The sequence below is a fragment of the Saccopteryx leptura genome, chromosome 11 (assembly GCF_036850995.1).
Source record: "Saccopteryx leptura isolate mSacLep1 chromosome 11, mSacLep1_pri_phased_curated, whole genome shotgun sequence".
Lineage (NCBI taxonomy): Eukaryota > Metazoa > Chordata > Mammalia > Chiroptera > Emballonuridae > Saccopteryx > Saccopteryx leptura.
In genome coordinates, this window is record NC_089513.1 from 71,237,795 (window position 1) to 71,292,542 (window position 54,748).

General features: G+C 47.9%; 1 protein-coding gene across 1 annotated transcript; it reads right to left on the reverse strand.

The window, feature by feature from the left end:
* Positions 1-7,849: 7,849 nt before the first annotated feature.
* Positions 7,850-54,297, reverse strand: EEIG2 (EEIG family member 2). The gene is made up of 11 exons (XM_066352323.1): positions 53,932-54,297; positions 32,068-32,188; positions 25,965-25,994; positions 22,098-22,214; positions 19,288-19,334; positions 15,366-15,469; positions 12,474-12,569; positions 12,165-12,354; positions 11,935-12,062; positions 10,050-10,119; positions 7,850-8,266 (listed from the first exon to the last, which is right to left on the reverse strand). The coding sequence occupies exons 1-11, from the start codon at positions 54,066-54,068 to the stop codon at positions 8,224-8,226; spliced, it is 1,083 nt and encodes a 360-aa protein (XP_066208420.1). The 5' UTR covers positions 54,069-54,297; the 3' UTR covers positions 7,850-8,223.
* Positions 54,298-54,748: the final 451 nt, after the last annotated feature.

A 54,748-nucleotide genomic window follows, 5' to 3' on the forward strand; every position in this document is an offset into this window, starting at 1 on the left:
GGTTTTTGAACAGCTCTTTGGCAGCTGCCTGGTTGGAACTGGAATAGAAGGGAGAGAAGTACAGCTTCGCCTAATGGGGGAAGAACAGTGATTCTCAGGAACATTTCTCCCTGAGGCATGGGAGTCCCAAGAGAAGCTGACCTGGCACGACAGCTCTGCCACCATACGGGCTGACAACTGCACATGGCTGTTCTGTACCTGGCATGCACCTCGGGGACAGAGAGAGATGCTTTAGCTGCCACTTGCAAGTTCCAGTCCAGCAGAAAGGAAGAAAGGGGACAGGGCGTTTGCCGGCTGTCGGTCAGTTTTACCAGTTCTACATAATTGCTTGCTTCTTGAGCTGCTGGTCTCTTAACACACACACAGAAGCCGTGAGGTGTGTTTTTATTTTATTATTTCTATCCTATTCCTATTCCTATTCCATTCATTTCTATTCTGTTCTGTTCTGTTCTATTCTGTGGAGTTGTGTGTCCACTTAGTCTCCTGCCAAGGAACAGGGAGTGAAAGGACATTGTGACATCCTTCTAGTAAGTGGGAGGGAAGTGGACTTGGTGAAGGGGAAAAGCAAGTCAGGAAGAGAGGACTGTCATCACGTTATCCAGTTGTTTCTTAAGTTTCAGGGACGGCTCCACTGCATGCTGGTCCCCCACCCCTGCCTTTGTGCTTAGACTGATCTTTCCCTCCTGAGTGTATCTGACAAGAGGATACACTTCCCACCCCAAAGGCCCTCTCGTTGGCCCTTACCTGTCTAGACCTCTGCATAACCCTTCTTATCACTGATCTTCTGTTAGAGCCAAGATGACATAGTAACCCTCACTGAATAACTTAAAAGTTTAATTTACAAAAGTAATGCTGCAACACTAAGACACTTCAGGACTATGTAGAATTTAAAGTAATGGTGTGCTGTCCACCCACCATGTTGAATTCCCAGTCTCTCAAATTCATTGTCTTCAAGGGAGCGGCCCTGTCACATTGTAGGTACTCGGCCTGCTTGGCTGCATTCGTCGCTGCCCACTCCATTCCATCCTGTCTGCTGGGACTCGCTGGGACCAGGCAGATGAAGCTCTGATCCTTCGTCCTTCCCGGGAACACCGCATGGCTCCCTACTCCCCACCTCATCCTGGACCCGGATCCTCCGCTTTCGTCCACAGGCTGACTTCCCACCGCTGGGTCTCTGTCCAGCCTTGTCCTCCTGTCTTCCAGCCCTTGATTATGCTGACTGCCCAGGCCTTCCAGTAGGAATCCTCATGGACCTGGATTTACAGAATCTTTCACTAATCCCATGCTGAAAGGGAAACAGTTCTACCCCATTTAAGCGAAGTATGCAAGGTTTCAGAATCTTTTCGCAAGTTATTTCAAATTACTTGAAATTAGTCCTGAAAAAATTTTCCCTTTGGTTGTGATAACGTGGACCATGGGCGAGGGCAGACACGGGATCACGTGGGAGAGGCATGTGTGAACCGAACCACTGAAGTCCAGTACCAGAAGGTGGCACACTCTTCCCACTTAAAGTAAATGCATTCTTTTGCTTTGAGGGCTCCCTGAAATAAGTAGGATGTAAAAAAAAGAAGAAAAAAATCTTAGTCATGCTAATTTTCTGTAGACGTTTGAAGCTTTTGCAACACAGGAATGTAGCTGCTGAAATGATTTAAAGATCTAGTGGTGAAGTCAGTTTCTTCAGAGAAATGGTTCAGGAGACATCTCGACCCACCTGAATTATAGCTGCACAGCAATGGGGTCTAAACTAACTCATACGGGGAGGTCTGACATTCCTCATGACCCGAGTCCATCCAGAATAGAGATCACCAGCTCAGGCAGTGGCTCAACGTAAGGCTCTTCTGTGTTGCATCTTGTGTAATGCGGGACGGATTAACCTCACCATAGATTTCCTATCACGCCAATGGACAGAAAGATTTCATTTCCTTATATGTGCTGCTTGCAGGTATATGATATACTCAAAAGAAGAGGTAACTTAAGGTGAAAGAGAGTGGGGAGGATGGAGGGAAGGAGGAAGAGAAAAACACGAGGCTAGGTTGAGTTATAACAAGAGAGCTGTGCCTGGGAACTCCACCCCTGGAAGAAAGATTGTGGGGACCAGACCAGAGGGGCCTGCGATGTTCTACTCTCTCGGATCTGGCACCAAGTTGTCCTGCGTGATGCTGTGTCGTCCTGTGTGCTGGAGAGGAAATTTGAAGGTTTCCCTTAAAGTGTCTAAACCCCACCCCACTGCACTTCTGCCAGCAATCAGGGAGCTCTCTCTCTCCTTAAGTTGCTTAACCTTTCACAGTCTGCACTGTCCAGGGAAGCCATGACAATCTGCAGAGAAAGATCTGGGTTCAGACTCATACTGAACCATAGTTCTTTAGTCAGTTTAAACTGCTATTATAGCCTGACCAGGCAGTGGTGCAGTGAATAGAGCGTTGGACTGGGACGCGGAGGACCCAGGTTCAAAACACCGAGGTTGCCAGCTTGAGCGCCGGCTCATCCGGCTGGAGCACGGAGTCACTGGATTGAGCCCAAGGTCACTGGTTTGAGCAAGGGGTCACTCACTCTGCTGTAGCCCCCACCCCCCAGTCAAGGCACGTATGAGAAAGCAATCAATGAACAACTAAGGAGCTGCAACAAAGAATTGATGCTTCTCATCTCTCTCCCAGCCTGTCACTATCTGTCCGTCTCTCTGACTCAGTTTCTGTCAAAAAAAAAATTGCTATTATAATTGAGTAGCAGCAGAAAGAATGTGTTGGCATTGTTTCTCCTTTGGGAGGACATTTGAGTCAATGGGAAGAACACTTAACAGGGTGTGGTGACAATGAGTATCATTTACCTGATAATCATAACCTCTAACAGTGGCACATTTATTGATCATCGTCTATGTCTAACACTAGAATTAAAGAGGTGTATATAGATCTACACAAAGGGAAATTTTGGCTTTGATAAAACACTGAGTTCCCACCAACTGGCCTATTCTTAACATCTTACAACCAAAAAAAGTTTGTGCTATTATCTCTGTCCTTAATTAAAGACAGGTTCAAAGGGGAGTCGGAATACAGACTCAGGCCTCTTATTCCAAGGACCAGGGGCTCTGCAGGAGCAGCCTCGGGGGGCAGTGTCTTTCACGGAAGCCCTCGGGGAAAGTTATGCTGGTCTTTTCACTTTTCACGTGTTTCCTCCTTCTCCCTATCTTTTTTCCTTTCTCTCTCTCTTTCCCTTTCTTCTTTCTTCATTTTATAAATTTTTAAGTAATAAGATTTTACTTTATTTTAGCGAGAGAGATGGAAACAGAGAGAGGGACAGATAGGGACAGACACACAGGAAGGGGGAGAGATGAGAAGCATCAATTCTTCATTGCGGCACCATAGTTGTTCATTGAGTGCTTTCTCATATGTGTCTTGACCTGCAGCCGGGCAAAGCCAGTGAACCTGGGGTCATTTCTATGATCCCACACTCAAGCCAAGAACCCCACGCTCATGCCTGGTGACCCCACTGAAGCCAGAGGAGCCTGTGCTCAAGTCAGCAACCTCGAGGTTTCGAACCTGGGCCCTCTGCGTCCCAGGCTGACACTGTGTCCACCGCACCACTCCCTGGTCAGGCTCATTTCTGTTTTCTGACCTTGGCGAGTAACAGAATCTTAGCCGTCCCTTCCTCACACTTAAAAAAAAAAAGAATCTTAGCTGAAAGAACATTCTAAACTTTAAGATATGATTTTTAAAATTTATTGATTTAACAGGGGGAGAGGGGCAGAAAGAGAGAGAAAGAAACATCAATTTGTTATTCCACTTACTATGCATTCATTGGTTGATTCTTGTATGTGCCCTGACCAGGGACTGAACCCACAATCTTGGTGTAGCAGGGTGACACTAACCAATTGAGATACCCGGCCAGAACTAAGACATGATTTTTATTGAACATGTATAAGATTCACCTTTACATTACTACAAATATCCATACTTTACAATAGAAAATTGGTTTTTGTAAAAAAACAAAACAAAAAAACATTTCCTGAATTTATAGTTGTGCAGGTAGAACAAAGAAATAGATAAATATGAAGGTCATTCTCCAAGTATTAGAACAGACTACTAATGGAATCGCTTCAATAAAAAAATTTTCATAAACATTTACATGACAACTGTAGCAACTTCCACAGGGACAAATAAATGCATAAAACAAAGGTAATCCCCCAAATAAGATGTATTTCCAAAAAAAAAAAATCAGACTGAATGTACCCTAAATGCCTTCCTCTGTGTGTTATTTGGTCAATGAATATTAACAAGAGACTTTTTAATAGATATGTATATGATAAATATAACATTGGTAAATGCAGAGTAGGTAGCCTGCGTAAATTTAAAAATCTGCCAGCTTTGTCAGATGGAGTAGTTAAAAACCACCTATACAACCACTTAAAATACACTGTGTATATATTATCTTATGAAAAGTCACTTATATAAGGGAATAATGTGGCGTTACTCCAGAGCAGTCTTAAAACGGTTAATACAGGCATATTTCATCCTTTATATTTTTTAGACTTCATATTCTTTAACATCTCAGCTATAAAAATTACACATAGTACCTAAGCCAACACAGATAAATAGCGGTGTAACACCATTTCAACTACAGTACCTGATTATACTCACCTGACGTACCATCTCAGCGAGCGGACTGAGTACACTTTCTGAGCTGCCCCAGTTAAAGACCTGCCAACATCAAGTACACCCGTTCTGAGCCCTGTCTCCTCGTCCCCTCAGGCACTGCTCGATGGTCTGGAAGCCCAACACCGCACACACACAGCACTGCAGTAGAGTATTGAGCTGCACTGTCTGCTTGAGCTTGCAAAGTGGTCACTAGCAGGGAAATCTTAATGTCTAAAATCAATTTTGGATGTTTTATTAAAACTCATTGCTACCTGAGTATGTTTTGACTGGAAGCTAGTAAATACTTTTAAGATTCTTGGTCAAGACTTGGCCAGATTGTACACACTAACCCACGTTAGTTGTATACAGAGCCTTCATCACCACCACCGAGAGTAGGCAACCATCGAAGTGTAAACTGGTGGCCTTCTCCGACTCTGCTACCCTCACGTCCTCTCGCGTCTCAGTCACCAGCGCAAGTCACAGGAAGTGGGCCCCCGAGCTGCTGCTACTGTAATTCCCCCAAATGAGGTGGTTACAACTCTTGTCACTTAAATATTAATACCATTCATCTCTTTCTCTAGCACAGGGTTAGAAAATGTTATATAGCTGCAAATTCTCCAAGACTGGATGATTGGAAATTTGAGTTGAATATTTTGAAATCGACGTATTAAGATCTATTTTTTAAAATTCGATTTTCTAAACTCAAAAAGGAAACCAAAAGTGGACTTGGTATTGAATAGCAGATTCTTTTTCAGTAGCTGCATGGTTAAGCTATTAACAGAACATGCTCAAGAAAAGAAAAACTTGGAAGTAGGGCAGACACCTAGGCAACCTGTAACAAGTTTTGTGGGCTTTTTTTTGTTATTTTTCTGAAGTAAGAAGTGGGGAGGCAGAGAGACAGACTCCTGCATGTGCCCGACTGGGATCCACCTGGCATGCCCACCAAGGGGCGATGCTCTGCCCATCTGGGGTGTTGCTCTCTTGCAGCCAGAGCCATTCTAGTGCCTGAGGCAGAGGCCATGGAGCCATTCTCAGTGCCTGGTCCAACTTTGCTCCAATGGAGCCTTAGCTGCGGGAGGGGAAGAGAGAAACAGAGAGGAAGGAGAGGGGGAGGGGTGGAGAAGCAAATGGGCGCTTCTCCTGTGTGCCCTGGCCGGGAATCGAATCCAGGATTTCCACACGCTGGGCCAATGCTCTACCACTGAGCCAACCGACCAGGGCCTGTAACAAGTATTTTTAAGAACTGTAGTGAAATGGGATTGCAAAGTATGCTGATGGAACACAAAAACAGTAAAATGACTCCAGACATCACTGACCACAGAGGACACTGTCATCTCTTTTCTTCCTAATGTTTTGATTTATTAAAATTTGTTATATAAATCACGATGTTATCTGGGAGCTGCTAAATTTATGAAGGCATCACTTCTTGGTCTTTGCTTAAGATCAAGTGTGAATATATATAAAGGCATAATGTTTATGCTTTTCAAAAATCCACATTTTGTTTATTAAAAATAATTCTGTATTGTATTTAAATACCGAGAGCCAGTCTCGTATGAAGGTCTCAGCCACGGGCAGCCAGGGATGAGGGAGGGTCAGTGCCAGCGCCCCGCCCCTCCGACGTGCCGACGTGCGGACGTGCCGACATGCCGGAAGGACGGCCTTACGGGGCCCCGCCCACAATCTGGTATTCATCATTGCAAAGCTGCAAAATCATTTTGCAGAAGAGCCCATAAAAAATACAGCCTAGGAATAATATTTTGAAAATAGAAAAATATGTTTTTAAAACAAGTCATAATAAATATCTCAATATCTTCATATCTCTACTGAAAACTTTGATTTTTTTTCTGTAATATACAACGAATGGGTTTATCATTTAAGACATTTTCCTTGGTTAGACTTAAATCTTCAAGTTGATTTTTTCCCCTTCAAAACAAATCTTAAAAAATAAAATTTAATGACTCAGAAAACCCTATCTCTTGACATTCAAAATATTCTAAACTGGGATGTCATCTCTTTAAAATCTTAGAATCTATTTGTAAAAGTAGTTTTGGATTCATTTGTAATACCCAATCCTTGAAATATTAAAAAAAAAAAAAGCCCTTAACATGAACTATTCACATTTTCTCCAACCTCTCAATTTGGATATTAAAGTAACATTTTCTTTAAATATAACATATTTAAAAAAAAACACATTTCCCTCCCTTATTTTGCCAACATGAAAATACCTAGACCAAAGCAATTCTAACATAGTAAGTTACTTGGACAGGGTTTTGAAAGTAAAGTCTGGGAATCTCTGGTTTTATAGAATCTACATTTTTTCCTCACTGACTAATTCCAAGAAAATGAAGCTCTTTCCATACAGAAACTGTATGGAAACTTCCATACAGAAGCTCTTTCCAAACATAAATCCAGAAAAGCTCTTTGGGTTCATCTGCTGTGCTCTGAGCCTGGATCCGGTTTCCATATTCTTACTTTAAAAGCTCCGTTTGACCTATGTTAAGGCCTAGTCTTGCTTCAAAACACCCGCTACAGTAAGAAGAAAGCAGGGTGTTTGATCACGGCAGGCGGTGGGCGGGGCCACGATAGAGGACCGCATGTCCAGTCAAACCGTTGGCCTCTGTCTTATCCACTGCCTCCTTGAAATCATTTTCAATTTCAGATAAGTGTGAACTTACAGAGAAAAGGCTGCTCCGTTTCTCATCCTATCCCAGGGTTTCTCCAGTTGTTCTAAACTGCGACTCCTGAAACTGGCAGCATTATTCAGTTAGTGAGAACGGCTCTTATGTTGAGGCGCCTTATGGTAGCTTAACATACCGAACGTCCGACCTCTCTGGACTCTCTACCTCGGTGCTTGTGGCAGTCCTGCGGCTCATCATAACAAGTAGTAATACACGCTGCATGATCATGGCATTCTACCCATTCTTGTAGCTCAGACTTAAATACACTTGTTATTTGACTTAAGACTGATACCTTTAGATTAAGTATTTTACACGATTCAATCCTAGTATATATAACTGTCTCAAAGCATGAACACCCACACTTTGGTATCAATTACTGTATCAAAAGGGTTAATAAACTGAGTATAATACTCTAAAGGTAGCATAATATGGAAGATTTCCTTAATAGGAATCATAGCTATCTTGACAGAAAGTGTAGGGTTTTTACCTTCAGTTATTGTCTCTCAAATACAGTGAAAGAACTGGCGCCCCACCCCGCTGAGCAGTCGACCACAGGGTTCACACCCCCACACTAGAGCTACACCCCGATGCCGCCTCCCCCCAGCTGTTCCGAAAGAGAAAGCAGTCCTCTCATGAGCACATGCGGTGACCGCAGAAGCCGTGGGCTTCTACACACCCAGGACACGCCGCCTCGAGACTGCCATTCCCACGGCCACGACGGCCCCTCTATGCGGGCGAAAGGAGTGTGGTGGCACTTCCGGGGAAGAAAATCAGGGCTCGCTTTCCTCTGGATAGATGAATGTGCTTCCTTTTTAAACGGGTTCGTTTTCTCAGAAGTGCTTGAATTGAATGTCTCGGCAGCCCAACGGCCCACACCTGGAAGCCACAGGGAAGCTTCCGTTCACCAGCAGGGGCCTCTAGCGTTTGATCACAACCTGTTCATAAGCTCCAGACACCGCCCTGAACAGTAAGGGGAAAAAAACAAACTTCAAAATTTTGAGTGGCTGTGTTTGAACCTGTCCCAGTTGACATTTGCTCTGAAGAGAGCGTGCATTAGGCATTTTCTACTAGATTTGATTTCCACGGGGTTTACACAAGATATCACCGATAGAAAACACTTGAAATATTAAATGTTTATACTTATTAATACACTGGGTTAGTCCAGTTTCTGATGCTCTCATACTTAACTCTAATGGTTCCAAATTCTTACCCAATCAAACACACTGGCAAACGTACTTACATAGAGATCCTAAAGTTGATCTCATCCAAGAACATACCCTGACTCTGCAACTTCAGGCCTTGCACAGAATAGGTAACAGTTTTTAGTTGCTTTAGTAGTGTGGTGTCTTAGTGCATTTCCCGAGGAAGGGCAACGGCTCTTTGAATCAATACGTGAATTTCTTTATCTGTGGTCTGTACTGTAAATTCTATCTACGTAATGGAGATTTAAAGGGGAAATGATTTAAAGGGGAATTTCTTCACTAGCTTGCTTTGACAGACTGCTGGTTGCACCCCTCAAATCTTCTCTCCCCTTCTGCACAGTTTTACCTAGGTCCAGGCTGCCTGGCTAGAGATATTTCCTAACTGTCTTTGTAGACAGGTGTGACCACGTGACTAAGTTTCCCCCAGAAAACGTGAATGGCGAAGTGACGACTTCTGCTTCAGTGGCTTCAGGGAAAACTGCCCGCCTCGGCTGCTAGCAGTCCAGTTTGGATAACACAGGTAAGGAGGACGGTGACGGGTGAAACGGAGGGCACCTGGGCCCATGAATCACTTCCCTGCAAGTTGGCCCAATGAATCGTTCCTGAACTGAATGAGTGGCTGAGTCAGTGAAAGTTATGAAAGGTCTAAACTGTGTTACACCCACGGTAACCCTCTTTTCAATGAACTACTTCCTGTAGCATCTCTCTACGTTCCTCTCTCATGTAGCGATCGCCTCTGGTCGTAGTCAGTGGCTGATGCGCGTGCTCGCATGGCAAACAGCCACATGAAAATCCCTCTGTATCCTCAGGGCCCTGCACTGCGCTGAACGCACAGGAGGCACTCAATGAAATTAGCACTGGAAGAGGAAATGAATTCTTGGAGAGCACAAGCAAGGTTAACAGCGTGGGTTGCTCAGTGGCTGCATAACAGCTTGTGACAGATAAGACCACAGACTGAAAATGTAGTTATACTTCGTTCTGTCTAAAGTATCAGACAAAGCAAACAAACCACCCCGCCCTCGCCCCAAAAGAAAAGAATAAGGAAGACTAAGCGCCACACAAAGAGCCGCGGCCCTTCCTGTGGACCCACCAGCAGGTGTTTCCTAGCCTCAGTCTCACACACTTGGTGACCTTCATCCTCCTTATTTTTTTTTGGTGACAGAGACAGAGAAAGAGACAGATAGGGACAGAGAAACAGGAAGAGAGAGATTTGAGAAGTATCAATTCTTTGTTGCAGCACCTTACTTGTTCATTGATTGCTTTCTCCTATGTGCCTTGACCGGGGGGCTACAGCAGACCGAGTGACCCCTTGCTCAAGCCAGTGACCTTGGGTCCAAGCTGGTGAGCCTTGCTCAAACCAGATGAGCCCGTGCTCAAGCTGGCGACCTCGGGGTTTTGAACCTGGGTCCTCCGTGTGCCAGTCCGACGCTCTATCCACTGCGCCACCGCCTGGTCGGGCTGTAGCCTTCATCATCTACTCATGGACAGTAAAAAGAAAAAGCCTATCCTTCCCTTAACAAGACAGTACTTGGACGACGTACCTGTTTGGGAGGTGATGGCTGCCGAAGGCGGTGCTTCCCCCGGGGCCCACGAACAACCGCAGTCCTTCTTCTGCACAGTTAAAATATTTGTTGTGAATACAATCAGTATCGTCAGACAATGTCCATGTTGTAACACATTCACATTTTACACTTCCATTCTATTAACGAAGTTAAAAACTTAGAAACGCTATATTCATGTTTTACAACAGACAATTCAAGGGCTATCCTAATAGTTATTCCTCATCAACTTTCCTAAATCTATTTTTCTTAAAACCGAGTCAAGAAGGCAGCTCTCCTCACACATTTCCAGGACAGGTTTAATCACTTCTCTTTACACCCAGTTGTATAATAAACCCAAGCCCATTGTTAACTGCTCTGTAGTCACACCAGCGTGAATAATTCTACCTTTCAAGCTGGTGGCATGTCAGTGTTCCCTTTCAGGGAAAATGGGAAGGACGGGGAGGGAGAGGGGAGTAGAGGGGGGAAGTGCTGATGGCGGGAGGCCTGACTTGGGGTGCTGAACACAATCCAGTAAGTACACTGATGATGGTTACAGAATTGTACACCTGAAACCCATATTCTGCATACTGCTCACAAAAATTAGGGATATTTCAAAATGAATATGAAGCGATAAAAAAAAGAAGCATTTGATTTTTTTTTGATTAAACAAGAACATCAGAAAAGCAAACGACAAGTCAAAGAAAGTTGCTTGATTATGCAGAGGAGATGCAAAACCAACTTTCATTTCATTGGTGAAAATGCACCATACAAAAGGCTGAAAGTATTGAAATCTGCATGTTCCCTGATCCCCTAATTTCTGTGAGCAGTAGTTCTATTAAGCACTAAAACCTCAATAAATTCAATTTTTAAAAAAATTAAAAAAAAAGAGCCTGACCAGGCATTGGCGCAGTGGATAGAGCATTGGACTGGGATGCAGAAGACCCAGGTTCGAGACCCCGAGGTCGCCAGCTTGAGCGCAGGCTCATCTGGCTTGAGCAAACCAAAAAAAAAAAAAAAAAAGCTCACCAGCTTGGACCCAAGGTCGCTGGCTCGAGCAAGGGGTTACTCGGTCTGCTGAAGGCCCGCAGTCAAGGCACATATGAGAAAGCAATCAATGAACAACTAAGGTGTTGCAATGAAAAACTGATAATTGATGCTTCTCATCTCTCTCCATTCCTGTCTGTCTGTCCCTATCTATCCCTCTCTCTGACTGTCTCTGTAAGAAAAAAAAATTTAAGAAAAAAATGCGAAGGAGGAAACGAAGGATTCTGTTATTCACTATCATTTCAAGTTTACAACCCAATCTTCCAAATTACAATGGTGACTTGAAGTACTTATGTCCAGTTATGACACAGATATAAATATCTATCATAAGGTAAAAAAACAGGCCCTAGCCAGTTGGCTTAGTGGACAGAGCAGTGGCCTGGACTGCAGATGTCCTGGGTTCAATTCCCAGTCAGGGCACACATGAGAAGGACCATCTGCTTCTCCTCCCTTCCCGCTCCCCCTTCTCTCTGTCTTTCCCTCCCACAGCCAGTGGCTCAATTGGTTTGAGTGTGGCCCCGGGCATCGAGGATAGCTCAGATGGTCCGAGCATGTCAGCCTCAGGTGCTAAAAATGGCTTGGTTGATTTGAGCACTGGCCCCAGACAGGGTTGCTGGGTGGATCCCAGTCCTGGCTGGCAAATGCGGGAGTCTATCTCCCCTCCTCTCACTTAAAAGAAAAACAAACAAACATATGAGCTACAAAGTTACCTTCAGGTTTTCATGGCTATAAAATTTCTCAAATATGCCACAAACAGTATGGCAATGCACAGCCCCTTACTGCCACCCCTCACAGGCTTGGGTCCCAGGCGTGTACACACGCTGCGTGGTTAGCTACACACCCTCTGCACTGGAGTCCAGGCTGAAGTCCTGACTCTGTAATATTTTCTCCACGATATCGTCCGCGTCCACTCGGGTGTCATCTACTCGCTTCAGCTGGGATTCTACAGAATCTTGTTTCACTGCGCACCTTGGAAAATAGTTTTTTAAAAGAATGTCCTTTTTATTGTTATGAAAACAAAGTCCCCCCACCCCCACCCCCACCCGCGTTAAGCAGGGACCAGAAGGCCACCTGCTGGGTGGTTCGGCGGCGGAGTCTTCTCTATCAGCTGTATCAAGATCCGGCTCGGCTCCCTTCCGCTCGGTCTCGTCACAGGGCTCTAGAATACTCTCGACGCCCGTCGACGTGCTTCCCACCGAGGTGTTCCTCCGGTGGCAGAACTCAGAGAAGCTGGCTGACCGGGAGTGGCACGTGCTGTACCCTGTCGGGGGAATCACTGTGGCTGTGACACCGGCACCAGACACTCTGCCGTCGCGCCCCAGCCCTCGGGTCCCTTAGCACCAGGTGTCCGAGGAGCTCAGCGCCACTTGCGGCCTCTACCTGATACTTTCGACTGCTGGCTGGCATAGCTCGACGTTCTGGAATGTCCGCAGGCACCAAGTTCATCGGGAACAGAGGCGCTCTTTGCTGAAAGATCTGTAATTTGTCAGAACATCATGTTACTATCCCTGCCAACCAGTCAGAGGTCAATTGCATTCTCATCGGCGGATTGATTTTTAAGCCGTCAAGGTCGTGATCAAGAAAAGCATGCCGCAAAGTGAAGAGATTCCTTCAAATCAGGACAATGTAAACAACTGGACTGCCGGAGAATTAAACAAAACTTACCTAGTTTACTAAAGAAGCCTGGTAGTTTTCCCTAAGGGTTAATGTAACTCTACCTTAAATAAAACTTTCATTCTTATAGCTTTATTTAGTATTTCTAAAAAAAAGTCCTGTATACTTTAGGTATGAGCCAACTCTGTGAGTTCAGGTTTTGTTGTGTCTGATCTGCAGCTTTAGGACCGCCATAAAGCAGGATGGCGGGGGTGGGGCTGGTTCGGATTGCGTCTTACAGCCTGTCCAGGAATGAGGGCCAGCTCGCTGCAGGGGCTCACGTGGGTGACAGCGTTTGTTGGTCCAGCTGCGTTCAGTATCATTTATTGAACTGCTGCCATGATTGCTATTACTCAGCCGGTTTCCTCTTGCCTCGAAGTGAAAAACTGTTGTCGTTGCCAAATATTAAAGATTTCACCCCAATGAAGACGGTCCCAGTTGTGCACTCCATGGGAGAGGCCTGGTTCTGGGAATACGTAGTTGGCATCTGGAGTGTGCACTGTACCAGGGGACTTCCAGAAACGGCTTTGACACTGCCCTCTTTCTGCACATTTACTCTGAAACTGAGTACCGTAATCTGTCTCTAAAGAACTTTGCCAAATGCTACAGCCGTGTTATGTTGACTTAAATACAGTCATTTGTCCAAATACGTAATTCCCAAGCGCCGGCAACACTGATGTCAACGTGACAAGTGCTCTTCAGTTCACTCCTGTGATAGACTTTTGAGAGCAAGATTTCCTCAAAAACCTGGCAATTTTGTGAGAATTTATAAGAACAGGGTGACCGGGAAGAAGGCTGGTGTTGCACATGTGGAGGGGAGACACCCGAGGACACCCGCCCACCGTTCACGGAGCGCCCACTGTGTCCCTGGCATTACGCCCGAGACACAAAGCCCAGTAAGACCTGATCGTGAAGGACTTAGCGTCTGGCTGAGGAGAAAGACAAACGGACGGGTTTCGGTGTAACGTGACAGGAAGGAGACCTCGCCAAAAAGCTCCTGGAAGTATGCAGCTGGAGTGTGAGGCCACATACATTCGTAAATGGAAACTGCTGGCCTCTCACTGACGTGACCACATGGACATTTACGTGACAGTTAAATCTGAGGGTGGAGAGGACATTGTCCAGGGAAAGGAGACAAAGGGGACAGAGCCCCGTGGACCATCAACACTTAGAAGAAAAGGAGAGAAGACGAAGGAGAGACTGAGACGCCGGCGAAGGAAAGGCCAGACACAGGAGCCCTGGGCAGAGAAAGCTCCGAGGAAGAACAGACGGCCATGTCAGACGAGAGCAGAAAGAGGGCCCGGGGGAAGGGACAGTCCTGTCACTGGAGGCGTCACCAGGAGAGGGCCGAGGGGAGAAGCCAGATGGCACATGTGTTTTGGAATAAATGGGCGGCATAGTCTTTCTGGAAGTCTGGCTTTAGTGGGGCGGTGGGGGGTGGGGGAGTACAGCCCACGGAAGACACTGGACAGAGAGGACGCAGGGCTGGAGAAGGAGTGTGTGTGTTTTCAATATGGGAAGGAATTCAGAATATTCAAATACTGACAGGGAGGAGCTAATGGAAAGGTTAAAAGGACACAGAAGCTTCACGAATCAGAGCCGTTGTATCTGCGGGGGCAGAACAGCGGTGGTGTTACAGTAATATAATGTCATAGTAACTAAATATATAGAGAAATATGGACGATTTATAGAAATAAGTTAGGATATAACGTTAAATCCATTGAGGCAAGTGAATAAGGCTATGCCGTCTGGTAGGAACTACTCTAGAGTGTACGGATATGATAGGCAGACTGCCTTTCCCTCAGGGCCCAGTTAGTGTGTGTGGAGTTATATACAGACAAAAAGTGGCTCGATGTGATAACTCTGTAGGTAACACAAACAAGAAGTTTCCTTAGGAAGACCTTAAAAGTGGCTTGATGTGACATTTCTGTAGATTAACATAAAAAGGGCTCCCTGCTAGGAACTCCCAAAAAGGTGGTTTGAGGTGATAATCCTGTAGGTTGACACCTGTTAGAAGGCATAGGCTGGAAAAGGTACTAAAGCTGAGGGTCCCCTGCTGCTGCAGTAGTGGCCAAGGGTCCAATGTTGAATGTGGACTGTGTCCACGCTGCTCTGAACAAGGACAGCCGAGAGGAGCATGCCAATGGGGCCCCATTAGGCTGCACCCAGGCACGCCGTAAGCATCTATGAGTAATAAATTGCCTGTGTGATTCTTGCAACTAACTTGTATGTCGGTTGTGGCTTTCCTCTGATGGCAGTTGGTCTCGGCACTGATCAGAAGCATCCTCATAGCTGCCTCAAGAGTAGTCTCGAAGAGGCTGCCAGCCCTGCTGTTGAGCAGGAGTGTCCCACTGCACGGGGAAGTTGAATCAGGGACGCTTGATCGACGTAGAGCTCAGGCTCTACTGGGACAGGCGGGGTCCTTGCAGCGTTGGGCTTTTAATCTGTTGGAGCCTAACACTCAGACAAAACGCAGCACTGGCTTACCCCAAAGCTGTGTAACTGAAACTGCTGATCCTCTGACCCACTGCAAGCCACACACCCCACGATCGTTAAATCTGGGAGGGAGGATGGGAGTCTCACAGATTAAGAAAACCGGTAAACTACACAGCCCCGTACCTGCTATTCCAAGATGGATTTTGAGAGTCTCTCCCCCTTTTCTGTCTTCTTCCAGAGACTCGGACTCACCAGCAATCGGTATAGACATCGAAGTAGAGGGAGGCCTGTAAACAAGATTTCTCAGGATCAGAACCCGGCTACGGGTCAGAGCTGGTTGAGCAGTCAGTACGCGGCCTTAGCAAGGTGCCCACGATGCTCCCTCTCTGAGGGGGATAGGAACAAAACTCAACAAACGAGCGTCCTCAAGACCCGAACAAAATTCACGGGGCGGGGGGTTTACACAACAAAACTGTGGGACCAGAAAGGGAGTCTGGGAAAGAGAAGGGCTCTGTCAGTGCGTCCCAGCACAATCAGTCTGTCAACGCCAATCACAGCAGAGCCAGGGAGGCACCTGCGAGGTAGGGGAGGGGCTCCAGGCCCCTCGGACCCGAGACCGGAGGGGCAGATCCCATGCCTCCTGCCTCAGGGCCTACGCTCTCTTATGGGAGAGAACGGAAAGGGTGGGGAGAGACACAGGAGAGAAACCTTAACCTGTTCCTGTATGTGCCCTGACCGGGGATCGAACCTGCAACTTCTGCGTATTGAGATGACGCTCTAACTGACTGAGCTATCTGGCCAGGGCTCCACTACCTTCTTTAATAGTATCCATGGTTTTCTCATCTACCTTCTTCCCCAAAAAGAGTTCACCTGCCCCACTGCGAGTCTGTAAAGAGCCTCAGTTGTTTAGACGTGCTTTCTGGCCTGGAGTCTCTGGAAGTGGGCAATGGGCATATTCTCTTGGCTAATTCAAGGCTCTTCTCTCCACGTGGAGGCTGTGAAGAGCAGGGGCAAGTCTGAGTTCTAACAGGATTTTTTAAGAAAACATTCCTAACCTTTTGAGGTTGATTTTCCAGAGGAAAGCCCCATTTACCTAGAGACTGCCCCTTGCTGACCTGAGATAAAGCAGGAAGGTGGTCGGAGGGACCATGAAGCCGATTCAGGTCTTTGATGACAGACTCGGTTGCCGTTAACCCTCTTATTTATAGATTAGCTACAGCCCAGGATCCCCGATCTCCAGACTCCCGTATCCCGCTGAGAAACCTTCAAGCAGTTGTCCACATTTCCCCGGCTAAATTCATCTTACGTTTTCTTTACTGAATTCACTGGGGTGACACAGGTGAACAAAACCGTACAGGTTTCCGGTGCCCGATTCTACAACACGCCTCTGCACACCGTGCTGTGTGCTCCTCCCCCTCCAGCACCAGTGATTCCCAGTATACCCTCCTCTAGCTCCCCCCAACTCAGCTTTTTACCCCAAATCAGTTTTCCTCTTGTATTCCTTATCTCCGTAATATCATTACAATCCACGAAGTCCCCGAAACTAGAACCCCAGATCCTGCTCTGTCTCCTTCCTGCTCATGTGTCTCCATCTCCAACCAGTTTCCAAATTCCACGGATTCTCTCAATATTTTTCCTATTTATCGCTTCTTCTCCACCTCCGCTACTGTCTTCGGTTTGGCCTTGATCCTTTCCCGGGACAATGATAAGAGCCTCCTAGCTAGTCTGCCTGCCTCTCTTCCAGGCTGCCTTCACTGTGGTCTTTCTGAAACGCTCATACCAGCAGCTTGCTTTCTGATTTAAAACACTTCAACATCTCCTTCGGGATAAAGCTACAGGGGGCTCTTAGCAGTCTGGCCTAAACCCATCTCTTCAATTACCAAAAGCTGTGTGTGTGTGTGTGTGTGTGTGTGACAGAGAGAGAGAGACAGAGAGAGGGACAGATAGGGACAGACAGACAGGAAGGGAGAGAGATGAGAAGCATCAATTCTTGTTGCGACACCTTAGTTGTTCATTGATTGCTTTCTCATATGTGCCTTGACCGGGAGCTACAGCAGACTGAGTGACCCCTTGCTCAAGCCAGTGACCTTGGGCTCAAGCTGGTGAGCTTTGCTCAAACCAGATGAACCCACGCTCAAGCCGGCGACCTCGGGGTCTCGAACCTGGGTCCATCGCATCCCAGTCAGATGCTTTATTATAATATAAATATAAATAATTATTATTCACTGTGCCACTGCCTGGTCAGGCCAAAAGCTCTATTTTTAATATAATAAGTGCTCACTTAACATTGTTGATAGGTTCTGAGACTATGCAAAACAAGACCAATTTTCCTATAGGCCAATTAATATAAACAAGAGTTAAGCTCCTGTGGTATCTCATCAGTGTTGTAACAAAACAGTGTCATTCGAGGCCCTGCTGTAATGTAAAACAGCTTGGTGAAAAAAAAAAAAGATCCCACAGAAAATCCTGTATTGCACTTTCTGCAAGAAAAACAAATTAATATAAAAGAAACACACTTACAAAGAATGGAGTCTCCAGTCAGCCATTAATCATTGATGGTGACTCAGGCCTGCCTGTCCCAACTCTTATCTTTTTCACGCCAGTGCCTTCAGTTTCCGTTTACAGAGGGCCTGGCTACAGTGCCTCCAGCCCCCCACCTCTCCGACAGGGCCCTGGCCCTCTGAGCCCCTGGCCCTCAGGCCCTCCCTCTCTCAGACCTGTCTCCCAGCCCCCCTCCGACACCCCGGCCCTCCGAGCCCCTGGCCAGAGGCCTCTTCCCTTCCTCCCTCCCTATCAGCCTCCCTCCGGCTCCCTATCTTCTGCCTGGCCTGACTTCTCAGCCACAACACTTTCTGCAATACCTTCCAGCTGGCACCCCTTGGCCTGCAGTCTCAAACAACTTGGGGAACCCAACCCTAGATCATTTTGGCCATCTGTACTAACTACTCTCGTACTGGGGCTACTAAGCATTGTAGAGAGGGCTCAGCAACATGGGGGCTGATATCAAGGCAGATGCGGATCTAAAGTCTGAGCTGGGCCTTGGCGATGCGGATCTAAAATCTTAGCTGGGCCTTGGCAACATGGAGACAGCTCAGCGGGGACGAGTAAACGGTCACTGAGTGCCTGTTTCTCACCGGCTTTAATTCTATTCCCCCTTCTGTTCTGAAGATGTTTTTATGGCCCTTATTAGACATTGTGGAATATAGCTCAATCACAGAACAAAAGAGATGGGATTATTTTGTTTTAGTTTCATGGTAACGTTCAGAGCACATGAAAAATGACCGCCTACAATGACAATCCTGTCCGCGTGGTGTTCTGCATATATTCCCCGCCCTGTAACGCCATAAACTTGTGCGAGCTGCTTTCTCTTCTGAATGTCTCTGCCTCCGCTCCGCGGCTTAGCAAGCTCCCAGTCACCCTTTAACACTCGGCTCAGTGTCACCCCTCGGTGGAGACCTTCCCGGCTTCAGGAAGTCTTTGTTACCCCTACCTCAAACGCCCTCTCCCCTAACACCTGCCTGGCCGCTTCCCAGCTCCTGCAGGTCTCTGCTCGATAGCTTTTCCAGGGAGGCCTCCCCGACTACTCCATATAAAATAGTAAGCCCACCACAATCCTCCTACCCTGCTTTATTTTTCTCCCAAGCACTCACTTCCATCTTGACATCACAGATTGACCTGTTGGCTTACTGTCTGTTCCAGAACATAAGCTCCAAGATGTCGGGACCTGGTCTGCTTTTCCCTGCTCTGTCATGTCTAGAACAGGGCCCAGCACATGGTGAGGCACACACTTGGTGTTTGCTGAAGACATGAGTAAGTCCACGGAGGTCACATTAAAAATTTTAATTTGTATAATTTCACCCAAAACCTGAAGGAGACAGAAGACCTATAGCTTAAATATAATTATAATTCAGGGTGTGGCGAGCTTGCTAGGTAAAAGGTAACTGTCTCTTCCACGTGGTCAGGTCAGGTCAGTCACCCAGGGGAGGGGCCATCCCTACACTGGTATGAGCCTGTGAACACCATGGAATCTGAATGTAAAAACTGAAAGAAAGAAACCGCTCTCCTACTTTCAGATAAATAACTCATTCACGGAGCACTGACTTACGTTTTAAAACACGGGTCACCAGACATCAGCTGCATACTGATTAAAACCTAAACACGAGAAAAAAGAAAGAGTGTGATTATGCAGGGTCCCCGAGGAGAAGCCACGTCTGCTGGTCCACGCCCAGGGTCCCCTACTTGGACAGGACGGAATGAAACGCTTGCTGAACTGGATTACACCCAATGTTAAACTGCTGCTCGATACCGACACAGATTAAAAATCTTTTTTAAAGCTCAAAATTTGATAATTGCAAAGATCAGAGTGGAAAGGATGGAAACAAAAAGTAAGCCCTAAAACAAACAAACAAACAAAACAAGCCCAAGTGCTTCAGCAGTAAGAGCCCGTGTGTGTGCTGTGCTGGTCGGGTTCAAGTTCATCTCCAGGGTCTGGAATGCTTCCCCCCACCTGGCCACGCTGTCCTTCCCAAGGGTGCCTGCTGGTGGCTGGAGGCGGGTGAGTAGAATGCTTCCCTCCACCTGGCCACGCCGTCGTTCCCAAGGGTGCCTGCTGGTGGCTGGGGGGGGGGTGAGTGGAATGCTTCCCTCCACCTGGCCACGCCGTCCTTCCCAAGGGTGCCTGCTGGTGGCTGGGGGGGGGGGGTGAGTGGAATGCTTCCCTCCACCTGGCCACGCTGTCCTCCCCAAGGGTGCCTGCTGGTGGCTGGTGGCGGGTGAGTGGAATGCTTCCCTCCACCTGGCCACGCTGTCGTTCCCAAGGGTGCCTGCTGGTGGCTGGTGGCGGGTGAGTGGAATGCTTCCCTCCACCTGGCCACGCTGTCCTTCCCAAGGGTGCCTGCTGGTGGCTGGTGGCGGGTGAGTGGAATGCTTCCCTCCACCTGGCCACGCTGTCCTTCCCAAGGGTGCCTGCTGGTGGCTGGTGGCGGGTGAGTGGAATGCTTCCCTCCACCTGGCCACGCTGTCCTTCCCAAGGGTGCCTGCTGGTGGCTGGTGGTGGGTGAGTGGAATGCTTCCCTCCACCTGGCCACGCCGTCGTTCCCAAGGGTGCCTGCTGGTGGCTGGTGGGGGGTGAGCGGAATGCTTCCCGCCCTTGCCCCAGAATTTAAAGCTTTGCTGATATTTCCTGACATGCTGCTGTTCACTAGCTGCTGACTACCTTGTAAGAATCAGCCATAGGCCTGACTGGTGGTGGCGCAGTGGATAGAACATTGACCTGGGATGCTGAGGTCCCAGGTTCGAAACCCTGAGCTTGCCAGCCTGAGCACAGGCTCATCCGGCCTGAGCACGGGGTCACTGTCTGGCTTGGGCCACCCAGTCAAGGCATGTATGAGAAGCAATCAATGGACAACTAAAGTGACTCAACGACGAACTGATGCTTCTCATCTCTCTCCCTTCCTCTCTGTCTCTCTCATTAAAAAAAAAATCAGTCATAGGATCTTATTACATTCTTCTGGGTCTAAATGATAACAAACAACAATCATGATTGGAGAACTTATTATGTGTCAGGCATACCCTAAGTGGGTTTTTTTTTGTTTTTGTTTTTTTTTTTAGTGAGAAGCAGGGAGGCAGAGTGACAGACTCCCACATGCAGCCAGACCTAAGGCAGGGCCATGAAGCCATCCTCAGCGCCCAGGGCCACCTTGCTCCAATCGAGCCATGGCTGTGGGAGGGGAAGAGAAAGAGAGAGCAAAAGAGCAAGAGAGAGAGAGAGAGAGAGAAGAGAGAGGAAGAAGGGTGGAGAAGCAGACAGTCACTTCTCCTCTGTGCCCTGACCGGGAATCAAACCTGGGAAGTCCATGCACTGGGCCAATGCTTGACCACTGAGCCAAGCAGGGTCAAAAGTGTTTTATACAGATTATTTCATTTAATCTTCAAAATTTCTATGAGAGATTGATACTTTGATACTTTCATTTTAATCCCAAGAGATTAAGTAATATTTTCTTTTTCTTTTTCCAAGTGAGAGGAGAGGAGACAGAGAGACAGACTCCCACATGTACTCCTACCAGGAACCATCTGGCAACCCCTGCCTGGGGCCAATGCTCGAATCAACTGAGCTATCCTCAGTGCCTGAGGCCAATGCTCAGACCAACCAAGCTATCCTCAGTGCTCAGGACCGACACTTGAATTGCTCAAACCAACTAAGCCACTGGCTATAAGAGGGGAGGAGAGAGAGATGGAGAGACAGAAGGGAGAGAGGGAGGGAAAGAGAAGCAGATGGTCACCTCTCATGTGTGCCCTGACTGGGGATTGAACCTGGGATTGGCCTGCACTTTATCCCCTGAGCCAACCGGCCAGGACATTATCCAGTGAGTTTTACTATGTGTGATGCCCTTTATAAACATTTTCTCAACTGGTCTCATTTGCTCTTCCCACCAACTCTCTGAAGTGCACCTCCTGTGCGTGGCCACCCAACTGTGTGGTTTCTGACAGCATTTGGGGTTGATGCCCAAAACGAGCTCCACCTGTCACTCCACCAGCTACAAGAGGACCCGGTGACTTCTACGTGGCCACCACAGCTGCTCTGGAAATCACCTTTTGGGAGCTGTCATGATAAGGTACTCATTCATTACACGCCTTCCTCCCAGCGGGCCCCGAGGCTGCAGTGGTCGTGGGCACTGTTCCCAGAATAGTCACAGCACCAGAGAGAAACACCTTAGGTTCAGGAAGGTGAAATTTTGTTGCTTTTCACTGCTTCTGTGACTTGGGTAGACTTTCCCCTATGGGTGAGTATTTCAGCAGTGTGGTCCGCTCATGATCCAGCATGGACTCCCTCCTTGGCTTTGACAGTTCACATCTGTGCTGATTTAGAGGCACAGACCCCCGTCTGTGGACATGTATATCGGGAGACGTGCTTACTTTGAGAATGGAGTTGTCCTGCCTCGTGTTTTTGGTGTCATAGCCTTCCAGTAAACAGCGCCGAGTGGTGTTTCCTGACCCAGCAAACTCTGCCAGGTTCAGGTCTGCAAAGCCCAGCTATGGAAAGAAAAAGAAACAATATTAATAGAATATCTACTAGGCTTCTCTCATATTCTCCTTAAAATAAAGACTCAACCCACGCTTTGGACAAGCCACCTCAAACTTCAGTCATTTGCAGTTTTTGCCATCTTAACAATAACTGTTCTTTTTTTTTTTTTTTTTTTTTTGTATTTTTCTGAAGTTAGAAGATGGGAGGCAGTCAGACAGACTCCCGCATGTGCCCAACTGGGATCCACCTGGCATGCCCACCAGGGGGCGATGCTCTGCCCATCTGGGCTGTTGCTCTGTTGCGGGCCAGAGCCATTCTAGCACCTGAGGCAGAGGCCATGGAGCCATCCTCAGCGCCGGGGCCAACTTTGCTCCAATGGAGCCCTGGCTATGGGAGGGGAAAAGAGAGATAGAGAAAAAGGAGAGGGTGGAGAAGCAGATGGGCGCTTCTCCTGTGTGCCCTGGCTGGGAATTGAACCCAGGACTTCTACACGCCAGGCCAACACTCTACCACTAAGCCAACCAGCCAGGGCCTCAATAACTGTTCTATTGTTTGCTTACGTGTCTTTACACTGGCTTACTTTTGGTAAAAATAAAAAGTGTATTACCTATTGTACTCTTATCGTACACAATGTAATCTTTGAAATCATGAATTTGATGTGCTAGATTTTTTCTATATACACACTATAGTATATAACGAAGTAAAAATAATGTATATCAAGCAACTAACATCACTGCAAGTAGCAGGGGTACAGTCCTCGCACCGAGGGAAATGCTAGCAGACCAAATCCAGATCATTTGCACAGACACACAGAACACTGCCCGGACGGCCCCTCCCTACTTGGCTCCAGCTGTACTCCCAGTTAAAGAGTGGCGGCTGCAGGCCGCTGAGGGTCATTAAATTCCCACCCTCCGTGCACGAACCAGGATGATTCGGATGTATGCCTCACACTTTCTTTGGTGCAAGGCACCTCTCCTCCAGCACCTTCTATATTGCCTTGCCGATCACCCCTGAACCGAATCTTTCTTTATAATCCCTACTTCCTCCCTCCCCCAGAGCTGAGCCCCGCACCAACCCTGTGCTGTGCTGCTGTCGTGAAGTTCAGCTCAGACCTGCTGCTCCCTCTCATTCCTGCCCAGGCCTGGTCACCCTTTCTGCAGCTACCAAAGACTGCCCTCCTGATGCCTGTTTGTTGTTTCCAAGTGGTACAGGTCAACCCCATTATATTTTAAAATTAAGTCTATTCTATGTGACGAAGTACTTAGAGAGTCTTTTGTTAACAACAAAAAAGCTTTGAGCCTGCAATTATTAAGTGCATCTCCCCGAATACAGAACAAAGAGAATTGACCGATTCAGATACCACTACAATTTTAAGTTTCCTGCTTTGTTTTAAAGACACACTGGGCAATAGGAATGACAGTCAAGGTGAAGATTTTAATTGCAGACTGGAACATTATTTTAGTAGCTTTTAACTGGTACAAAAAAGAATGAAGAATAAGAACTTGAGAGTCCGGCCGAAAGGCCAGAAACCCCAAATGCAGTAAGTCAGGATGTATCCGGCCACACGGTTACTCTGGTCTCACCGCCTCTTTTGGGGGGATGGCCGGGGCAGAGCCCCATCCGAGTGAGCACGTGAAGACCCACGTGGCTGTGTGATCTCACATCACCCGTTTCAAACATTACCCTTTCTCTCCAGACCTCCGCCCCCCCTCGCATCCGCGCCTGCTGATGCCTTGCGCTTACATCTCACCCAGGAGATAAAAGCATTCAAAGAGCACTTCACTTTCACCAGCTCTTATCACCGGCCACGTCCACTCAGCCGCCTGCGTCTGTGCCCGGCTATCTGCCTCCGCACTTACTGTAAGTGAACCACCGAGCTTGGCCCGAGGCCAATCGCTCCCCCTCGGACCACTCCAGTCAGGGCGCGGGGACCTCTCCCCTCTCCGCACCCTCGAATGTGCCTTCCCTGCTGGCGCATGGCCACCAGCACACGGCCCTGCTGGCTCCTCTCCCTCTTCAGGAACGTAAGTGGACGAAGCCTCACTCTACGTCTCTAGCCTCCGGAACTATTTTTCTGCTCCCCCTTTATTGCAAAACTCCTTGTAAACAACGGTTCCTGATGACAGTCTCTGGCTCCTTTGTCCTTGGCCGCCTCATCCGTGTCACCTCCTCGCTCCAGCCCAGTGCAAGGTCCTTTTCCTCGAAAATGCCAAGGGCCCCTCAAGGCCTTTAACTGGTCCTACTGCCTGAAAGTCCCCTCCTGGACCTTGTTGCTCTCTTCCTTACCCCATTCAGGTCTGTGTTCCAATGTCATCTCTCTGCAGGGGGGGGGGCTGACCACTCACACCACACTCTCCTCCTCCCTCTCACCCTATGGTGCCCCCCCCCCCAGTCTGTGTTTCCCTCCCAGCACTTACACACCAGGAAATACACATTTCCCATTTGTGGTTTACTGTCTGCGCCCTCCCCAACCCTCTATCAGGGTGTAAGCTCCACAGGGCAGACAACTTTGTTAGTAAGATATCTTAATTAGAGAGAAGAGAAAGAGAGAGAGGGGGGGGGGGAGTGTGGGGTGGCAGGGAGCAGGAAACATCAACGCATAGTGTTGCTTGTTGTGTGTGCCTTGACTGGGAAAACCCAGGGTCTCGAACCGGCAACCTCAGTACTCCAGGTTGACGTTTTATCCACTGCACCACCACAGGCCGGGCCGGGCCCAGATCTCTGCTTTGTTTCCTGCTCTGTCTCTAGTACTCAGAGAGTGCCAGGAACAATGTCCGGCAGAGGCACGCAGCTCACACATATTTACTGAATAATGAACTGCCCACTGGCTCACCACCCACTGTTGGAATGCTGACATTACAGTATAATTAAGCATAATAAAAGTTAAAAAAAAATAATCTGGCTTGCCCCCATTATGAAAGCATATTAAGCCTGACTGGTGGTGGAGCAGTGGATAGAGCATCGACCTGGGATGCTGAGGTCTCAGGTTCGAAACCCTGAGGTGACCAGCATGTGCACGGCTCATCCAGTTTAAGCCCACGCTCGCCAGCTTGAGCATGGGGTCTTTGGCTTGAACATGAGATCATCCACATGATCACAAGGTCACTGACTTGAGCCCAAGGTTGCTGGCTTGAGCAAGGGATCACTGGCTTGGCTTGAGCCCCCCAGTCAAGGCACTTGTGAGGAGAAATCAATGAACAACTAAGCTGACACAACTACGAGTTGATGCTTCTCATCTCTCACCTCCCTCTCTCTCCCTTCCTGTCTCTCTCTTTCTCTAAAAAAATAAAAATAAAAAATATATAGGACAGAATGAATTAACAGCAAACTAGAGATGATCTCTAGTTGGGAAACTGAAACTTAAGAACATCCCATAATCAGCATTTACAAAGAATATGCCTCTAATTTATTATTGAAGCCAACTGTTCAATCTCCAAGCGGCTTTATTTGAAAATAGCCTATCTGAACAGCAATTAGAAGAACACACTCCTGGCGGGTAGCTCAGTTGGTTGAAGCATTGTCTCTATGCACCAAGGTTGCGGGTTCCATCCCTGGCCAGGGCACATGCAAGAATCAACCTATGGCTGCATAAATAAGTAGAACAATATATCAATATTTTTTGCTCTCTCGCTCTCCATTCCTTTCTCTCTAAAATCAATCAGGAAATTTAAAATGAAAAATAGAAGAGGAAATTAAAGTTTATAAATAGCAATGAGTGATATTACACACTCCAAAAGAGTTAAAGGCCATTTACTTACCTTTGCATAAGCTTTTCCACCTTTTAATTCCTACCAAAGATAGAAAACACTATTAGATTATCATACAATTAAGGAATTAAGTGAAATATATATAAAATAATTCTGAAGTGACATTTACATACTGGCAAATATACAAACAGTATAATTCTGATTATCTTAAATCCTAAAATGACCAGAATTTTCACTTAGAATTTACCATAAATCTGCAAACAATGAATGGTGAGAAGACAAGCTAATATTTGGTCTGTTTGCTAAAGAAATTGCCAAAAAGGTCCTAGACACATTGCAAGAAACAGAATCACCAAAGAAAGGTTAAATTACTTAGGCATATTAACACATTGTAGAAAGATTTTAATGAGAGTCAAAACCCCTGCCTCAGAGACAATCACTGTTATCAATTTTTAGGAATTGTCCAAAAGATGCTCTATAGATATATATGTACACTGCTCACAAAACTTAGGGGATATTTTATCGCTTCATATTCATTTGAAAATATCCCCTAATTTTTTTTTTTTTTTTTGTATTTTTCTGAAGTAAGAAGTAGGAAGCAGACAGACTCTCACATGCGCCTGACTGGGATCCACCTAGCATGCCCACTAGGGGAGGATACTCTGCCCATCTGGGGCGTTGCTCTGTTGTAACCGGAGCCACTCTAGCGCCTGAGGCAGAGGCCATGGAGCCATCCCCAGGGCCTGGGCCAACTTTGCTCCAATGGAGCCTTGGCTACAGGAGGGGAAGAGAGAGCTAGAAAAAAGAGGGGGAAGAGTGGAGAAGCAGATGGGTGCTTCTCCTGTGTGCCCTGACCAGGAATTGAACCTGGGACTTCCACACGTCAGGCCGCCACTCTACCACTGAGCCAACCGGCCAGGGCCTCCCCTAATTTTTGTGAGCAGTATATATAGATAAGACAGATAGATAGATTCCCCTTTCACTCAAATAATAGCATACTATACACACCTAACCTTTATACCTTATTTTTTCCCACTTAATATATATAGGGCAATCTTCCATGTTAGTATAGAAGAAACTCTTATCTAATGTGAACAAAACTGGCAAAAATACAAAAGAATAAAAAATGATATATGAATGTCTTAACATTTTACTTTAAAATATGAAATCATACATTACTTTGCCAAATTTAGAATATCACACATGGTGAGAATAAGTGTAAAATACTTAGAACAATGCCTAGCACGCAATATACACTGTTTATGTGTTTGACACTATAATTAAGGCCAGCCTCCCCCCTCCCCTCACTTTAAAAAATGTGTTTGCTGCATGGAGTTGGCTTTTATCTTTCCTGCATAAACCAGATACATAATGTATTATCTACCGTTTCTGTCTTTAAGATGATAAGTTAAAAAAAATAATAAAGCGATGAATTCGAAGAAGTTGAGAAGCAATCGATGGTAAATTGTGTTCTTCGTGAATATCTGTTGCCCCGCCCTTCCTTGTTCCCACGGATGAGGCGTGGCCGTGCCGCTCTGTCTACCCCATTAGGAATTATGGATTTTCCTTCTTTATTAGGTTGTTGTTATATTCCTTAGAGCAGCACTCTTCATTAAATAAAGCAAAAAAAAAAAATAATCCACAAGACTTCCGTCAGATGATCCTTGTTTCTTAGCTGATTCTTTTCTTTGCTCCCCGCTGCAGCCAAGCTCCTCAGGACTTAACTGAATCTGCTGTACCCCACTCCCTCCTCAATCAGTCTGCTCCAACTGGCTCTGTCCTCGGTCTCCTGCTGCGACGGCTGTCGAGGTCCCCATGACCTCCACTTTTGTTAGAGCCAAGGGCTGGTTCATCTTCATCTCACGACAGCGCTGGACAGGCTTGCTGTCCCATTTCCTGTATTACACCGTTCTCTTCCTGAACGTCCACGGAGCCCACTGCCTGGTTCCACTCTTGCCTCCCTGGCTGCTCCTTCTCCCTCTCCTTCGCCAGACTTACCCCTGTACTTAACTTCTGTAGAAACAGTGCTGGTTGTACCCCAATTATCCATTCTCCCTCTCGCCATAGTAACAGAATCCTGTTTTTAGTTGGACATCTGGTGACCCAAAAGAATGACCGCATCTCCCACTGTTCTTCCGTGCTATGGCATCGTGATGAGGGTCTGGAGAGGGGCGTGTCAGAGTGGTATGCTTGAATGAATCCTTGCTCCTTTCTTGGACCTGCTAACGGTCATTTATACCACCCACCCTCACTTGTTCGAGTGAGCCGGGGTTTGGCCTAGGGCCTCCTGTCTTCTCTCTCTACACTTCTTCCCTGGGTCACCCCGTTCAAGTCTATGGCTCTAAATAGAAAATGTATGTTGATGACTCTCAAATCTTTATCTGGAAACGTTTCCTCTGACTTCCAGACTGGTGTTTTTAAATGCCTCCTTGACACGTCCACTTGATGTCTCATAGACACCTCAGCTTTAACACGTCAGGCCACAACAGGACTGCTGGTCTCTGCGAATCAACTTGTTCCCCTTGGGGTCTCTGCCATTTCAGTAAATAACAGAATCATCTACCTGCTTGCTCAGGCAGGAGGGGTAAGAGTTATCCTCAATTCTTCTTTCTCTTTCCTTTGCCACATCCAATCCATTAGTGGGGGCCAACCTCCTCGACACATCCTGAATCAGACCGTCTCCCATTACAACCGCATGCCGAAACAAACACTCCTCATCTGAACTGTCCCAGGCACCCGAGTGGCCTTTCTGCAACTCATCCTCCACATGGCAGCAACAGTGATCTTAGATCATGTCTCTCCTTATCAAAATCCTCAGACGGAGTCGAAGTATGATTAGAATAAAATCGAAACTCAGACTCATCCCCATGGCCTGGAAGGCCTTACCTGACCTAGTGCCTCCGACCTCACTACCAAGAGCTCTCCCTCTGCGGGTCTTCCCGGCTGGTCTTCTGTCGTGTAACATGCCGGATACGCTGTTCATCCTAAGTGGGGCTCAGGGTACTTCTGAGTCTGGGGCTTGCTGCCTTCCATCCGTTCAGAAGACTGCTAGCCACAGTCCCTCCCTCCTCCTAGGGCTCCGATCACACATGGGTGAGCCCGCTCCACTGTTTCCCTCGTCTTCCTCTCTTTTCGGTACATTCCACCCTTCTTCTCTCCGTGATTTACTCTGAATCTTTTCTTCTGTCTTGTTTTCCAGTTCACCAGAGCTCTCTCTTCAGTGGGGGTAAGCCTGCTGTGAAATCTATCGGTTGAGATCTGTTTTCATCTCTTTAGCTTTACATTTTAGTTACTGTAGTTCTAGAGCTCAATTTGCTTCTTGTTTTATAGTTTCTAGTTCTCTAATGAAATTCCCCATATTGTTTACTAATTATGTTTATTGTAAAAGTTGGTTTGTGATCTTTCTATAGCTCTATCTTCCATGAGTCTCTATTTTTTTTTTTCTCAAGAGAGACAGACAGACAGGAAGGGAGAGAGATAAGAAGCATCAACTCATAGTTGTGGCACTTAATTGTTCATTGATTATTGATTGCTTCTCATATGTGCCTTGACTGGGGAACTCCAGCTGAGCCAGTGACTCCTTGCTCAAGCCAGTGATCTTGGGCTCAACCCAGTGACCTTGGGCTTTAAGCCAATGACCTTTGGGCCCAAAGCAACAACCATGAGATTATGTCGATGATCCCATGCTCAAGCTGGTGAGCCCGTACTCAAACTGGTGACCTCGGGGTTCTGAACCTGGGACCTCAGCATCCCAGGTTGAGGTGCTATCCACTGTGCCACCACTGCCCAGGAGGATGGGTGTCTTTTTTATATATTTTTTCCTTTTGGTCTTTTTTTTGTTGTTGTTGTTGTTGACTGTTCTTTAATTGAACATCAAGCGTCAAGTGAGTTAAAAATCAGTTCTTTAGGGTTTGGGCTTTAAAAATCAGGCCTTTTATTTATTTCCTCTCTGCACAAATGTTCTTTGCATGCCTGCAGTCCCCTAGGAGTGAGCCGGACAAAGCACAGACTCTGCCCTACAAAGCCGCCTCCCTGTTTTCTTCCTTCTGATTTCTGGTCATGTAGTCACGCGTCTTGGTGTGCTTGGTAGTTTTTGTGCATGATAACTTGAGGAAGTAACTTGAGGCTCAGAGTAATGTTATTTCCTTCAGAGAAAAGGCACATTTGCTCCTGGGTAAGCAGTGAGGTAGGGGCTGACCACCTTCCTCTAAGCAGGACTGAGCCGACTGGAGCTGAGTCAGTCTCCACCAGGGCTGATTCACACCCACTACATCCTCCTTCTAGGCTGAAACTCTGGTGCAGACCCAACGAAAGCTTGGGGTTCCCGCCGAGGCCCCTTCTGCTGCTGGGTCCTGGACTTGGACTCCAGTGTGTGTCCCCTTAACCCTGCAACACTCCGGGAATCCCAGCTCAGCTCAACTTCTGTCACTACTTTCGGCTCCGTTCTTAACCACGCGCAGATTAGCAGAGGCTCTGAGGGAGAGAGCGATGGTGGGCCCATCTCCTCTGTTCCCGCTTGGGGGTTTCCACGGCCTTCAAGGAGCTATTTCAAATATTTCTGTCTAGCTTTTCTGGCTGTCCTCAGAGAGAGAGGGGTGGTTTGGAGCAAGCTAGTCCATTCATTTCAGAAGCATAAATCCCGAGGTTTATTATAATCTTAGGGCCTGTAATGGATTAAACTGTAGGCCTCTCCCTCCAAAAGATACATTGAAGTCCTAACTTCCAGTACCTCAGAAGGTGACCCTATTGGGAGATGGAGTCTTTGCATAACCTTCTACCTAGAATGAGGTCTTTATCCAATATGACTAGTGTCCTCAGAAGAAAGGGGTTACGGTGGCACAGTCACAGACACACACAGAGGGAAGATGACGTGAAGACCCAATGGGCGAAGACAGCCGTCCAACTGGAATGACATATCCCCGAGTCTACCAGAAGACAAGAGAGGGACCTGGGACCTGCCTTCCCCGGCGCGTTGGAGGGGCGTGGCCCTGCTCACACCCTCACTTTGACTTCTGCCCTCCAGAACTGTGAAACAGTATGTTTCTGTTGCTTTATTTTTTGGTATTTTTTATTTGCTTCTTATTTTTATTGACCGAATTGGGGCGACACTGGTGAGTAAAATTACACGGGCTTCAGGAGCACACGGGCAAGCCGTCACCTGTGCACTGGACTGCGTGCACTCCTGCGGCTTTAGCCCGCGCAGCCCGGGGGCTCCCGTAGAGCAGCGCCGGGACTCTGACTGCGTACACTGGACTGCGTGCACTCCTGCGGCTTTAGCCCGCGCAGCCCGGGGCTCCCGTAGAGCAGCGCCGGGACTCTGACTGCGTACACTGGACTGCGTGCACTCCTGCGGCTTTAGCCCGCGCAGCCCGGGGGCTCCCGCAGAGCAGTGCCGGGACTCTAGCCCGCGCAGCCCGGGGGCTCCCGTAGAGCAGCGCGAGGACTCTGACGCAGGCGCCTTTCCTCTCAGTTCTGTGATGGGTAACTTTCTGAGCCAACCTGAGTTAAAAGCCGGTACAGTAGCTTAATTCACCAGCAGTGGTGACAAATGGATTCTTCTTTTTCACACACGAGAATCGCAGGATCACATACTTGTCCATCAGTAGCAGAACCATCGGCAGGCGCCACATTTGTAGATTATTGATAACGTGCCTCACCCTGATATGTGGAAATTATATATATGGACTTGGAATTAGAAAAGGTTGTGTTTTGAGTCCCTACTTTGTCACATATTAGCTATGTGAATTTGGGCAAGGAACAATCGCTCTGGGCCTGAGTTTTCCTGTAAAAATGGAAAAAACACCCCCTCCTTTCGGGGTTGTTACTGAACATAATGTAGGTCAAGTCCCTCGAACAATGCCCAACCAAGAGGAAGGTAACGAATAGCAGCAAGATGCAGACAGAGCCCCCCACATAATCCAGTAAGGTCAATACTCGGACGTGTCTGAGGTGAGACGAGCTTCCTGAAGAACATCTTAATTTATCACCTCAGGCTCGTTGCCATATTTGCCCCAGTAATTTGAGTTTCTGCTGGAAGTGTGAAGCGAAACTGCCTACGACGGCCCCGAGGCCAAAGCAGAGCTCAATACAGCACGTCTGTGCCGCGGGACTCACCCGGGCCCTGAAAGGGGAGAAGGGACGGGCTCTTTGGTACCTTGCGCACAGACACCCTGTAGATGCAGGGGTCCAGGACGCCCGTGGCGGCGCTGGCGCTCATCTTGCACATGAACGAGAACTTCTTCCTCCAGTGGACACAGTTCGCGTGCACCACCTCCCTGTGGGGTGGGGGTGGGGTGGGGGTGGGGGGGGGGAGAGGAGAGAACCAGTTAATGAACTATCACTGACGACATGGTGATAAAGCACACACACTCTTTCCCCCACGTCCGCAATGCAAAAGGGATGCATCGAAAGCCAGGATTTGGAAACAGTGAAACATGCAGCAAACCAATTCGTAACAACGGGACGCGAAGACCTTGGAAGGTTTTTGGTCTTTTTTTTTTGTATTTTTCTGAAGTTGGAAACGGGGAGGCAGTCAGACAGACTCCCGTATGCGCCCGATCGGGATCCACCCGGCACGCCCACCAGGGGGCGAAGCTCTGCCCACCAGGGGGTGATGCTCTGCCCCTCCGGGGCGTCGCTCTGTCGGGACCAGAGCCACTCTTGCACCTGGGGCAGAGGCCAAGGAGCCATCCCCAGCGCCCGGGCCAATTTTGCTCCAATGAAGCCTCGGCTGCAGGAGGGGAAGAGAGAGACAGAGAGGAAGGAGAGGGGGAGGGGTGGAGAAGCAGTTGGGCGCCTCTCCTGTGTGCCCTGGCCGGGAATCGAACCCAAGACTTCCGCACGCCAGGCCGATGCTCTACCACTGAGCCAACCGGCCAGGGCCGACCTTGGAAGGTTTTAATCATCCACAGATGCCGAAATAAATGGAAGCTTCACTATTCACTCATTCAACACACAATGCATGTTTATTTTATGTGTGCTAAGCATGTGCTAGGTGTTTAAAATACAAAGATGAGAATGACAGTATTCCTACTCTTTTTTTTCCTTTTTTTTGTATTTTTCTGAAGTGAGAAGCAGGGAGGCAGGCAGACAGATTCCTGCATGTGCCCAACCGGGATCCACCTGGCATGCCCACCAGGGGGCGATACTCCACCCATCTGGGGCGTTGCTCTGTTGCAACTAGAGCCATTCTAGCGCCTGGTGGAGGCCATGGAGCCATCCTCAGTGCCCGGGCCAACTTTGCTCCAATGGAGTCTTGGCTGCAGGAGGGGAAAAGAGAGACAGAAAGAAAGGAGAGGGGGAAGGGTGGAGAAGCAGATGACCGCTTCTCCTGTGTGCCTTGGCCAGGAATAGAACCTGGGACTTCCACATGCCAGGCCGATGCTCCACCGCTGAGCCAACTGGCCAGGCCAATGTTCCTACTCTTGTAGGACTTATAGTAAATAGTGGAAAAGAAACATAAATACTTATTCTAGTCATAGATTTACTCCTGTAGCCTGTGACATGGAACCTATAATGTGCTACCATGTACCGACAGCCTACCACCCTAGGAGCTGGTCAGCATCCACTTTATAGACAAGGAAAATGAGGCATAAGGCGGGAAGTCAACTCAAGCTCATTTAGGGAGACAGTAGCAAAACTAGCATTCAAACCAGGCCCGTTGAACTCAAAAGACTGCTTGTCCACAAAAGAAAATCTATATTTTTCTGACAACTCTGCTTTTTTCAAGTTTCCAGGGCTTTTTGACCATGCTGTTCCCTCTACTGTTCTATGTGAGTACAGGGGGCTTAGCCTTACAAAGGAAGGATAATTAGTCTAACACAGGAAGAAAAAAAGGACAATGGTAGAAAATAAAGAAAAATTATGGAAAGCAAAAGGAAAGGCAAGAGAGCCCAGGATGAATAGTTTTGATTTTTTTCTTTTTTTTTAGCGAAAGAGACAGAGACAGAGAGAGGGACAGACAGGGACAGAGAGACAGGAAGGGAGAGAGGTGAGAAGCATCAATTCTTTGTTGCAGCACCTTAGCTCTTCATTGATTGATTTCTCATATGTTCCTTGACCAGGGGCTACAGCAGACAGAGTGACCCCTTGCTCAAGCCAGTGACCTTGGGCTTAAGCCAGCGACTATGGGGTCATGTCTATGATCCCTGTGACCCTGAGCTCAAATTGGTGAGCCTGCAATCAAGCCAGTGACCTTAGGGTTTTGAACCTGGGACCTCAGTGTCCCAGGTTGATGCTCTATCCACTGTGCCACCACCAGTCAGGCCAGATTTTTTTATTTATTTTATTTTTTATTGTTGCTTCCCTCTCAACACCTCTGGGCCTCAGACGTGATGGAGGCATCAGCCATGGCAGAACTCCGCAAAAGGTCCATTTGTAAACTTACATGTTTGCTGGGCCCTTTAGGGATGTGCACTTGGTTGTTTCTGTCACACAGACAGGAATCAAAGACAACATTAAAAAAGAAACAAAACCCAAAACTATTTACTTTTCTCAAAAAGTACACAATGATGGGAAGATGAGTGCTCCTCCTTCAAAACCTTCTACGTAATTTTGAAGGAAGGCATCAGCTCACAAGGACGGAGAGAACCGGAGAGGAGACCAAATCAGTGGCCAGGGACGGATGAAGGATAACTGATTCCGCAAAGCGCAGGAAGCCGAGGCGTGGCCGGCAACGGCGCAGGCGAGAGCGGGCATCTCGGGTGGGGTGGAAGCAGGACGCAGGAAGGACCAAGGGCAGAAGGGCTGACTGGACACTGCTGCACAAACAGACCCTCAGAGCCTCTTCCTGGCTCCCGCCGGCGGACTGAGATGGCTTCCCCTGCCCAGCAAGACGGCGGGACCTCCGCACCACCCGACTGAGGGCAGGCGTTGGCATGCGCAGCACCACCCGACTGAGGGCAGGCGTGGGCATGCGCAGCAGCATGGCCAGATTCGGGGCGGGGCTGGGGCTGGGGCTGAAGGAGGACTTACTGAATGTGGGGACTCCACCCCTCACCTGACTCCTCAGAATACGGCCTATTCTTCCAGACGTGGGAAGAACATTCTCCGGGGAATCCAAACAGCCCCAAAGGGGAAGATCTAAGGAGATGGATGTTGAGGGTTCCCAGCAGAACGGCTCAACCAGCTCCATCTACAGTAAAAACATGAGTCAAAAAACATCCCCCACATGGGCAAAGCTGCTAAGCAACTTTTGGTGACTGTGGTTAAATCTGAGGAAAGTCTCCTATTGTGAGAGACAGAGGGGAACGAATAGCGAGAGGCCTCTTACACAAAACAGAGTCTACGCCAGGTGAAGAGAACAGATTCTCAGAGAGACAGGACTGGCTACTGCATTTAGCAGAAGGGAGGAAATAACAGAGGTTAGAGTAGACATAAATCAAATAGAGACAAAAATAAATAAAAATAAGAGTTGTTTTTTGGGGCCTGACCAGGCGGTGGCGCAGTGGATAGAGCATCGGACTGGGACACGGAGGACCCAGGTTCAAAACCCCCAGGTCGCCAGCTTGCGCGCGGGCTCATCTGGTTTGAGCAAAGCTCACCAACTTGGACCCAAGGTCGCTGGCTCGAGCAAGGGGTTACTCGGTCTGCTGTAGCCCCATGGTCAAGGCACATATGAGAAAGCAATCAATGAACAACTAAGCTGCCGCAACGAAGAACTGATGCTTCTCATCTCTCTCCCTTCCTGTCTGCCTGTCCCTATCTGTCCCTCTCTCTGACTCTGTCACAAAAAAAAAAAAAAAAAGAGTTGTTTTATGGGGAAAGAACATCAACAAATCCTGAGCTAGACTCAAAAGGGAATAGACAAAATCACAAATGAACGAGAAGACATTACAATGAAGTCCTCAGAAAGAAAAAGAATTTTAGGGGGATATTATGAACAATTATATGCCAACAAACTGGACAACCTAGAAGAGATCAATAAATTCCTAGAAACACACAACTTCACCAAACCGAATCTAAAATAGTTACACTCCCAGAAGCACAGGGCAGGCTGGCGGCTGCCGGGGTCCCGGCAGTGGGGAGAACGGGGAGGCGGTGAGTCTAGAAGCCCAGAACTCAGTCATGCAAGGTGTGTATGTCCTGGAGACCTAACGTAGTGCATGGCGACCGCAGTTAACAACACTGTATTGTGCGCTTCAAATTTGCTAATACCTTAAGTGTTCTAGAAAGAAAAACAACAATGGCAAACTATGTGAGGTGATAGATATGTTCCCTGGCTTGACTGTGATGGTCATTTCACAATGAATACGTGTATCTCAAAACATTGAAGTGTACACCTTAAATATATACAATTAATTTGCTGTTTATGCCTCAAAATAGAGCTAAAAAATGAAATAAAATAATTATCTGGAGAAAATGCTTTGGAACTTATTGTAGTTGTTTTCATGACCTCTCCAGCCCTACCCAGTGAAAGCACAAATGAGCTCAGACCCACGTGCTGGGGTTAAGATACCACCCAGACACACGGACCCTGCCTCCTATGTAGTAGACGGACATATGCTATACGCTGGGGCCCTGGAACAGGCTCTTATGTGAGAGTAAGAAAGTCTGGTGAGTCAAGAGATCAGGCTGGAATGAATGAGGGCTATGGAACATGTCTCTGATTAGCTCACAGTGTCACACAATAAATCATCCTTACCCCTTTCAGCAGTGAGTTCTTTTCATGCTCGCTGACCCCTGGGAGTGAGTTTTTTTTTTTCAAAAAATAAAACCAGTTCCAGTTACAGTTTTATTAACTTAAAATCATGTTTGTTTGATAACCCATTTGTGGAAACAAGAACATACATTTGCCTTTTTGTTAATGTTGCCTTACACGTTTTTAAAATAAAAATTTTTGTGCGATCGCACTCTGGTCAGGAGGCACGAGGACGTACATGATCGTTCATACTGCCCAAAGGGTTATTGGAGGAGAAATCCAGAAAAGATAAAAGCAGAAAGTAAGAGCCCAGCATAACACTGTGGACAGCACACTGCCAACCACGGTAAACTCGCAATAAACTCTGTTGATTGAATGAATCAATGCCAGGCCGAGGCCACAGATGAATAGTTCCAGCTACCAGGTGTGCCCTGTTACTTCGCAACTATTCCTCAACCTACCCCTTTCCTGTGTCTGCACCACTACCCTCATTCAGTCCCTCAAAAGATCTTCCCTGAAAAATGGCAACAGCCTCCTACATGGTCCTTGCCCAAGTATACCTTCCCTACTTCTACCGCAGAACTCCTAAAATTCAAATTTGAGAAGATTATTCCTCTGTGTAAAATCCTGTACAGCTTCTCCATGTCTTAGAGGGTCTGGTCCGACCCCCTTCACAGGGCTTCTCCATGGTGAGGTCCCTGCCTGTCTTTTTTTTTTTTTTTTTTCTATTTTTCGGAAGTGAGAAGTGAGGTGAGGGGCAGATAGACAGACTCCCGCATGTGCCTGACCGGGATCCACCCGGCATGCCCACCAGGGGACATTGCTCCGTTGCAACTGGAGCCATTCTAGTGCCTGAGGCAGAGGCCACAGAGCCATCCTCAGCACCCAGGCCAACTTTTCTCCAATGGAGCCTTGGCTGCGGGAGGGGAAGAGAGAGACAGAGAGGAAGGAGAGGGGGAGGGGTGGAGAAGCAGATGGGCGCCTCTCCTGTGTGCCCTGGCTGGGAATCGAACCCGGGACTTCCACATGCCAGGCCAACACTCTACCACTGAGCCAACTGGCCGGGCCTCCCTGCCTGTCTTTTGTCTCCTCTCTTGACCCTTTTTGTCTCAGGCTGCTGGTCACTCCCCATTCACGTCACGCCATTTCTCACCCGTGTAACTTTGTTCAGCATGTTTTCCTTCCCTTGTGTGCCCTCGACTCTCCCTTTCAACTTCCCTTATTCGGTAGTTTAATTTTAACTCCCTTAGTTTAGTCATCACCTCCTCTAAGAATCTTTCCCAGCTCAGCCCTCTGGTGAAAGCCCGGTGTCCTGTGAGACCTGGGCCAGCTGGGCTCCCTGAGCACATCAGTATCTGCCACTCCCCATCCCCGCACACTGTCCCCCAGGAAGAGGCTGGCCAGCTCTGGCGGGGCTGGCTTCCTCCATCGCTCCGTAAATCCTTGTTCCCCAGGACAACGTCCTAATTTCCTTTTTCCTGCCTGTTTGTGGCAGATTCTCCTAGGATTAGATACAGGGGTGGGCAAAAGTAGGTTTCCAGTTTTGAGTATGTAAAACACAGAGTTTTTTCTTGTATCGTTACTTATTTAATATGGCATTATTTTCCATGTGAAGAACTATAACCTACTTTTGCCCACCCCTGTATACTTCAAATAAATACTGTCAATGAACTTTAAAAATGTACAAGCTTAGGCCCTGGCCGGTTGGCTCAGTGGTAGAGTGTCGGCCTGGCATGCAGAGTCCTGGGTTCAATTCCCGGCCAGGGCACACAGGAGAAGCGCCCATCTGCTTCTCCACCCCTCCCCCTCTCCTTCCTCTCTGTCTCTCTCATCCCCTCCCGTAGCTGAGGCTCCATTGGAGCAAAGTTGGCTTGGGTGCTGAGGATGGCTCCATGGCCTCTGCCTTGGGCGCTGGAATGGCTCTGGTTGCGACAGAGCAACGCCCCAGATGGGCAGAGTGTTGCCCCCTGGTGGGCATGCCGGATGGATCCCAGTCAGCCCATGCGGGAGTCTGACTGCCTCCCCGTTTCCAACTTCAGAAAAATACAAAAGAAAAAAAAAAAAAAAGTACAAGCTTAAAGAGTTGTTGACGATGATCTTCAGTAACAGAAACTCAAGTAGAAATAGATAGGTTAATTTTATATAATGTTCTGGATTCTGTAATATCAAAATAATAGCTCTGGAATATTAACAATTCTCTAAATAAAAAAACATTTCTGTGCCTAAGGCAAATACTCAGAATTCTTTTTCGATAAAAAAGTCGTTAATGTGCACATCCACACACACTCTCTCTCTTTCTCACACACACAGCTGTTAGAAGGCTGTCCAAACTACACAAAGAAACAAAATAAAGTGGCAAAGTCAGTTCGTGACAAGTTGTTATGGGTTACCATGGAAACAAACTCAAACTACTTGGCAACTGAGACAAAAGTCACATTAGTAAATGCTTTCCGTTAGATGAGTCATCAATTTCCTATGAGTTTTATACGGTTGCTTAACCACTTTCACGAAACAAAGCAACAGAATATGGAGTGTTGATTCTGAGGAAAGCCAAGTATTTCTAACGTAAAACGACAAAGGCGCTGATTGTGAAATGCATCAGCAGAGGACTTACCAGAAGACAGATGTTGCTATGGCTATTGTTTATGCTTCAGAAGAGTAAAAAATATATATAAATGTCTTTAAAAAAATAAAATATAAAGTAAAATAAAAATCACTTTGTGACTACAATACTTAGATACTGTACTAGTAAACTGCATTCCTTAATATTCTAAGCATGACTTGCATGGGTATACTTGAGGCACATATTTAAAATTATGCCATGTCCTGGTAATTCAACGTATTTCTAACTTTTTAGAAATGGAGATTTAAAAAAAAAACTGTTAGGAGAAATGGAAGCTGCTTTGCCAGACAGCACCATCGCTGGGAGATTACAGGCTCGAGTCCAGAGCCAGTCTGTCCGGGTTCAGAGCCGCGTCTGCTACGTGGCGGCTCCCGTGCGCACACCTGCCTGCCCTCTGGGACCTGCTCCTCCGTGAGGCAGGGCCGGCAGAGCGCCTGCAGCTCACGGGAACTCGGGAAAATCAAGTGAATTCTCCCATGTGGTGTTCGGCACAGCGCCTGGCTTACAGTGGATCTCAGTAAATAAATGTTGGAAGTTGCTATTGTCAAGGATCTAAGCAGTTGTAAGTCCACTTACCTGTGTCCTCCAGAGAGAAACTATAGCTAACTTTACAAATAGAGAATTTTCTTCAATATTAATTTATTTTAGGAAAGCTATCGATTCCTGAGAAAATAAACCTTTGGGAACTGAGGCAAAAAACAAATATTTTAAGACTCTAAGGATAAATCAGATCTACAAAATTCTGTCTTTTAATTACAACACCGAGGACAAACGAATCTGTCACACCCCAGGGTGTCTTTGGCTTGACTCACTGGGTGGTTGGTACGAGGATTCAATGGCAAACATCTGAACACAACAAGTTTTTTCTCTTGTGCCTTCTGTGGGCGGTGTGACAGTGAATGGAATAATAACCCACTTTCAGACATTTTGAGGTTAAGGAGCCCGCGAGTCCCTTGTCTGGAAATGCCCAGTAGGCGGAGAGGCAGAGAGACCTAGAACTCGGGGGGGGGGGGGGGGGGGGGGCAGATACAAACGTGACAGTCCTCAGCATGTAAGTGGTCGCGGAGGTGGCGGGAGAGGACAGGACGAGGCTGCGCAGGGGGCGTGGGCGGAGAGGGGAGGAGCAGAGTGCGGGCTGGAGCCCCAGGGGACAGCGGGAGGTACAGGACTGGGGGGAGGCAGGCAAGGCGATCCCGGTACCATGGAAACCAAACCAAAGGGAAAGATTTTAAAGAAACTGCTCAACACTGTTGAATGTGGCAGAGAGGTCACGTGGGATAAAGACTAAACCAGCCACCGTGAGGTCACCGGTGACATGGGTCAGTGCGGCTTCAGTGCAGAGGTGGCAGGGAAGGCAGGTAACTATGGGAAGTGGAGACGAGGAGCACAGACTACAGACTTCAACTATTTCAGTAATAAAGTGGAGAAGATTACGGTGGCACCCAGACGGGGACATGGGGCTGAGGGAGGGTTTCATTTTAACATGCGAGAGATGTATGTTTTCGTGCCAAGAGGAAAAAGAACCAGTCAAGAGAACAGGTCAAAGATCTGATGGGGTGTGAATGATGGCGTTGGAGGGGACGGCACCCAGACGGCAGTCCAGGGCGCTGGCCTGGGACCTGAGAAGGGGCCCCTCCTGCAGCTCGAGGAGGGACGAGAGCAAGCTCAATGCAGGTGAGTTTGTCCACAACAGCCCACTACTCAGTGCCCAGAACTGGTCTAACGAGAAACTTCCTCATCCCCAAGCGGTAATTAATGGGAAGGGAACGCATTTTAGACTCAGAAGACCTGGACTCAGGTCTAGTCGCAACCCTGAACTACGCTGGACAAATCACTTTTCTCTACCGGTTTCCTCTTCTGTGAAATGTTTTGTAGCCAGCTACAAATTGGTAAGACAGATGGGGCCTGAAATCTATAAATTGGTATAAAAACTTACTTCAAAGATAGTTTGAACATTAGATGATATAGTACACACACACACACACACAGCACCATGTAACACAGGGTGTTAGGAATCAACACTTCTGGGATACATTTCCTGAGTCCCGGGGTAAAGTAATTCACTTGGTCCTGCCATTTTCTATAAACATCTGGAGGTGCCTTGTAAACGCAAGCCACTGAGAGCAAGAGGAATGGGGCTCGACTGAGTCATGCCGGGGGTTCTGAAAGTACTCCTCCTCTGGCGTTTGTCCCAGTACAGTCACTGGAAGGGGACTTGACAGCACGAGGGGACATTTTCTGGTTCTGTGACATGAAGTTGTAAATTCCAGAGAACACATCCAGGCCCCCAAGACCTATCTGGAGACACAGAAAAGGAGACACAGACTGAGGAATGCTCATGCTCGAGAGAGAGAGTGAGGTCGGGGGGACTGTGACAGTGTCACTGAGAGCGTCATACGCCGTCCTGTGAGGGCTGTCTGGGCTGACTCAGTTATATCTTAGAATCATCATAGTGATATAACCATGAGGAAAAATGCAGATAAGTGAAGGAAATTAAAACCAAAGGCTCAGCACCCCAGTCTAGCGAGCTCTGCTTTGAAGGGGGCCCAGGGAAGAGACTGGAGAGGTCTGTGCAGGGGGGAGCGTGAGGTAACAGGCTTGGGTGTGAAAGGACCCCTGAGCACCCACCGTGGGATGTCCGCTGAGGGGCCCAGACCTGCCACGGCCGCTGTGCTGACCTTGAGCAGCGTCAGCGCGAACTTCAGGTGGACGCCTCACCAATGTGTTACTGACACGTCCGACACCCTCCCTCCCATGGAAGGAAACCCCGGCGGGAGAGGAGGAGGAGAGAACAGCTTCTCAGTTACTCTGCAGGCTGGTTTTGCACGGGTTATGTCAGCACAGAGAGCTCTCTGTTTCATTCTGCCTGTCAGCTGGTGCCACCTCGCAGTTCCTCAAGCTCAGAAGTGGCAGGTGCTCACACGCAGTCACTCAGCACTGAGTTCCTGGTAGCTTCAGGAAGGCTTACTACACTTGATCAGTGCCCCGAGCAAGTTTACCAATCTCAACTTTACATACTGACAAACGCAGAGTTAATAACTGGGTTTGTTTTTCCTTTAACAGAAGAAACGCATTAGTGGAAATTATAAAGGTACTTCAGGGTTGCTTATAACAAGTTCTTTACTAATTTGGGCTACAAGTAAAATCTTGGAGCCAACTCCCTTCTTCTGCAAGTTGGATGGACAGTCTTTCCTAACTACCTCCCTGAGGCTGTCGTTCCAGGAGCTTTCTGCCTTGTGCCCTGGCGCACACAGTGATGTCCACGGGACAGTCCGGCTGAGGCCGTTATCTGAGCTCTCTGGAGGTCACTCCGGAAGCAATGGCCAAGCTGGGAAGACTGTCATGCTCAGAATGGTACACAGAGGTGATCCTTTTAAAAATATTTATATAATACCTTATGCAATCCTGACTCGACCTCCAAAGGTAACGACAGAAGATAAATGTTAATGACTACATACTTAGACACCAGCACGAGAGAATTCCCAGAAATTGCTATGGAACTGTGGCTAGTCTGTGCACGGGCAACACATAACATCTGTACTAGGACGAAATGCCACTAAGTGAGTCCACGCGGATGCTATGCGACTGATGACTCACCGGAATGAAATGAGGCCAACACACGATGTCCAAAATCAATACCATGGGTCGCTCCTCGTTCCGGTGAGATAGTTAGTCTCGGGTGTAGGCTAGTTTCTGAGCCACAATGCTTGGAAATACCCTTTGATTAGGAAAAGCCTGAGCATTTCTTCTGAAAACAGTAAACAGGTTCCAGGACATTAAAAAAATTTTTTTTCTTTAAGACAAACAGAATGACAGACTTTCAATCATGGGTTTGTTTTGAATATTTGTAAACCTATTTTATCTTACACTATTCCTTTGCTCCAACCTAGAATCATGTTCAAGTCTCTATCCTAAAAATATATACATAAAATAAAATGGTTGTTCCTGTCCACCACCACCCCTTAACCTAATTCTACTTTTCTCCTTCTTTTATTAACAAACTCCCCAAACTGAGGATGCTTACACTCGATGCCTCTGCTGCCCACCTGCTCCCTCCCTCGCTGCCTGGAACCTGGCTCCTGCTCTGAGGTCACCACTGGACAGCCGCATGCACAAGAATAAAGCTCACCTCCATCTTACGTCACACACACAAATGAACTGAAACTGGGTTAAAGAACTGCATGGAAGCACTGAACTCATGAGACTCCCAGAAGAAAACTAAACAGCTTTTGCACAACACTCTATCCACTGAAACCATCAAATGATGAAAAAGCCACCTACTCAATGGGAGAAAATCTCTGATAAAGAATGAATATCCAAAATATATAAAGAACTCATACAACGCAATAGCAACCCCCCCCCCAAACAATCCAATTAAAAAATGGGCAGAGGATCTGAATAGATATTTTTTTCTAAAGAAAACATACAGCCCTGGCCAGTTGGCTCAGCGGTAGAGCATCGGCCTAGCGTGCGGAGGACCCGGGTTCGATTCCCGGCCAGGGCACACAGGAGAAGCGCCCATTTGCTTCTCCACCCCTCCGCCGCGCTTTCCTCTCTGTCTCTCTCTTCCCCTCCCGCAGCCAAGGCTCCATTGGAGCAAAGATGGCCCGGGCGCTGGGGATGGCTCTGTGGCCTCTGCCTCAGGCGCTAGAGTGGCTCTGGTGGCAACATGGCGACGCCCAGGATGGGCAGAGCATCGCCCCCTGGTGGGCAGAGCGTCGCCCCTGGTGGGCGTGCCGGGTGGATCCCGGTCGGGCGCATGCGGGAGTCTGTCTGACTGTCTCTCCCTGTTTCCAGCTTCAGAAAAATAAAAGAAAAAAAAAATAAAGAAAACATACAGGTGGACAGCAGGGACATAAAAAGATGCTCAACAATAGAGGTTAGCAGAGAAATGCAAATCAGAACCCCAATGAGATATCACCTCAATCCTATTAGAATGGCCACCATCAAAAAGACTAGAAAGAGCAAGCACGAGGGCGGTGTGGAGAACAGGGACCCCTCGGGCACTACTCGTGGGGCTGTAAACTGGTGCAGCCACTGTGGAAAACAGTACGGACGGTCCTCAAGAAATAAAAAAACAGAACTAACTACCATATGATCCAGCAATTTCACTTCTGGGTATTTATCTAAAACAAACAAAAAAATCCAAAAGCACTAACTCCAACGATATATGCACCTGTATGTTCACTTCGGTATATGAATAACAGCCAATGTATGAAAACAATCTGTTTTTCAATGGATGAATGCATATAGAAAATGTGACACACACACACACACACACACACACACACAGAAATACTATTCATCCAAAAAGAAGGAAATCTTGCCATCAGTGACAACACATATAAACCTTGAGGGCATTATGCTAAGTGAAATAAATCAGACCGAGAGAAAGATAAATGCTGTACAACCTCACTTATACGTGGAATCTCAAAAAACAACAAAACAAAAACCCAAAATGACCAAGGCCACAGAGACTAGACTGGCGGTTGCCAGAGTGGGGTGCGTGTGAAATGGACGAGGGGGTCAAACGGCACAAACACCCAGTTCTGAAAGAAGTGAGTCTTGGGGATGTAATACACAGCCTGGTGACTCCAGCTAAGAACACCACATCACACATCTGAACGTTGCTAAGACAGTAGGTCTTAAAAGTCCTCATTGCAACAAAAAAAATATTTGGTAACTATGCATGGTGACAGATGTTAACTAGATTTATTGTGGCAATCACTTTGCAACGTATACAAATACTGAATCATTATGTTGGGAGGTTAAAGTGGAAAATATGGTTCATGGAAGCCAAGATAGGCAAGTTTCAAGAAATAGGTAATTACCACAGAATTTCGAACAGAGCACACAGACGCAAAGGAGAAGACTGACTAGATGCAGCAATCAGAAATGGCCAAGGACACTAGCCAAGAGCTTCTGTGGAGCGGTGGGGAGGACGTCGGAGTCGGCAGACGAAGGCTATTTTTTCGTGAAGTTTGGATCAGAACGGTATTGAGAGAGAAGCGGAAAATCAGATAAAGATTGGATCGAAGATACAGGGAAACAGGTTGACATGGAACAGGAGGAAGAATATTTTGTCCTGTGAAATGCGAACAAAAAGATTGGTGAGGATGAAGATGAAGTTTGGAGGTAGCGGGGCCGTGAGACAGACAGACAGACAGACAGACAGACAGACAGACAGACGCACGCAGGCCGGGAAGGTCTCTTAGGAGGTGAAAGGTAAGCCCTAACACGACCTCATTCCCGCACTTCCCGAACTGGCAGCTGGAGAGACTGTCTGGTATGACCTAGGCCTTGGATATGACACTGATTTACATCGTATCAGAAACCGGAAGGCTATTGGGTTCTCTGCATACCTTTTATCGCTGTATCTGTGGGAAAAGACAAAACGCAAGTCCTGGTCACCCACCTCCCTGTTCTCCCCACTTCCCCATCTGCTCTCTCCACTGTTCGGCTCCCTCACGCTGATTCGCTCCTGTCATTCTTCCAGGCCACCTGAAACCCTGGCTCCAGGGTTAGACACCCTCTTCTATTCTAGGCCTCTTCACCTAACACTCGGCGCCCCGCCTGGGCCTGGCGGAGACCTGGCCATCTCCCCGACTGCTGCTGCCTGGACTGGAACCCCGCAGGGTGGGGGCTGTTTACGCCCCCCCATCTCCCACAGGAGGCAGAGCGGGCATTTCCCTCACTCCCCAGGAGGCTGTAACTCTTCCACTCACAACCCGAGGCACGCGGTATCTGCTGTGTCACACGCTTCCTCTCCTACTTAAGGTCACACTGAAGAACCTCCCTCTTTTCACCCCAACGCCTGCAATCACACAGGCTATTTTACACCGCACAATAACCCCAGCCTGGCCTCGGAGTCCCCGCCCTCTGCTATCCTCACACCATGTCAGTGACACCCACAGCCTGGGCCGGGCCACCTCTCCGGACTGCTCCCCTGAAGAACCCTGAGCTCTAACAGCCGACTGAGCACACCTCCTACCCCACCGACCTGTCTCAGCCACACCCCTTCCACTGTACCTTCGTCTCCCAACCCACCTATACTTTCCTGGTTTCTCTTCCTGGCCTGGCTTCTCCTCATGGAGTGCGGACCTCAGACGGAGTCCTTGAGCTCCCTTCTCACCAACACTCGATTCCCTTGTCTTTTTGGCCTATCCACGTACCTACAGACTTCTACACCTGACCAATGCCCCTGTCCATCTGTCCTGTCTCAGACCTATGGACACTGCTGGGGAAGAATGCATGAGCATGCACACTGCCATCACTAACAGTTCATGTTCTGAGTTTCGGCTGGGCCGTCTGGACCTGGTGAGCTTCCTGTTCCATTCCTTATGGAAGCTCTTCTGATCTTTGGTCATTATCCGCATGTCCCTCACTCCACCTTGCTTGGTTGCTGTGGAGAACGCGAAGGCCATCTGATGAGGATTCTCTTAAATGTCAGCCCTTAGCCAACCCACGGCCCGACAGCAGCAAAGCCGGTCCGGACTCCCTGAAATGGCGCCTCCTCCCTCTCTCCCTGCGGCAACCGCAGTCCACCCCTCTAACTCGGGGTGCGCCCAGCACGCACCTGCGCTGTTCCTTCAACCGCGCCATCTCCTTCTCTGGCTAGACTTTTTCAAAACCTTGCAAGGGACCCTCTTCCATGACACTTCCCGGACCACCCCCACCCAAAGAGAAAAGCTAACCACTTCTTACCTTTCCTTGTATTTATTTTCACTGCATGAGGTTTTACACTGCATGGTGAAATAGGTGATAGAAATGAGAACTATAGGAATTGAGTGAGAGGTGAGATCCTAGTGAGACAGTGAGGAGAGATTTCATTCATTCAACAAATAACCAACATTGAATAAGGACCAGAATGTGTAGTACGTGTCGGAGGGAAGCAGTAAGGGGGGCTGTAGGTTGGGACAGGTGCAGGCAGAAAGCTGATGGGACATTTGATCTAGACCTTAAAGAACGGTTGGAATTTAAAGAAAGAAAAATAAAAATCAAAGAAAAAAAAAAAAAGAACGGTTGGAATGTGAATCAACTAAGAATGGTGAAGGCGCAGGAAAAGGCGAGAGGATCAAGGACACAGAAGTGCACACATATTTGGGTCACAGAAGCTGGCCCGTCGCGGGTAAAACAAGAGGTTCAGGAAGAGCAGTATTAGGAAAATAAAATTTAAAGCTTAATCACAGAACCTTGGATTAGAAAGTCCTTAAGGGTCATCTATGTCACTCATCCTTCAAATGAAGGATAACATTTCTGCCAAATGGACAAGATACTGAGGTAGCCTATGCTATACTGTGCTCTTCTAAATGTTACACCACTACACCGTGCTGCATGTTACATCTAAATACTACCACACTGAATAAAACAGGCCTTCTTCAACATCTTCCCAGGCGGCACAAATCTCTCCCCTCCTTATGGGACAGTCTTTCAAATATCTTTCACTGAAGAGATGTGTGACCTTGAACAAATGATGTCACTTCTCTGAGAATCGACTTTCTCTCTTGGCAGAGGCTAACTGTCCCCCAGTATCTGTTCTCCCCTTCTCTTGGTCATAACTGGAGTCTCTTGCTGGGTGCATGGACACCCAGCATAGACTATATTTCTCAACCTTTCTTGCAGGTGGATGTGGTCTTGTTCTTACGCTCTGGTCAATGGGCTGTGAGTAAAAGGGACTTCCTCTCCCAGAGGCTGGGATTCGGACGTGGGTGAGCCAATTTAGTACTCATGGATGAGAACGAAACCCTGGGGGTGGCAGAGCAGTAAGACAAGGAGCCAGGGCCCCTGACATCTGGACAGAGCACAGCCACCACGTCAGCCTGGACTTCGGACGAGAAACAAACTTCTATCTCGTTTAAGCCACTTAGTAGTTTTTTTAAAATCTGTGTGCTATAGCACTTGGCATATATCCTAACCCAGTAGGAGGTAACACCTCTCTAAAAGAGGTTCTGTAAGAATTACAATAAGAATGTAAAATGCACATATAGACACAGTCGTTTTTTTAGTATTCGAAGACTATCATTTTCTCTTGGAGACTTACCTCAGACCCTATGATTGATATAACTCAAGGTTCCTTGGAATCTTCATTTATTTGCTGGATCCCTGTCTCAGAGGCTGACACCCCACACTGAACGTGGGGGAGCAGGTGCTGTTCTATGTACACAGCTTTTAAAGAACTCTCAACTGTCTACAGCCATGTCACCCGAATGCACCCAATCTTGTCTAATCCTAAATAAATAATAGGTGTGCATAAAATCTGGCTATTAGGATGCTCACTGTAGCGTTTGTGAAACAAACATGCAAGCACAGTATGATCCCATTTTGTTTTTGTTTTTTTCTTTCATTTTTCTGAAGCTGGAAACAGGGAGAGACAGTCAGACAGACTCCCGCATGCGCCCGACCGGGATCCACCCGGCACGCCCACCAGGGGCGACGCTCTGCCCACCAGGGGGCGATGCTCTGCCCCTCCGGGGGGTCGCTCTGCCGCGACCAGAGCCACTCTAGCGCCTGAGGCAGAGGCCACAGAGCCATCCCCAGCGCCCAGGCCATCTTTGCTCCAATGGAGCCTTGGCTGCTGGAGGGGAAGAGAGAGACAGAGAGGAAAGCGCGGCGGAGGGGTGGAGAAGCAAATGGGTGCTTCTCCTGTGTGCCCTGGCCGGGAATCGAACCCGGGTCCTCCGCACGCTAGGCCGACGCTCTACCGCTGAGCCAACCGGCCAGGGCCCATTTTGTTTTTTTTTAAAGTAGTGATAAGTGTGTATATGTGTGTTTAAATATATAACATGTAATATACACAATACATATATATGGACCAATAAAGATGCCTAGGTTATATACCAAATATTAATAACTGTGAGTATCTCTAGTTGGCTCATTTCTATGCAATTGTTGTTCTTTTTGTTTTGCTTTTGCATTTTCTAAGTTTTTTTACATGAATCTATATTACTTTTGCAATAAGGAAAACAGTTACTAAAAGGAAGTACACAATGTGCAGTGAACTCCAGCCCTGAGAACACGAACCCATACTCTGGCCAAAGACAAGAAATCCCTTCGGCTTGTTTACAAAGTAAGAGATCCAATACACAGATGTGCTCGTTAGCTTCCCGGACACTCCCTGCGTTCACATGGTTTTCCCCACAAGCGCATGTGAAACTGAGAACAGTACTTGGTTATGGGCACCAAAAAAGATGAACAACATAAGGCAAACTTGGGAATCCCCCAAGATACAGGAAAAATTTCTTCTTATTCCTTTTATTACAGCAGACCAGAAATTAAGCCTGCTTTGACAGTCTTACTAACCCTAACAGTGATTTAAAGATTTAAACGCTTTTATGAGGGAAGAGTGCTCTGAAAAGATTTAAATGATGCAACATTCTATCTTTGCAAAGTCTCCCAAACGTTTTTTTAGGCAATAAATTGGCTTCAGTTTACTATAATTGTACAATGTATTTTCTGAATGTTTTATTAAATATGGTATGTAAAACCTGATCGTTTTAATAACATTACAAATAAATACCTTTAGTCTTTATATTTTTTCTAACCTCTTCACTGGACATACCATCCTGGGAGAAACTGGATCCTTCTAAAATTAACTTTCACTAATAATCTTCAAAAGGGCAAAGAGAAAACTAATATAATATTACAGGTCAAATGCAGTTGGAAAATAAAGTTAATTTAATTTAAAATAAATAAGTAAATTTTTTAATAAGGGCAAAATGGTGTAAAGCAATTCTAGAGGAAAAGTTTAGTAAGCAGCTTACTTAAATAGATCAGAACCTAAGAAATACACAATAAATATGTCTCATCAGGTTGTCAGCTCCAGGTAGTATGTTAAATATATCTACCACCTCATATAATCCCCCATGATATACATATTATAATCTTTTTTAAAAAGCAAAATAAAACAAAGATGCTTCTTGACGTCTTTACTGTCATGGAGGCACTGGTGACAGCGTTATCATTTCTTCAGTCACTTACACGAGACACCTCCAAGTTTGGGTTCTTATTCAGCAAATAGCTCTTGCCTGGGTTATTTTAATAGACTCCTAATTTGTTCGCACATTTCTAATCTATCCCCAACTCGAATCCAAAGAGCATCAGCCCAGCAGCCAGTTTAAATAGCACCATAATCACGTTACAATTGACTGCAAGAATCGTAGATTAACTCTTATCTGTGAGCAGTGGAAAGCAAGCTGTATAATGACGTTCAAAGTCTTTGTGTCCTGCTTTTGTTCAGTGTGACTCTCTCTGCAAGCAGGCTGGCCTCACCAACTCCCGTTGACAGAGCTTAGCTGGAACCACCCCCCTCCCTCCCTTCCCTGTCAAAGCAAATGCATCCTCCGAGCATGCTCACTGGAAAAGCCAGTACGGTTTTCAGTAACCATTTAAGTAAATTCTTTACCTTCAGACTTTCAGCAACACTCACATATTGTCCAATCCACTGATCTGGCCCTAAATCATACTGTCTCCTACTGTCAAGCAATTACACGTCTATGATCTAAATTAATTAAACAGAGGTAATTCCCTGATGGGACTTTATATCTGTTGTATTCAATACTTCTCATAGCCCCTGACAGACAGCTAGGAACCTGATAAATCCTCAATGTCTGGGCAACCATGAGTAAGCAGCATCTTGCGTTTTTGCACAAATACAATTATAATTTCCTCTAAGGCTTTTCTCTAACAAAATGAATTATTATTTTGCATCTGGGGTCCGCAAGACCAGCCCGGGTTTAGTGATCCGTAGGCGGACCCACAGGACTCAGCATACAGTCATACTCATGTCTGGGATTTACTGCCACAAAAGGAACCAAGGCAGAACCAGCCCAGGGAAAAGGTGCAGGGGAAAGTCCTGAGAAGCCCTGTGTGAGCTTCTAAAGAGTCCCCTCCTGGGGGAGTCACCCAGAATACAGTTTTTCTAGCCTCAAACTGTGACAACACGTGCTGTCCACCAAGGAAGCTTGTTGGAGACACGGGGTCTCAGGCTTCTTTCTACGGATGGTCACACACGCACCCTCTGCCTGGCACAGAGCAAAATCCCAGACGCCAGAAAGTATTCAGCATCATTCACACTGTAGTCTAGGCACAGCAAGCACTCTGAGTGAAACATCAGCGTTGGGAACTGCTGACCACTCAAGGTCGCAGGTGCCAGCAAAATACTGCAGACCTTTTTTCTAAGGAAAGCAGCCTTGGGCCTGCTACGTGGTTCAGCTCCTATTTTTATGGGAGAAATGTCATAGTACGAATGAACTATATTTGACTTATAAGCGGCGTAGCAAGTGATTTAAAAAAAAATTTTAAACCTAGTGTTTAATTAGAAATGTACTGCCTATGCTGGCACCAAAGAATTAAAGTTATGCAATTTTTAAACCATCCATGTCCTTTAGGTATTTCAGGTTTTCTTTCTCTCTTGTAAAATGAGGTATAGTATTCAAACCAAGACTTCAGAGCAGTCAGAATAAAGGAAGTAAGTGCAGCATCCAGGGAAAACACACCCTCTTGGATAAGCTTCTGGTGTTCTCTTTAAAAGTTAGCTGGGATCCCAGGAGCACTGTGTGGTGGCTGTTTTAGGTACATGATGTTACTAAATCCTCATCATCACTCCCCACGCCAGTGAGGGTTTCTGTTTTATAGACGGCAGCACTGGGAAGCGAAGTTACCCACCCAGGTTTCCCGTGGCAGAGCTAGATTTTAGGCTCAGATCCGTCTAATTCCAAACCTTCTTAGCTTTATACCAAGTACCTCTACCTAACAAGACACACGCTCCTTACTATAGATCCTATGTGGTTTTTTGTTTGTTTGGTTCTACAGAGCACTATCCTTAACCTTACTGACTTTGATTAAAGTTAAATTTTAGTTGGAAGAGAAAAAGTTAAGTTTAACTCGGATACTCACCTTTTTCCCTTCCAACTCATGCAAATTACAAATCAAATCATACCCCTTGCTTGTTAAGACCGTTAGGAAGCTCCCAATTCAGCAGAGCACACAACTTTCTCCTTTATCTGGCAGACATCTGTTTGAGATTAGACAGGCCTGTATCAGAATCTTGGCATTTCACTTATTAGGTGCGGGGACCCTGGGAAAATGAGTTATGCTTTGAGTTTCAGTTTACTCATCCATAAAATGGGAATCCCTCTGGATTGCTGTGGAAATTAAATAAGATAACATATTTAAAGGGCCCAACCTATATGTATTTGCTGAATAAAATGACTACCTGCATCAGAACAACTGGTTTGAGAGAGACAAGCCAAATCAATAACCTGAGGGAGAAAGGAGGTGGCAGGGAAGTCCCCTGACCACCAGATGTCACCACTGGCCCAGAAGCCCGGGGCCTAACAGCCAGAAGAAGTGTTGGGTGGAACCCTGCAGAGAAAGAGCTTGGAAAGGTTCAGGGTAAGACCATCGCTTACACCTACAGGACATTCAAGAATTGAACTGGCTTTTCAACACCTTAACCGCTTATACAATATTTGTGGCACCATTCTAAGTTACACTGTTCTCTTAGCTGTGTTAAGAATGGTTGCAGTATAATTAATTAGCTGAATAGCCACATCTCTGTCAGCACAGTTTAACTTTAAAAACTACCCCCCGCTGACCACGTTTTAATTCCGAGAATCAACAGTGCTTCATACATACTTCGCTTCTGCCAACTAGATAGTACAGTTCTGGCTTCCATGGGCTTCAACACTGTCACCGCGGACAATTTCCTGGCCCCAATTTCACAATCTATTGATATCATGTCTTTTACATTATTAATAGGGATGGCAAATAAAAAGGAAAGCACACTTTTAGGGTAAAAATAAAATCTATGGACAGTAACTTCAGGCAAAAGAAGCATGAAGTATTAATCTTTTTCCTTGATCGCAGGAACTTAAAAGTTCATTTTTAAAATGCTGCACATTGTCTACTTTCTGAAGGAACACTTAGCTTAGGGTAAATCTGTCAACCTACCACCAGCCCTGAAATTACTCCAGAACGACTCCTGATTGTGCTGGGCAGCCTGCCAACGCCTCTCCCTGCGTGCCCAGGGGCTCATTTCAAAACGGGGACAGGATCTGGGCTCTCGTTCTGGTTCTGGTTCTGGCCCTCCGCACTGAATCCACTAGTGGCCAGTTCAAGATGGGAAATTCAGGGGCTGTTAGCACAGACCTGGAGACCCAGCTCCGCAGAGCGGCCCAGACCGTTGGCCCGGCCGCCCGGGAACACCTGCGTCAGACCAGCCAGGCCCGGCCGCCCCCTGGGCGCCGGGGGCCCCGGAACCGACCGGGAGGAGGGTTCGGCTCAGCACGCGCCTCGGAGCTCAAGCAGTTCGGGTTATTTCTGTTAGACTGAACAGCTCCAGCTCCACTTCGCGTTTCCCAGGTAAGAAACGTCTTCAGGGAGACCAGAAGCACCCTCTGCCTGCCGGCCACGCTCCCGGTCCTGGAGAACCCGGGAGGCCCCCCGTGCGGAGCGCCGGGTGCGGGTCAGTGCAGCGCCGGCGAGGCCACTGCGGGCGGGCCCGGGGGACGCGGCCCGAGGCCCCGCGTGCGGAGCGCTGGGTGCGGGTCAGTGCAGCGCCGGCGAGGCCACTGCGGGCGGGCCCGGGGGCGCGGCCCGAGGCCCCCGTGCGGAGCGCTGGGTGCGGGTCAGTGCAGCGCCGGCGAGGCGACTGCGGGCGGGCCCGGGGGCGCGGCCCGAGGCCCCCGTGCGGAGCGCCGGGTGCGGGTCAGTGCAGCGCCGGCGAAGCGACTGCGGGCGGGCCCGGGGGCGCGTACCTGGGGGACTCGGCGGCGAAGCTGCCGCCGTCCAGCAGCCGCATCTTGCAGAAGAGGACCCCGTTGACGAAGGGCACCGAGGAGAGCTCCTCGAGCTCGAAGTCCACCTTGAACTTGAACTTCTTCTTCTTCATCATCGTGAGAGCCGGGCGCCGGCGAGCGGGGTGCGGGGGCGGCCCCAGGGGGCGCGCGGGCCGCCGCCGCCTCAGCTCGGCCGAACCCCGGGCCCGCCCGGCCCCATGGCCGGGGCCGCGAGCTGCGCGCGGAGGCGCGGCCGGGGGGCGCCGCGGGCCGGCCGGGGCCGGGGCGCGGGGGCGGACGCGCAGCAGCTCGCCGGGCCGTGGGCGCCGTTCCGGGGCGCAGCTCGCCCCGCCGCCGCCCGTCTGAGAGCCGGAGGGGCGGCGCTCGGGGCCCGGCCTCGGAGCCGCGCCGCCCCCTCCCGCGCGGCCCGGGCGCCCCCAGCGGCGGCGGCCCGCAGCGCAGCGCCCGGAGGGAGCGGGAGGGCGGCGGGCGGCGGCCGCTCCTCCGGGAAGCCCGCCGCGGCGGCCGTTAGGGCGGCACGTCTCTCTCTGGTTAAAAAAGGCAAACTCGACCAAAAAGGAGCTTCCTCCTCCGGCTTCCTCTCGGCCTTTCTTCCGGCGTTGCTCCGCCTCCCTCCTCCCCGGGCCCCCGCAGCCCTGCGATTTTCCTCTTGGGATTGAGAGTCATCGATGAGTGGGGTTCATCAGAATCTCCACGACGTTGGTTTCACCAAATTGAAATCCTGAAACTATAATGTCCCCGTGCTCCAAATTCACGAGGCTTCTAATGCAGAATG

Excerpts from the sequence above, each read along its gene's own strand:
- EEIG2 (XM_066352323.1), bottom strand. The coding sequence starts at position 54,068 with ATGATGAAGAAGAAGAAGTTCAAGTTCAAGGTGGACTTCGAGCTCGAG. Across the intron at positions 10,120-11,934 it reads CCTGGACTCCAGTGCAGAGG|AAGAAGGACTGCGGTTGTTC; the intron begins GTGTGTAGCTAA and ends TTAACTGTGCAG. Across the intron at positions 8,267-10,049 it reads AGCCATCACCTCCCAAACAG|GGCGGTGTCTGGAGCTTATG; the intron begins GTACGTCGTCCA and ends CTTACTGTTCAG.